At 38.4% G+C, this 72,089-nt stretch overlaps 2 protein-coding genes across 3 annotated transcripts; both read left to right on the top strand.

Annotated features, from left to right (window-relative positions):
* The first annotated feature begins 16,993 nt into the window (after nt 1-16,993).
* TfIIEbeta (transcription factor IIEbeta) lies at nt 16,994-31,265 on the top strand. 2 transcript variants are annotated; one of them, XM_071688150.1, is made up of 7 exons: nt 16,994-17,088; nt 19,991-20,062; nt 22,075-22,164; nt 22,896-23,058; nt 24,616-24,813; nt 26,860-27,033; nt 29,019-31,265. In XM_071688150.1, exons 2-7 carry the CDS (start codon nt 20,004-20,006, stop codon nt 29,154-29,156), a joined length of 822 nt encoding a protein of 273 aa, XP_071544251.1. In that variant the 5' UTR covers nt 16,994-17,088; nt 19,991-20,003; the 3' UTR covers nt 29,157-31,265. The 2 variants fall into 2 exon arrangements, with proteins under 2 accessions (XP_071544251.1, XP_071544252.1); XM_071688151.1 differs by lacking the exon at nt 16,994-17,088 and adding an exon at nt 17,345-17,406 and having other exon boundaries at nt 29,019-29,286.
* Nucleotides 31,266-40,634: 9,369 nt separating this feature from the next.
* LOC139762907 (putative methyltransferase DDB_G0268948) lies at nt 40,635-65,980 on the top strand. The gene is made up of 9 exons (XM_071688149.1): nt 40,635-40,657; nt 53,584-53,758; nt 58,362-58,516; nt 59,034-59,136; nt 60,553-60,654; nt 61,602-61,702; nt 63,141-63,287; nt 64,238-64,336; nt 65,280-65,980. Exons 2-8 carry the CDS (start codon nt 53,645-53,647, stop codon nt 64,329-64,331), a joined length of 816 nt encoding a protein of 271 aa, XP_071544250.1. The 5' UTR covers nt 40,635-40,657; nt 53,584-53,644; the 3' UTR covers nt 64,332-64,336; nt 65,280-65,980.
* Nucleotides 65,981-72,089: the final 6,109 nt, after the last annotated feature.

The raw sequence follows: 72,089 nt of genomic DNA, 5'->3' as shown, positions 1-72,089 counted from the left end.
TTTGACCCCGGGTACACAGGTCATGCCCCCAAAAGGGGTACACAGGTCATGCCCCCGGTACACAGGTCATCCCGGGTGGTTGGTTGGTCTTCACATTCTCCCTCCTTCTCCTCTCCCTTCCTTCCTTTTTCCCCCCTCTCTTTCTCCTTCTCTCTCCCCTCTCCCCCTCTCCAATTTTTTTAAATTTTTTAACAAAATTTTTTATGTTTTTCCCTCTTATATAAATTTGAGAAAAAAAAAAAATAAAAATTTATATATACATAAACATTGTTTTTTTGAAAACCTGAAGCACAAATTTGGCCCCCTTTTGCTTTTCGTCTCCTAGCGAAAACCCCTCGCACACATGGGGGGGGAGGGGGATGTTATTCCATGTGTGGCGGGGTGGCGCCCAATGAATAAAGGCAGACGGGAGAATGATCTCCATTGTATATATGTAAAATTTTCTGTGTGTTTATATATATGTAAACATTAGATGTATAGATATGTATTTTTCGTTTTGTGGACGTGTATGTAAAAATACATGTGAAATTTGGGGGGTTTTGGGCCTTTCCTTTCGCCCTGTTTCCTAGCGCTATCTCGCTAACGGGGGAGACAGCCCCAAAACAAAATAAATATATATTTAAATTTTATATATATAATAAATATAAAATATAAATATATATATATTTTTTAATAAAAAAATTTTATTAAATATTTTAAATAAATATTATAATAAATAATAAATTAATATATTTTTAATTTAAAAAAATTTTTCCCCAAAGCTTCCCCCCCCCCAATTTTTTTACCCCCCCCAGGAATCTCGCGTGGGGGGCCAACCCCCCAAACCGCAAAAACCCGATTTTTTTCGGGGAACCCGGGGAAAGGTTAATCCACCTTTTTAAAATCTCGGGGTTTGGGGGGGATTTTTATCATCAAATTTATGCCCCAAAAATTTCCCCACACACCCCCCCACCCCCCCACCCCCCCCCCCCCCCCAATGAACCCCCCCCCCCCCCCCAAAAGTTCCCATTTTGGGAAAAACCCCAGGGGGTTTTTATCAAAGAACCCCAGGGCTGGAAACCAAAACCACGACGGGGAACCCAAATTTTAAACCCCCGGCGTTTTATTCTTAACCAAATGTAACTATTTGAAACCCCACTGTTTTTTCTGAACCCACGATTTTAATCTATTTTGAAAACCCCCGACTGTATCTATTCTGAACCCCCCGACGTAATCTATTTGAACCCACGGGCTGTAATCTAAACTGAACCCACGACTGTAATCAAATTTGAAACCCCCGACCCGTAATCTATTTTAACCCACGACTGTAAACTATTTGAACCCCCCGACGTAATCAAATTTGAACCCAAAGACTGTAATCTATTCTGAACCCCCGACTGTAAATTCTAAATTTTGAAACCCCCGACTGTAATCTATTATGAACCCACGACTGTAATCTATCTGAACCCACGACTGTATCTATTATGAACCCACGACTGTAATCTATTCTGAACCACGACTGTAATCTATTCTGAACCCACGACTGTAATCTATTCTGAACCCACGACTGTTAATCTATTCTGAACCCACGACTGTAATCTATTCTGAACCCACGACCTGTAATCTATTCTGAATCCACGACTGTAATCTATTCTCGAACCCACGACGTAATCTATTCTGAACCCACGACTGTAATCTATATGAACCCACGAACTGTATCTATTCTGAACCCACGACTGTAATCTATTCTGAACCCACGACTGTAATCTAATCTGAACCACGACTGTAATCTATTCTGAACCCACGACTGTAATCATATTAGCCTCCCCAGTCATTGTTTTTAACTGATGACCTGACCTGACCTGACCTGACCTGACCTCACAGGAGAAGTCGTCAGTTATCCGCATTGTAACACAAGTTCATTTATCATTATCATTTATTTCCCCGTGTTTGCTGATGATACTGTGTTGGCTTGATGCACACACAAAACCACACACACACACACACAACACACACACACACACACACACACATGCAACCACACACACACACACGTATACACACACACACACACACACACACAACACAACACACACACACACATGCAACCACACACACACACACATGCAACCACACACACACACACACACAACACACACACACCACACACACACACTACACACACACACACATGCAACCAGATACAGACGAACAGACACACACACACACACACTACACACACACACACACACACATGCACATGCAACCAGATACAGACGAACAGACAGACAGACACACACACACACACACACACAACACACACACACACCAGCATCTTCGATATATGTACAAGTTTATCTCCTTGTTAACACCAGACTGACTGTTATCAGCAAACAACTAACAAACTCCCTGCTTCCTCACCACGTTTTCTTAGCCATCTGATGACGTCAACAAGCAGGTCTATTTCCAGGTCGAGCCAAAACTACTTTGGTTGTGGTCAGGGCCACACAGACGAACAAGCCATTACACCTGTGGCTAATATCTGCCCGTAACCCCCCCCCCCCCCCCCGTTTTCCCGACGCTGCGAGAGAGAGAGAGAGAGAGAGAGAGAGAGAGAGAGAGAGAGAGAGAGAGAGAGAGAGAGGTGGTAGTGGTGGTCCATTTTCGACCCACCATAATCCTCCTCGCCCCACGCTCACACACTCACCATGGCATCAAGACACTGTCTACGGGACGACATAGCTTCTGACTTGCCGCAGGGGAGAGAGGTGGGTGGTGGTGGTCGTAAGACACGTAACTGCACTGACACTTCAAGACTTGCTAGTCCTTAATGCCGACTCGCAATCTGTTTCTTTCGAGACACACTTTCCTGTTGCCAGATAACAGGTCAACGGTAAACATCGCCGTAGAAAGTCAAACAGAACACAGGGAAAAAAACACAAAAAACAAAAGCGAATCACACATAAACAAAGCCGAACACCCTCGCGAAACACACACAAAAAAAAAAAAAAAAGCGCATCACACATAAACAAAGCCGAACACCCTCGCGAAACACAAAAAAAAAACAAAAGCGCATCACACATAAACAAAGCCGAACACCCTCGCGAAACACAATCAGTTTCCAACCTAACCAGACCCATGTTACTTCCATCACAACCTCACGTCATATTCCCCCTGCGCCAGCCAGCCAATGCTTGCACCACAACCCAGGGAAGATACAGACTTACCCAACCTCACGCTTACGCCAAGCCGTAACGCACACACCTAACCACCCCTCACCAGCAAACATCACAAAATAAACACATGAAGACTGTAAACAACACCGAAAAACCATAACCTACTATGAAATCCTAGTGTCGGACATACGTCTGCCTGAAACTGCAACCCCCCAGGCATGTACGAGCGACACATTCTCTATTGTCTGCTGTTCAAATATCATTTCTTTATACAGTACAAACATGGATTCAAAGGAGCACACAGACCCTCCTACATGCCACAGATGTAAGTCATATTGTAAAACACACTAAACAATGTGTCTTTTAATTGGCCTACAACCACCACAAAACAGACAAACGTACCTGTATCCCATCTAGCGACTGCCCGACTTCCTGTGCGCTGCAGAAGCTCTGGAGAAGAAGTTCTTCAGAGGACAAATATGCTCTAATGTACACATATTAATAACACACATGTAAAAACACATTGAAGGCCACACAGTCTCATCAAAATAAGCCTGAAATTACTGAGCGAAAAGTTAAAGAATATATATATATATAGTATATATATATATATATATAGATATATATATATATATATATATAGTATATATATATATATATATATATATAAACAAAATCTTATCTGATATTAATGGTTGTTGAAGAACGAACTGTCCTCGTTGGAGAACAGTGAACATTGGACGAGAACAGATGAGCCTTTGGAGAACAGAAGAGAGAACTGGAATATACAAAATAACATGTAAACAAATGGCAATGTAAATACGTAACAAATGCTGAGATGACTGTATTCATAAATGTGTACTACGTTAATGTACGGTGTAAACATATACCAAAATAATTGTAAATAAATATAACAAAGACCATATAAAAATGCAACCTACAAATAGGAATATATAATAATATATATATATATATATATATATATATCTATATATATATATATAATATATATATATATATATATGGCGACCTAGCTTCGTCTCTTCGATGTATATCAACTGACTGTTACATTTCTCTCTTGTGTCTCCCCTGATGATGTGATTATTACACGAAAGTGCATTGGGAACTTTTCGTGTTTCATTTTCCCCGTGGACTCATAGGAATATATATATATATATAATATAATATATATATATATATGAGTCGCGTGGAAAATCAAACATTTCCGTGTTAAACAACTTAACATGGCTCTTCTGAAGACACAACATTAAATGGCCGCTGGTGCGTTATTTTCAACCGATACTTTAAACGCGACCGATATCTAGGTGTTCCGGTCTCGCACACCACACAAGCCGAACCCTACGTGCATGTTACGCCAGGGGGGTCTTGCACATAGGCGTTTTTCTCTAACCTTAAAACGCAACGTTTTTTACGCGCCAGTGACCTTACACAATGGATGACGCCACATCGGAGCAATACTAGGTAAAACCACAGCACTCGGGACTTTAAACACTATATATAAAGTAAAATATATATATATATTATATATATATATATATATATATATAGATATATATATATATACACAATGGCAAACTAACACAGCGACCAGATAAGCTTTCTCTTTAAATAAATTTACATTCACAGCCGTGACCAGGCGAATATTCTCAGCAGCAACACGATAAGTTCCCAAGTGCACTTTCGTGTCATAATCACATCATCATCAGGGGAGACACAAGTGCACTTTCGTGTAATAATCACATCATCAGGGGAGAGACAAGAGAGAAATATAACAGTCAGTTGATATACATCGAAGAGACGAAGCTAGAACGCCATTTGGTAAACATGTATGTTTACCAAATGGCGTCCTAGCTTCGTCTCTTCGATGTATATCATCAACTGACTGTTATATTCCTCTCTTGTGTCTCCCCTGATGATGTGATTATGAGATGAAAGTGCACTTGGCAACTTATCGTGTTTCATTTTTCCCCGTGGACTCAGGAATATCTTGATCACGCGCAAAATTGTGATCCTTTCCAATATATTATATATATTATATATATATATATATATATATATATATATATATATATATATATATATATATATATATGAAGAGAGAGAGAGAGAGAGAGAGAGAGATATTTGCTCATTATTTATGTATTATACTTTGTCGCTGTCTCCCGCGTTGGCGAAGTAGCGCAAGGAAACAGACGAAAGAATGGCCCAACCCACCCACATATACATGTATATACATACCTATACATCTCAACATATACATATATAAAAACACACAGACATACATATATACACATGTACATAATTTATACTGTCTGACCTTATTCATTCCCGTCGCAACCCCGCCACACATGAAATGAAAACCCCCTTCCTCGCATGTGCGCGAGGTAGCGTTAGGAAATACAACAAAGGCCACATTCGTTCACACTCAGTCTCTAGCTGTCATGTGTAATGCACCGAAACCACAGCTCGCTTTCCACATCCAGGCCCCACACAACTTTCCATGGTTTACCCCAGACGCTTCACATGCCCTGATTCAATCCACTGGCAGCACGTCGACCCCGGTATACCACATCGCTCCAATTCACTCTATTCCTTGCACGCCTTTCACCCTCCTGCATGTTCAGGCCCCGATCACTCAAAATCTTTTTCACTCCATCCTTCCACCTCCAATTTGGTCTCCCACTTCTCCTCGTTCCCTCCACCTCTGACACATATTATCCTCTTGGTCAATCTTTCCTCACTCATTCTCTCCATGTGCCCAAACCATTTCAAAACACCCTCTTCTGCTCTCTCATATTTTAATATACTTAAGCGCCGTCTCCTGCTTTCACGAGATAGCGCAAGGAGAAAGACGAGGAATGGCCCAACCCACCCATATACACACGTATATACATAAACGTCCACACAGGCACATATACATACCTATACATTTCAACGTATTCATACACAGACATATACATATATACACATGTACATATTCATACTTGCTGCCTTCATCCACTCCCGTCGCCAGACACACATGATATAGCATCCCCTCCTTCCCCCTCCAGCGAGGTAGCGCCAGGAAATCAACAAACATTACCCTATACACGAGTACATAACCCCCTAGTCCCCTTGTATGTACAACTGTTGTAGGTGGCAGGCAGTATACATAACCCCCTTGTGTGTCCCCCTTGTATCTACAACTGTTGTATGTGTTGTAGGTGGCAGGCAGTATACATAACCCCCTTGTGGTGTCCCCCCTTGTATCTACAACTGTTGTATGTGTTGTAGGTGGCAGGCAGTATACATAACCCCCTTGTGGTCGTCCCCCCTTGTATCTACAACTGTTGTATGTGTTGTAGGTGGCAGGCAGTATACATAACCCCCTTGTGGTGTCCCCCCTTGTATCTACAACTGTTGTATGTGTTGTAGGTGGCAGGCAGTATACATAACCCCCTTGTGGTGTCCCCCCTTGTATCTACAACTGTTGTATGTGTTGTAGGTGGCAGGCAGTATACATAACCCCCTTGTGGTCGTCCCCCCTTGTATCTACAACTGTTGTATGTGTTGTAGGTGGCAGGCAGTATACATAACCCCCTTGTGGTCGTCCCCCCTTGTATCTACAACTGTTGTATGTGTTGTAGGTGGCAGGCAGTATACATAACCCCCTTGTGGTCGTCCCCCCTTGTATCTACAACTGTTGTATGTGTTGTAGGTGGCAGGCAGTATACATAACCCCCTTGTGGTCGTCCCCCCTTGTATCTACAATGTTGTATGTGTTGTAGGTGGCAGGCAGTATACATAACCCCCTTGTGGTGTCCCCCTTGTATCTACAACTGTTGTATGTGTTGTAGGTGGCAGGCAGTATACATAACCCCCTTGTGGTCGTCCCCCCTTGTATCTACAACTGTTGTATGTGTTGTAGGTGGGGCTGGACGAGATATGTGCCCGTTTTACCGACATTCGAAGGGTGGTCTGCCATCAAAAAGCGATGTGTCCCTAGACTCTCCAAGGCTTAACCTCCCACCCTCTCACAACCACAACCACAACATGGTGGTGGTGGTGGGGGCGGACAGATCTACGTGGCTACAAGATGATGATCACCAGCAGAGGGTGGTTGACCCCCACCAGTGCCAGGTCATGACCCCGGTACACAGGTCATGACCCCGGTACACAGGTCATGACCCCGGTACACAGGTCATGACCCCGGTACACAGGTAATGACTCAGGTACACAGGTCATGACCCCGGTACACAGGTCATGTTGGGTCAGCAGTATCAGTACCCATGTCTCCCTATGTTCTCATCAGTGTTGGTCACATTCTCTCTCTCTCTCTCTCTCTCTCTCTCTCTCTCTCTCTCTCCAACTTAAATCTACTATTTGTGATGTATTTCTCTTATATAAATTTGAGAAAGAAAAAAATAAAAATTTATATATACATAAACATTGTTTTGTTGACACCTGAAGCACGAATGGTGCCCTTTGCTGTCGTCTCCTAGCGTTACCTCGCACACATGCGGGGGGAGGGGGATGTTATTCCATGTGTGGCGAGGTGGCGACGGGAATGAATAAAGGCAGACAGTATGAATGATCTACATGTGTATATATGTATATGTCTGTGTGTGTATATATATGTATACATTGAGATGTATAGATATGTATATTTGCGTTTGTGGACGTGTATGTATATACATGTGTATGTGGGAGGGTTGGGCCATTCTTTCGTCTGTTTCCTAGCGCTATCTCGCTAACGCGGGAGACAGCGACAAAAAATATATATTAATATATATATATATATATTATATATATATATATATATATATATATATATATATATATATATATATATATATATATATATATATATATATAATTATATATATATATATATATTCCCAGCGTTCGTGGCGTAATGGTTTGGGTAGCCCACCCATGAATCTCGCGTGGCCGGGTTCGAATCCCGGACGCAGATGACCCGACTCAGAACCAGCCACGTTAATCCACCGTCCATCTCTCAGGCTGAGATGTGTATAATCATATTATGCCCCAAGCAATCCCTCACCCCCCCCCCCAATCCTCTATTTTTACCTCTTACGAGGCATCTGCAGCGCCTAGGTAGGTAGCCACGTCCACTAACCATGTCAAACAACCCGCGTCTGGAATGATGAGTGGTTGTGTGCAGAGGGAACAGGGCAATTGGGCAATTAAGTGCTTGTTGTCTTCTGTATGGTGAATGCATCGTGTGTGTGTGTGTGTGTGTGTGTGTGTGTGTGTAGGTCACACATCAAGTCAGTCTATGTTCAACATGTCAACAATGGGTCGGTGGCCACAGTGGCCCGTCCAGGTCCACCTTCCTGCTCATGGCAGTCCATCAGCCTAAATAAACAAATAAATAAACAAAATAAAGCAAAATAAACCCCCAAGTGTTAACCCCCTCCCCCCCCAGGACAACACGTTGCCATGTTGTGAGAAAACGCGAGGGGGGTTTCCCACTGCAATGAGACGCGAGCCGTGACGTGGCAAGACTCGAACCCAGGCGCATTCAAGGTGAACCTGAAAATGGAAAGGTCACCCCTGGCGCTCACTGCGTTACGAAATGATTCTATTATGAACCCACGACTGTATTCTGAACCCACGACTGTAATCTATTATGAACCCACGACTGTAATCTATTCTGAACCCACGACTGTAATCTATTCTGAACCCACGACTGTAATCTATCATGAACCCACGACTGTAATCTATTATGAACCCACGACTGTAATCTATCATGAACCCACGACTGTAATCTATTATGAACCCACGACTGTAATCTATTCTGAACCCACGACTGTAATCTATTCTGAACCCACGACTGTAATCTATCATGAACCCACGACTGTAATCTATTATGAACCCACGACTGTAATCTATTCTGAACCCACGACTGTAATCTATATGAACCCACGACTGTAATCTATTCTGAACCCACGACTGTAATCTATTCTGAACCCACGACTGTAATCTATTCTGAACCCACGACTGTAATCTATTATGAACCCACGACTGTAATCTATTCTGAACCCACGACTGTAATCTATTCTGAACCCACGACTGTAATCTATTCTGAACCCACGACTGTAATCTATTCTGAACCCACGACTGTAATCTATTCTGAACCCACGACTGTAATCTATTCTGAACCCACGACTGTAATCTATTCTGAACCCACGACTGTAATCTATTATGAACCACGACTGTAATCTATTCTGAACCCACGACTGTAATCTATTCTGAACCCCGATGTAATTATTATGAACCCACGACTGTAATCTATCTGAACCACGACTGTAATCTATTATGTAACCACGACATGTAATCTATTCTGAACCCACGACTGTATCTATTCTGAACCCACGACTGTAATCTATTCTGAACCCACGACTGTAATCTATTCTGAACCCACGACTGTAATCTATTCTGAACCCACGACTGTAATCTATTATGAAGCCACGACTGTAATCTATTCTGAACCCACGACTGTAATCTATTCTGAACCCACGACTGTAATCTATTATGAACCCACGACTGTAATCTATTCTGAACCCACGACTGTAATCTATTCTGAACCCACGACTGTAATCTATTCTGAACCCACGACTGTAATCTATTATGAAGCCACGACTGTAATCTATTCTGAACCCACGACTGTAATCTATTATTAGCCTCCCCAGTCATTGTTTTTAACTGATGACCTGACCTGACCTGACCTGACCTGACCTCACAGGAGAAGTCGTCAGTTATCCGCATGTGGTAACACAAGTTCATTTATCATTATCATTTATTTCCCCGTGTTTGCTGATGATACTGTGTTGGCTTGATGCGCGCGCACACCACACACACACACACACACACACACACACACACACACACACACACATGCAACCACACACACACACGTATACACACACACACACACACACACACACACACACACACACACACACACAACCACACACACACACATCACACATCACATGCACATGCAACCAGATACAGACGAACAACACACACACACACACAACACACACACACACACACACACACACACAACACACACACATGCACATGCAACCAGATACAGACGAACAGACAGAGACAGACACACACACACACACACACACACACCAGCATCTTCGATATATGTACAAGTTTATCTCCTTGTTAACACCAGACTGACTGTTATCAGCAAACAACTAACAAACTCCCTGCTTCCCTCACCACGTTTTCTTAGCCATCTGATGACGTCAACAAGCAGGTCTATTTCCAGGTCGAGCCAAAACTACTTTGGTTGTGGTCAGGCCACACAGACGAACAAGCCATTACACCTGTGGCAATATCTGCCCAGTAACCCCCCCCCCCCCCGTTTTCCCGACGCTGCGAGAGGAGAGAGAGAGAGAGAGAGAGAGAGAGAGAGAGAGAGAGAGAGAGAGAGAGAGAGGTGGTAGTGGTGGTCCATTTTCGACCCACCATAGAGCCTCCTCCCCCAGCGCCTCACACACTCACCATGGCATCAAGACACTGTCTACGGGACGACATAGCTCTGTCTTGCCGCCAGGGGAGAGAGTGGGTGGTGGTGGTCGTAAGACACGTAACTGCACTGACACTTCAAGACTTGCTAGTCCTTAATGCCGACTCGCAATCTGTTCTTCGAGACACACTTTTCCTGTTGCCAGATAACAGGTCAACGGTAAACATCGCCGTAGAAAGTCAAACAGAACACAGGGAAAAAAACACAAAAAAACAAAAGTGAATCACACATAAACAAAGCCGAACACCCTCGCGAAACACACAAAAAAAAACAAAAGCGCATCACATAAACAAAGCCGAACACCCTCGCGAAACACAATCAGTTTCCAACCTAACCAGACCCATGTTACTTCCATCACAACCTCACGTCATATTCCCCCTGCGCCAGCCAGCCAATGCCTTGCACCACAACCCAGGGGAAGATACAGACTTACCCAACCTCACGCTTACGCAAGCCGTACGCACACCTAACCACCCCTCACCCAGCAAACATCACAAATAAACACATGAAGACTGTAAACAACACCGAAAAACCATAACCTACTATGAAATCCTAGTGTCGGACATACGTCTGCCTGAAACTGCAACCCCCCAGGCATGTACGAGCGACACATTCTCTATTGTCTGCTGTTCAAATATCATTTCTTTATACAGTACAAACATGGATTCAAAGGAGCACACAGACCCTCCTACATGCCACAGATGTAAGTCATATTGTAAACACACTAAACAATGTGTCTTTAATTGGCCTACAACCACCACAAAACAGACAAACGTACCTGTATCCCATCTAGCGGACGTGGCCGACTTCCTGTGCGCTGCAGAAGCTCTGGAGAAGAAGTTCTTCAGAGGACAAAATATGTCTCTAATGTACACATATTAATAACACACATGTAAAAACACATTGAAGGCCACACAGTCTCATCAAAATAAGCCTGAAATTACTGAGCGAAAAGTTAAAGAATATATATATATATATATATATATATATATATATATATATATATATATATAATATATATATATATATATATAAACAAAATCTTATCTGATATTAATGGTTGTTGAAGAACGAACTGTCCTCGTTGGAGAACAGTGAACATTGGACGAGAACAGATGAGCCTTTGGAGAACAGAAGAGAGAACTGGGAATATACAAAATAACATGTAAACAAATGGCAATGTAAATACGTAAACAAATGCTGAGATGACTGTATTCATAAATGTGTACTACGTTAATGTACGGTGTAAACATATACCAAAATAATTGTAAATAAATATAACAAAGACCATATAAAAATGCAACCTACAAATAGGAATATATATATATATAATATATATATATATATATATATATATATATATATATATATATATATATATAAATATATATAATATATGGCGACCTAGCTTCGTCTCTTCGATGTATATCAACTGACTGTTACATTTCTCTCTTGTGTCTCCCCTGATGATGTGATTATTACACGAAAGTGCACTTGGAACTTTTCGTGTTTCATTTTCCCCGTGGACTCATAGGAATATATATATATATATATATATATATATATATATATTATATATGAGTCGCGTGGAAAATCAAACATTTCCGTGTTAAACAACTTAACATGGCTCTTCTGAAGACACAACATTAAATGGCCGCTGGTGCGTTATTTTCAACCGATACTTTAAACGCGACCGATATCTAGGTGTTCCGGTCTCGCACACCACACAAGCCGAACCCTACGCATGTTACGCCAGGGGGGTCTTGCACATAGGGCGTTTCTCTACGCTTAAAACGCAACGTTTTTTACGCGCCAGTGACCTTACACAATGGATGACGCCACATCTGAGCAATACTATGTGAAAACCACAAGCACTCGGGACTTTAAACACTATATATATATATATATATATATATATTATATATTATATATATATATATATATATATATATATATATATAATACACAATGGCAAACTAACACAGCGACCAGATAAGCTTTCTCTTTAAATAAATTTACATTCACAGCCGTGACCAGGCGAATATTCTCAGCAGCAACACGATAAGTTCCCAAGTGCACTTTCGTGTCATAATCACATCATCATCAGGGGAGACACAAGAGAGAAATATAACAGTCACTTGATATACATCGAAGAGACGAAACTAGGACGCCATTTGGTAAACATGTGATTGTCCAAGACCATATATATATATATATATATATAAAATATATATATATATATATATATATATATATATATATATATATATATATATATATATACACGCTGAATCAACGAGTTTATACATGACACTACCCCTTCCCTAAACCTTGCATGTATCATTTGCATGTATACATGCCATATATATCCTAGCTTAAGCCTAACCACCAAATCATCGACAAACCCCGAGAGAAGGATGAACACCTGAGTTGGGTGTGGGATAAGAATTCGAACCTACAAGGATCCGAACCCCAGCAGGCTCATGGACGGGTCACTGACACTAACCACTCCACCAGGAGGGCTTTGCGATATGTCGCGTCATGCTTGCATAGCGGTCATGCTAATGATTGTACTGGTGGGAGAAAGTGCAGCGAATGCTTCCATTGCTGCGCGATGTTGAATATCATGGCTTTCCAGCCAGAAAGCGCCGCGCATTTCATTAATCAAATTCATTAAACACAGAAGAGTCTGTGTACCTTATACTGGCTACCTTGAGGAAGAACATTGTGTGTACATTACGTGTGGGGCAAAATATTTGCATTTCATCAAATTGGATAATTAGAATTATGTATTATTATCATTATTATTATCATTATTATTTTGCTTTGTCGCTGTCTCCCGCGTTTGCGAGGTAGCGCAAGGAAAGACGAAAGAAATGGCCCAACCCACCCACATACACATGTATATACATACACGTCCACACACGCAAATATACATACCTATACATCTCAATGTACACATATATATACACACACAGACATATACATATATACACATGTACATAATTCATACTGTCTGCCTTTATCATTCCTTTATTTATACCTTTATTAAATTGATTGGATTATGCGCCCTCATTATACCTGCTAATTATAACAGGTACCTTTATAATCCATAATTGCACTTATGTACCTTTATTGATTGTACGTCTTATAAATATTGTTTATTAAATATATCTTAAGATACAGATTTCATCATAATTTCGCTGCGTTAAATATTCGATATACGACCTTAGTAAAAAAAAGAAAATACCTTCGGGGATGAAGTTTAAATAATGAGAATATCATTTTCGTAAAATCCATTACATTCTTAGTATATGTAATTTGCGTTCTATGCAAAATTTCGAAATCCTTTATATAATTTCCACGATTTACAATTTATCGTAAGGTTCCCTTAATGTTTACATGCCGCTTCAGCTCAGTTGTCACTGTTTCCTAGACGTCAGCGGGGACGATGACGTCAGAAAATACACGTAATCGCTATATTTCTTTGTACCCATTGTCTTTGTTCGCACATTTTCGGTAGATATGGATGAATGCCTGCAATGCCCTTATTTTCAAAATACTGTAATTTTACTATATAATGACATTTATCATAGTATTAGTAATATTAATAACGCAAATTAAATCATAAATATTATTGTCAAGAATGGATTATATTTACTAAATTACATTTTGAAATAGTATTAGTAATTAGTAATAACACGCAAGTTAAATCATAAATATCACTGTCAAGAATGGATTATATTATTAAACGATAACATACATGATGGAGTAGGTGGAATATATTACGATTTCAAAGAGAAAAAGCTTTTGCACGACCAATGTTCGAGTTCTTAGACCGTACCAAGCCATGAAACAAGGCGATGGTTTGGTGGTTTGTGATTTCTTGGAGTGCCAAAAGACCTTAAATACTGTCCCCTCCCCCCTCCAAAGAAGTTAGAGGTATAAGCTAAGGTCAGAGTAGGTTTACATAAATGGAATGACGATAACCTTATTTGCATGGAACAGAGAACACGTCTCAGGGTGTCCTTCTCAAACTAGGCAAGGATGACACACAAGGTTCTTCAAGAGTTAGTGGTAAGACCAATCCTATTTTTCATCTATAAAAGAATTTTCTGACAAGCCCGGTCATTTCTGACTGTTTCCTGATGACGTAGGAACTACATAAGAAGTATGAGGCAACAGGAACTATAAAGTACAAACAGAGAAATTCAAAAATGGGGAATACGAAGACATAAAACTAATACGAGGTTTAATCAGACCAGAGAGAGAGTACGATACATGGAGAAACATATAAGTGTTGACCTACGCAAACGACCTTAGAGTTGACATCATGTCGAAACTGCCACCACAACAGCATGTGAGAAGGATTACGAGGGAGGCAAACAATACCATAGTCATCATCAAACTTATAATAATATTACCTTCAAACGCATGGATCATAAAATACATGGCAATGGTCTGGTCTCCTTACTCCAGGAATTACGACATTCGATATGCACCATTTTGGGAGGCCAGAGAACTGATAACCATTTATATAAATTCCCAAGAGGCCACAAAAACGTGAATACTGAAGTTTTTTTTTTTAACAGGATTCTGAGTAAATGGGCGTAAATGAAAGTTTGGCAAGAGATATGTGCGGACATGCAAGGAACCACCTCAGCATGAACGTTTTAAAAACGAAAGATAAACAACGAGGAAGTAAATACCAACATTACAGGAAAATCAATCAATAAATATCATATATACATAAGGATATGAGGCGTGGCCCATATATTGTAAAACTCCTTATCTATACGTATATATACAACACATACACAAAGACGCAGCCATACTCATACTTTTAAAGTGTAGGATGAATGGAAAAAGCCCTATGAGGAAAATATCAATACAAAAATGCAAAAATATTACAAATATATATGATACTTGTGGATATATAAGTCATGAGGCCCAATGAGGGTAGAACTTTTTCCCCTTCAAGTAAATCTAAGTAATATCTTATACATGCAATTAATAATGATTACCCTTAGAAAAGCATAAAAAGGGTTTATAAGTATATGTGATCACATTATGAATTACATTCACACGGCATAAAGTAGTTAAACTTTCAGTTAAAAGTATAACAGTTAAAGTATAAGAAAAAAACACAAGACAAAAAACGTGTAATCTCAACCTACAATTCTATTTACACTTTAAAACGTTTATAACTAATGGCATTACGATATAAGTACAAAAACGTAACAGAAGTAAGGCGATTACTTGCCTAATCAGGAAAATAGGAATGGTTTTGGGGAGACATTTCAATTCACTGGTAAATGGAGGAATTTGTTTACTTATTTTTCAACACCTTGGCCACCTCTTGTTTCCATGTCAAAATCCTTCGTTCTTCTTTGGCCGCTTTCGCTCCTTGTTGTATTCCCTCTAGATTAACAATGGTAGTCTTATCATGACGTTTACTCGTCGTAAATCACCTTAGAATATACTAACGTCACTGTGAAGTTGACTTTAATTTCGCCACCGAGTGACTCAAGCGACCGCGGGACCTTTGTTTACAACAGGCAATGCGGGGCTAAACTTATTATGGGAATTGTATTCCTGTTAATTGATATATATGTATAATAAACCATCACAAATAATCTAATAATACCCAAAGTTCCGGTTATTATCTTCCAATTGTATTACTGTTGGTTTTTTCTTTATTGTATGTATATATTGTTTTTTTTCCATCTGAGTAAAGTTTGCGATGACCTGATTAATTTCCTCTTTCTTGTATTCTTGTCATTTAAATCAGGTATGGCCTTTGATTAAGGTATGATTTGCCCTTATCATGTTACCCATAATAGATAAAAAAAAGAAAGAATTCTGATTTTCTACACAGAGACGTAGTTAATGTCATCTAAGGTTATCATATGAGTTAACAGTACATCAGAAGATTATGCAGTATTTAATGTGTACTGTACTGTGCCATAGGTGTGCTGTACATACTGTTTCTCACGTAAATAGAAACAGTTCACTATTGTACTTTATTCAAGCATATAATGAGACTCTATGAGATTGAAACGGGGCTAATTATGTTATAACTACATTTCAATTCACGTGCTTTTTAACTTAAATCTACCCTTATTCGCCTTCATCTTCTACACATCTTTTTTTCATAGATTGATATAACATTAATGTATGTTTATAGAAATGAAAAGACAGTTAGGAAGCCTGTAAGAATAAAGGAATCATCAATGACGTTAGAGTCCTCATGACGTCATTGTATACCCCTCACGCAAAGGAAAAAGTCAGGCCTTATATACCCCCTTCTCTCTCTACATTTATTACTTATATCTTTTTTTCTCTCTTCACCAGTACAAGGTAGGCTATGGGCTGTGAGATCTTATATGTAAGAGATAATGGAGTATGAGGTATTGGCTAAATTATATGTAAGGGTTTTACATATATATATATGTAAGTAGAACAGGACGTCTTTCACTCGCCCGCTTGGCCGCATCAAGTTAGTGGGGGGTCACACATCCATAGCCATATACTTAGTTCCTTTTTTGGGGTCATTATTAGATCATTTGAGGCTGTGAGTTTAAGTCAGAAATATTGACAAAAATTATCTATGGGTTTCTTATAGTTCCACTCTGTTCCACCCGCAGGAATCGCTTCCAAAGTTATTAATATTCCTGGGTAAGATATGGCATAATTTTCTCTATTTATATGTAGTTTTAGTAAAGAGAGTCATTATTAATCCAATAAACTTAAGTTCATTATATATTTTTTGAAAATGGTTGCTGCTGGAGGAAGCGAGTTTTGCTGTTCAGTGTTGCATCCATCGCTATATTTTCTGCCATTATTGTAGCGACACAGAATATCTTTGTGCCGTTCAATTTTTTTGATTAATAAGAAGAGTTTGTTGTAGTGTTAGGGACCACCACCAGAAATATTTCATGGGTTTTTAAGAAACTCATTTAAATGACCTTGCACCCATCAGAAGTGATTTAGTCGGGGGAAGTGCGATTTGAAGCCATACTCTCCTCTATGAATAAGAAAAGCAAGTTTATGAGAGATGCTCTCTCTCTTGTTGCTTATATGCTTCTGTTGATGTGAAGATGGTTTAGGTGAATGTGGAAGTGAAACTATTGGAAATCAACAGAACTTATGAATATTTCATATAGCTATACCTAGGGATCACGTTGTATCTCAATTTTCAAAATGTTTATGAAAAATACTTTGTCGTTACCTGTCTCACCATGCGTCGGGTTGCTCTCGGTGGGATGAAGTAAATATGCTTATTGAACTAGAGTGAATACTCATTGATAAACCTTCAAACAGCTGTTAGGGTGCCACAACACTTAAGTATTAATCTGTTAACATTCAAAATAATGTAGATCTAGGTTGCTAGGATAAGTTAGATGAAATTACATAGGCTTTGTTGATTTCTAGAAGATTGTCTTTTAGTTTTACTCCGCAGTTTTTCTGATGATCATAACCCTCCCCACTTTCACAGCAGACTATAACGCTGTGTATCACATTTTCCAAGTTTGAATCACTTATACTAAGTATAAGGCATCCATTTATTTGTGTTTCTTGCAGATGCTTATATTATGTCTGGTGTCCTTGAACTGGAAATTTACCATAAGAATATTAAAGTGAACCATATTCATGAAGTTTCAGGCAGTCCTTCGTACATATGTTTATCATGACAGCATTCTCTCCAGTGAATTAATAGTTACGCTTCCATAAGCATAAAAGCTAACTTTGGATATTGACTGATATTGTTCCACCGTGGTACTGTCATGTTTAGAGAATATAATGAAACCTGCAGAGCTTCATTGTAAGGATTATAATGTATCCTACATTACTTGATAATGAGATAATGATGAGGGTTATCAATACCTGGGAAAATGTTGTTATTAAAGTATATTTTGATATTGTGTTCTCATCTTTTTCACCATATTCACTATTGTAGAATATTGCTCCAGGACGAGCTAATTTTTGTACAGTTCTCTGAAAATTATATTACCATTACAAAAGAAAATTGGTTAGTATCCAAAGATAATTTTGGTGCATAGTTAGCTCGACTAGTAATTTACTTACCCTATGAATGTAGACATTTTACCCATACTGGACAAATACATAATGAAGTGGTGTAAGGGTAGCACAGAAGTGACTTAAAATATCTAAATTTCTGGAAGTAATCCGTGTTCCCCACATCTTCCAAATCTTCATTGCCCTTTCCATTGCATTCTTTTCAGCTCTGTCATATGGTACTTGTTTTCAAAGTCATACAGTATTTTTTTCAAAGTCCACTTGATTAATGCACTACTAATCGCCCAAATTATTTCATCTTTCATGATGCCTGTAATACCTCCTCATACCTATTCTTCCTCATCCTATCAGGAATATTGTATATGCTTTTTCTAAGTTACTTTCAGAGTGATCCATAACCTCACACAGTGCTTGTCAGAACTTTGACCTCATCTAACCTTTTGATCTGTGACCTCTGATCGTATCTTCCATGTTGGTTACCCTGGAGGTACTGCACACAAGTTGATATGAAGATCTGCCATGAAACCTGTATATATTTTAGCTTACATCGCCTCCTTGTATGTCTTGTCATCCACCTTTATGTACTCCTTATGTATACCATTGGATCTATATATTGAGATAATGGATATAGGTATCTTTGATGCATCAGATCACTATATGCTTACACTGATTCCCGTCTGATCTAAAGATGAGGTAGAAGGATGGAATGGTGTTTTGACACGTAAGTACAAATTTGGATAAAGGTGAGATGTTCTTTAGAGAAGATATATGCTCAGACCACAACTGCAGAGTGGGTGACTGTTTATCGTGTGCAAATTCAGGAGTTCCATAGCCTTAAGTAACGACTGGATGTGAATTCCTACATATTGAAAGGACTGTAAGAAACACTTGTGCTTTGTGAAGAAAATGTAGAGATGCGATGCATCATGTAATTGATACCAAAGTTTCATTTCAGTAATGGAATCCTCTAGTTTGGGTGAAGTAAGACGAATGTATAAGGAATGGAAGAAGCCCTGTGACATCACAGTATCAGTAAATCGTATGCTGTGTCTATTAGTGTCATCTGTGCTGTTTCATTGGCAGTATATAATGATTTTTATTTAATTTGGGAATCTTATACATCACCACTAGTAAACATTCATGCCCTCAAAATGCAATGTTGATGAACGTTGTTGTTCTTGGTATTGTTATTTTTGATAATATTATTCTATATTTTTGTTAGGTCTGCCTTCAAGATGGACAGGTCACTGATGAGAGAGCGGGAGGCTTTCATGAAGAAGGCCTTCTCTACACCGTAAGTATTATTACAACTCCTTAAAGTCTTTAATACTTTTTTCCTGAATTCAGTTGCTGTTGTTGACCATTTTATATACCCTAATTCAGCCCATGGACAGCCCATCGCCCCTTGTATTCTACAGGGCTCTAGTTCATTATGTCCGATGCACACGTACCCCATAATGTTGTGGTTAGCATTTTTGAACATCACACATGTACGGGCCACATGGGATCAGACCTGTATATGTTCAAATCTTGGTCATGGCTTTTTGTATACCCTAATTCAGCCCATTGACAGCCCATCGCCCCTTGTATTCTACAGGGCTCTAGTTCATTATGTCCCATGCACACATACCCCATAGTGTAGTAGTTAGCATTTTTGAACATCACATGTGTATGGGCCACATGGGATCAGACCTGCATATGTTCAAATCTTGGTCATGGCATCCGGTCCACAGACCGCCCAGCTGTTCATCCTCTCCTTAGGGCTTGTCAGTAGAATGGGTACATGGCATAGGCTAAGGTGTAGGTGTCTGTGTGCATACATGCATAGGAATAAAGACATTGTACACATGTACAAGGTAAAGAAGACATTGTACACATAGACAAGGTTAAGAAGACATTGTACACATATACGAGGTTAAGAAGATATTGTACACATATACAAGGTTAAGAAGACATTGTACACATATGCGAGGTTAAGAAGACATTGTACACATATACAAGGTTAAAAAGACAGGGCAGCACAAGTGTAAACCTAGGAATAAAGACATTGTACACATACAAAGTTGAGAAGACAGGGCAGCACAAGTGTAAACCTTTCTCTCTGTAAATCTCCAATAGTAGGTACATGCCTCACCCCCCCTGCATGTTCAGGCTCTGATTACTTGAAACTTCTTTCACTCCATCCATCCATCTCCCTCTTGGTCTTTTCCCACCTCTTGCTGTAGCCACTTATATATTCATATCCTCTTGGTCAGGCATTCTTCCCTCATCCTTTACATATGCCCAAATAATTTCAGCACACCCTGGTCTGCTGTCTCAATGGTCATATACAACCAGACCTTTCTGTTACAGTGTTATTCCTTATGACAAGCTTGCTTCACATCATATATTGTTCTCAGGCATTATATTTTTAAGACATCCACCCTCATCTGTTCTTTTGCATTAAGAGCCCAAGAATTGCATTAATACAACAGTATTAATCAAACATACCCATCTTTGCCCCAACAGACAGTGACTTCTCCTTCCACTCACTCCTTGATATACCCAAGATCATAAGTGCTTTTCCTCAGGCATTTAATTTCCAATGCGTCCACCCTTTTCCCTTTTGTGTTCTTTTACATCTAGGGCCCAAGAAATGCATTAAGACAATACTGTTGGATCAACTATACCTTCATACACATGCGTTATTACCCTAACAGATATTCTGCTCAATAAATAGGCATTAGGTTGACTTTATCTCGTTTAAATGGCTGTTTTGGCCCAATACTGTCTACCATCAGCTATATAGTGACTCTGGTGTAGTAATGATGAATTGATTAGAAAATAGAAAAGAAATCATATGAAGTGGGATGAGAGAGAGAGAGAGTGCATGTTAACGGATCGTAGGTGGTATTATACTGATAGTGTTATTAGTTGTTGGGTATGATGTGAGTACTCATGCTCTAAGAAGTATTTTAAAACAGTTCAAGTTAGTTTACATAAAAAGTGGTAATGCTCGTACTATTAAGCTAATATTGTACAACAGTTATTTTTCTTTTCTGCATGAAGTTTTTATTCCCTCAAAGAGTCAGGCATCTATTTCAGGCACTTCCTCAATGAGGCAGCAGGGGTAGGCTAGTAGATACAGAAAAGTGTTATTTTTAGCATATACTGTACAACAGTTATTTTAATGTGTAATAAAGATTTTTGATAAACATGGAATGTTTAGCTGCTTATGTTGATATTTACTACATGTTATTTATTATATAGATTGCCTATTTATATGTGTATTGACATTGTATTTAAGTTGAATTTGATTAAATTCAGATTGGAAGTGAAAAAGAGAAGTCAGCAACCAGCAGCCCAAGAGCCACCTAAGAAGAAAGTCAGTAAAATTGCTCCACCCGAGCCCTCTTCGTAAGAACCTGTTATACTTATTGTATATTTGTTAGTCATAGTTTGTAATACATTGAACTGTATGTCATAAGCATGTTGCATAACTTGATCATCTTCATTTTGCCTTTATGTATGCAGTATATCTGTTTAAGGTTTACATTTTGTTTCATATTGGGTAAAACTTTTAATTTGAAAGTTCATATCAGTTGAGTGATGTAATCAAACTAAACATGCCAATAAGTAACTTCAAATGTCTTCATTTAAGCGGTCTAGTATTACTATCCTAACGTCCTTTCTCCCACTAATGATATAAGCCTTATATACATTGCAGGCTATGTGACCTATCACAAATGAACACCAGAATTTGTTGAAAATTAGTCTACATTATGTTTAAATTTTGCTGTATTCTATTTCTTATTTTTTTTCTGTCATTACTCTTCCAGTTTTTACTTTGGTTGTAGTTTTTGTGAATTCTCTTTCTGCTGAGGTAGTCCATATTGTTTTCACATCCTGTGCATTTCCCCTAGTGCATGTGTAAATGAATTGCCGAAACTGATTCAAACCTTCAAATGTCAAGTTTCTAAGGAAATCATTGATAATTTTTTTACCCAATAGGGGTGTCCCTCTAGGAAAAGGACAGCAATTTTTTTTTCTAGTGGTTCTCTAAGGAACTGGAGATAACTGATCTGATTCTTACCATGTGAGAAATGCCATTCATATCTATTCCAATGATCTCATGTATTATTACATAGGTACAAATCAATGACTGGAGGGAGCCAGTACAAATTTGGTGTGTTAGCAAGAATTGTCCGTCACATGAAAACTCGACATCAGGATGGAGAAAGCCATCCACTGTCCATTGATGAAATCTTAGATGAGACAAATCAGCTGAATGCAGGGCCAAAAGTCAAACAGGTAAGAATATATCTTGAAAATTAGTACTTAGTTCAGTGCTGTATCATTGTAATTGATGAAATGTTATCATAAAATGTTTTTGTTAAGTTTACTGGCAGGCTGGAATGCGTGGGATTGCAATTGAATTTCTTAAGAAAAGGGATGAGTGGGCTTTTGATTGGTCTGTTAGGATTTTCATTTTGTTTATGGATCTTGATAAGGTGTTTGAGGATTGGTAGAATGCCTGTATAGTGTCCTTGTATAAAGGAATGGGGACAAAAATGAATGTACTAATTACAGAGGTATAAGTTTGATGAGAGTATGTGGTAAATTGTATGGAAGAGTGGTGAATGAGAGGGTGATAGCATGCAGGAAGATTTTGTGTTAAGAGAGTGATGCATGTGTGCGAGTGGAAAAACAGGAGGATTAGTGGTTTTAGGCGAATGTATGTCTGTGGCAGGGGTGTGTGGTGTCATCATTGCAGTTTAATCTGTTTATGGTTTGGCTGGTGAGGGAGGTGAATGCAAGGGTTCTGGGGAGAGGAGTGGGTCTGTACTCTGTCAGGAGAGGGGCCTAAGAAGTAAGGCAATAGGTGTTAGCTAATTGCATGGTAGTGGTGGCAGATTTGATTCAGAAGCTGCAAAAGTTGGTTTTGAGTTTGGGATGGTGTGTGAAAAGAGAAAGTTGAGAGTAAGTGTGAATGACAGCAAGATGATTAGGTTTAGCAATGGAGGAGACAAATTTGTTGGAGTGCGTATTTGAAAACAAGAGAATTTGGAAGATATTGTGTGTTTGAGATACCTTGGAGCAGACATGGCAATGAATAGAACCATGGGAGCTGAAGTAAGACATTGAATGGGGTCGGGGCAAAAAGTCCTGGGCATATTAAGGATTGTCTGGAAAGAGAGGTGGCTGTCGGTGAGTTCAGTGATGGATATGTTTGATGGTATAATACTCCCGATGATGTTGTATGGATGTGAGGCATGGGTTGAAGATTGCAAGTATAGAAGAGGGTGAATGTGATGGAAAGGAAATGTTTGAGGATGACATATGGTGTAAGGAGGGTTCATCAAGTAAGAAATGATAGGGTAAGAGTGAGGTGCACAGGGCAAGTAAGAGGAGTATGCATGAGAGAGCTGAAGAAGAGGTGCTGAAACAGTTTAGGCACCAGGAAAGGATGAGTGACCTGATGACTGAGAGGATACACTTGTTAGAAATGGAGGAAACAAGGAAAAAGGGGAAGCCAATGAGGGGGTGGAAGGATGGAGTAAAAGAGGTTTTGAGTGCTTTGGACCTGAACATGTAGGAGGGTGTAAGGTGTGCAGGGGTTAGAGATTATTGGAGAACTTTGGTATACAAGGGGCTGTAAGAGGTCTGTGGGACCTGGTTTTGGATGGATGGCTCTAGTTTTGATGCTTTACACCTTGAGAGAGCATGTGGGCAAATGAGGCCATTCTTTGTCTCATCCTCTGGCACTTCCTCAAGAATGGAGGAAACAGTGAACAAATCTTTCAAAACAATTTGTGTTGTGTTCTAACTTGAATTAGTTATCGGTAATTACATTATTTTGTTTTACAGTGGTTAATCACAGAAGCTCTTCCCAATAACCCAAAAGTACAAGAGGTGGAGGGCAAGTATCTCTTTAAACCACCACTGCCAGTCAGAGATAGGAAGTCCCTGTTGAAACTTCTTCGCCAGCATGACATGAAAGGCCATGGTGGAATTTTGTTGGATGATATTCAGGAGTCACTGCCTCACTGTGATAAAGTCATGAAAGTAAGTCACGTTTAAAGCCATTGTGCATGTGCTTCATACATTGCATACAAACTTAGCTCGAATGACTAGTGATGTCACTCGGGATAAGTTAATTCATAATGAAAAGACTACAGATAGTTACTTGAATTTAAGGAATATGCTTATTAATGCTGCTGAGTTTAGATTATATTTACCATCTGTAAGGTACTCAGAAGACAAAATGAAAAATGAGAGCTTATTTATTTATGTATCTATTTCGCATTCTATGTGTCTGTCTTTGTAGATCTCTGACACTTTGTTTTCCCTACTAACTTCTCTCAGACTGGGTTGATCTCATAAGAAAAGTCTTTGGGGTGCCCTTTTAAAGTTCACCTTTAGTATGCACCATTCACTATTTCCAGGGTCCTTTTGCCTGCTTACTACCTCACCTTTCTTTCCAAATATGCCTGTTGCATTCTCCACATTCAGTTTCCCTACTACATCCCTTTATTTTTATTATTTTATTATACAGGTACACCACTGATTTTCCAGCACTCTTGGTTCCAAAGCCTTGCCAAATTGACCATTTTGCCGGACCAACCGTAGTCATGTAGTAATAATTCATCAACACACCTATAACCCACTAATTATACATCTCCCACGTGTCTAAAGTATACCATGGACTTCTTGAAATTTGAATTAATCAAATATTAAATGTAAATGAAATAAATACATTATACACCTGGTCGGGACTGAGGTGCTCATCAGCTACGAGTTTCGCAAATTCGTCCATATACTCAGCAGCTCCTTCGTGGTTTGCATACCACTTTTCTCCACATACTATATTCGTGGAAATTCCATGATGCTTCTTGAATCTTTGAATCCCTCCACTATAGCCATGCTCATGTTGTAATTTAAGTTCTTTATGGAGCAACTTAGCCTGGTCCATTATCATGCTACCTGACAAGTCCACTCCATCACTCCGACGCTGTCGAAACCATTCCATCATCACTCAATCATGCTTAGTACTCTTACCATCTTTCATAGTTTTTCTAATCATTTGCTTCTTGGAATCGCTGTCTGCATAGAATTTCAATATTTTCTCCCTTTGCTTCTTTATATCATAAAAAGTTGATGAACCAATACTGTAGATGTCACACAGCTTACGCACCGAAACATGATGGTCCATTTTTTTCAACAGTTCTACTTTATCTTGGATCGATATGGACTGGCGCTTACATTTGACACCACAACTGACACTCATATGTCTTAGAAGCCATAGCTAAGGTTAAATTTATGCAAAATTAGCTAAGAATCTCACAGAATTGCGGTATCATCACCAACAAGTAGTGTAAAGAATGTAAATAAGCGTGCCCTATGCACAATGCCATCTGTGGCCACCCAGTAAACTAGTCTGGTGGCTGTGGTAATTTCAAGTTCCCTCACGTAATTTTGTCCAGACTAAAGGAGGTGCCGAACCATTGGTTGCCGGAAAATCTGTGGTGTGCCCATACTTGATGCCGTTTCCTGCATCAGTGAGGTAGTGACAGGAAACAGACAAAGAATGGCCCATCCATTCAGATACACATATATATATATACATAAATGCCCATATGTGCACATGTACATACATATACATATACACATCAACATATACACACACATACATACATACATACATATGTATATGTATACACTTGTACATATTCATACTTGCTTGCCCTCATCCATTACTGGAGCCACCCTGCCCCTCAGGAAACAGCATCACTACTGCTCCCTGCTTCAGCAAGGTAGAGCCAGAAATACAGACAAAAAAAGGCCACATTCCTTCACACTCAGTCACTAGTTTTCATATGTAATGCACCAAAACCACAGCTCCCTATTCACATCCAGGCTCTGTAGACCTTTCCATGGTTTACCCAATCATTTCACATGTTCTGGTTCAATCCATTGACAGTATGTCGACCCCAGTCTCCTTCTGTTTCTCTTTTCAGAAATTGAAATACATATTTTTCATATTTTTATTAACTCACTTTTTACTTAACCATTTATGCATATTATGCTATTGTAAACGTCTGACCCTCACAGCAATTGGATAAAGAAATTCTCCGGATCACACGACAAACAGACAAAAAACAGATTATCTTTTACCACGACAAAGGTATCAACTTTCCTGTGGATAAGGAGTTCCAGCAGCTATGGAGAAACACTTCAGTTGATGGCCTGCAAGATGAAAACATAGAAGAATACCTCAACAAACAGGTATCACTTTTGTTTATATCATTTAAGGTGTCTGTTTAGAGAAAGGGATATAGAAGTGATTGGGTTGAAAATGGTAAGTAGAGAATAGAGGGACCCTTTGTGTGAGCATCTCTGTCTGGTATGGAAGGAGACCCATGCAGGATGATCCTATAGAAACCTTGTGAGGGCCTGGAGTCGTATTCTGCCTTGGGATTCTACAGATACCAATGGCTTGGTGGTCCAGTTGTTATTGAAGAAGCATGCTGGATTACAGTTGGTTTTATCATTCTTCAGAGGGTCACATAGGAGCAGGAATATGGATAGATATGATGATGTGTTGGCTGAACCAAGGTGCAAGCTGTTTTCTTGCTCTTTTGAAGCTTATGATTTGAATCTACTTTCTTTTAACCGTGAAAGAGCAGGTTTTCTAGCCTTTTTCCAGCAAAGAGTCTGCAGTGTTTAGATGGGCTTTCTGATGAAGTCATGGTCTTTGTTTCTTGAGATAACACCGAAAGCAGCAGCCTAGAAAAGAATCCTCTCACTACAAGTCAAGCCTCAGGTGAACCTATTTTATGTGTCAAAAGCATCACTGCCGTCAACTTATCGGTGTTGGGGGATTAGTGCCATTTTCTCTGATTAGAAATTCAGAAAAAAGTTTTCAAACTTCTTGGTTCTCAGGGATTAGTGGACTAGTCTAAATGCAAATGGTAAATGTTTTCATAGATACAGACTGTCCTAGGGTGTACCTTAACAGAGCCCATAGAAATCGAGCCAGAATCATTATTGCTTAATTTAAAAGTGCTTTGTAGGAGATGCTGTTGGTGGCTTCTGATGTTTATGTACCTGATCTGTGTGGAGTAGAGCACTGTGATGCCTTTTTATATAGCCCGTGCTTCCATTTATAACCCTGAGATCAAGAAGAAAAGTTAAGATGGCTTGCATATATCTAGACATAATATACCTGAGTTTTGAATTTATCTAATGTCGGTAAGAATTTATGCAAAAACCACAGTTTCTGATTAAAACTAAACAGTTTTTAATCAGTCTAAGATGATTCCCCCTTGGAATAACGGTCTATATTATCTGTCAGTTTCCTCCCAGAATTTCTTATCACTGAGATTTGTATATTGTATTCTATACATTCTTCTAAGCCCCATGAGTCCCTTAACATAGTACTGATCCAGTTGGATCAAGATGCAAGTACTTGTTGCTCAATTAGTTTATTGGTTTGTACTCTGATCTTCTCGTACAAGGAACCTCTCGCTAGATGAGATTACCAAGAGGGTCTGTTTCAGTCTCCAGACTCTTTTGTTTGGCATTGTCCCATCCAGGATCCTGTTATCTTTCCTGGTTTGGCTTGGGCTATGCTACTCTCAGAAAATATTGTAGTTACTCAGGAGCTACAGTATCAGTGAAGGTAAACCTTTTATTTGATTCTCATATGGGTATGCTCTCAGGTGCTTCTAGCATTCTCTCTTTAAGTGAGGAACACTTGCTTTTAAGAATGAAAAGCATTTTTTGTGTTGAAGGTGGAGCCCTATGAGCACTGATTTAATTTCCTTTCCCTTCACTCCCTTCTTTTCTTTCCTGTTTTGGAAAACTGTTTCTCGATAGTAACATGGCTGAGGCAGATGCCAGAAATCAGTAGATGATAGAGGGATGCCAGAGCATGCACTTTCATGTCAACTGAGCCGTGATGTCATTTTGGATTGGCAGGTTAGCTTGTCATTGTTAAGTTTCAGGGAACATGCACTTGAAGAGGGGACATCTTATGGATTTCTCGAGTTTTGTGGTGGGTTGAGTAATGACTCTCTCATATACTCATAAGATTCTGCCTTTGGTAGAGAATTGCTTTTTCAGTCTTTGGAGCTTAAATTTCATACAAAAAACAATTGGGAAGAGCAACAAATTAGGAGGTATCTTGAAGACAATTTAATGTTTATTATTTACTGTTTATATCTAGTTAATTACATTTTCAGGTAGTTAATGGATTATTTTCCTTATAGGGTATCAAGTCTATGCAAGATACAGGTCCTAAAGTGAAACCAATCAGAAGAAAGGCTAAGAAGTCCAGAACACGTGCTACCAAGATCTCAGACAATGAACATATGCAACATGTGCTGCAGACATATGATGCAACGTAGTATGTACATGTTCATAGAATTTGTATTACGAGGGTTTTATAAAGTTTATATTTTTGTTACATTTCAATAAACAGTAGCTGAGTGTTCCAGAACAGGGCAGTGTCTTCAGTATTGTGTATGATTAGTAAGTATAAGGTAATTATAAGACGAATATTTGTCTTTATATTTCAATGAAAAATGGCCTTTATTCTCTGGGATGAGTCTTGCTTATCAAGAACTTTTTAAAACAGATTTTTCAGTATCTTGGACACGGGTTGTATGAGATTTTATTGTATATGTAATAAAAGTAGTTTATTAATGGAAAGTCCGTAAGTTAATGGTAGCCAGTATTATGAGGCATGTTGTCGTGGAGACCTTAAGTCCTCAGCCACCATGAGTACAGAATGAATCTGGCGCTATAGCAGTCTGGAGTCAACATTTTGACCTACCCTTTATCCCTCCTATGCCTTTGACACATTAGATGATGTTTCCTTATGCAGATACTGGGGGAACTGCTAAATTTAGGGTAAGGATTTATTTTGTAAAATATCTGGTTTGATTATTTTCAGTAAATGAAAATGTAATTTGAGATATACCAGTATCAGAGTGCTAAATTCATTTACTTGTTATAGGTTCATATCCTTCCTATGGAGGTTAAAGATTCCCTGTCTAAGCTTTCATTGATAAAGATTAGGTTTTTATTCTGCCAGTCAGTTTATGATGATCCTTAGATAAAGAATAATTGGAAATAGTACATGCTTGAATTCCCAGTTATCATCTAATGTGTTCTATCTACATTCATAGCAGCATTTTTATCAGTTGATGGCAAGTAAATTTTGATTCTTTATCCATGGACAGTGGAATGGATTTATTGTTTTTCTGTCGCAAACTAGAGATATTCAGAAGGGAAAATAAAGTACTTTTTAACACTTTTTGTGTTGCCTGCACAGCATAGCAGACACTAAGGGATTGCTTTGTCCATTATCATCTTTGTCCATTCCTTTGTCTGTCGCTCCGTCACTTGTTGTATATCATTGGAAATCGTACTTTAAGCTTTAAATTAATCTTGGTCATAACTTGAAAACTCTAAATCAAATAGCCATAAGATTTTACAAAGTTGTTTCCCAACATTTAGAAGTGTAAATGACACAAGGTCCATAACTCTAGTTTAAATTTTGCCTGCATTATGCCATTCATAAAAAAAAGTTTAACCTGTGAAATAACCTACCCTCTAACTTAAGAAAATTCAACCTTTGGCATGAAAACTTTATTCACTTGTTTCACAGTATCTAAGGAAGTGAATGGCCTAAGACACACATCTCTTGTTTAATTTGTCTGCTACCTCTTTAGGGAATTAACCTCGAATTTGTTCTTGCTCATAGCATGAGAGTTTCACCTTCAACCATGGTACCCAATGCTGATGTTTTTGATAATTTGTGAACATTTCACCCATTCTTATGCCACTCTTAGTAGAAATATTGCACTGCAGGCAACACAAGTGTTCCATAGAACACATAATTCATATTACAAGTAAAGAAGAAATATAACTTAATTTTCATAATGATTTAAGAAAAGTCAGTATTTCCAAATATTTTATTAGGACTTGCATTCAGATGAATGTGAACATTGTCAGAATACATCAGAGATTTATATTGATATGAAAGATTGTTTCCATATGACATATATCATTACAGAAATGCATTCTTTATTCATCATTGGATGGAGTAAGTGTTTGCTCTTTTTCTGTTTGTAAGAGGATCCTTTTTGTTTTTCTTTAGAGGATTTGGGGATGAATATTAGTATGGTTGTTCATGTGAAATTGTTTTCGAAGAGGTGCATGAATGAATTTTACATTTTACCTTTTGACAGACGTCTTTCAGAGATTATTTGGGTGTGTTTTTATGAAGAGCACAAGTGATATGTTCATTCATGGTATTTATAAGTGTACTGTTTTTTCTTAATAAGAAGGAAATTATGACACCTACTGAGTACAGATGATTTCATGCAGAATATTGATAGATAGAGAGACAGATAGGTAATAAAGATCTTGAATAACCACCATTGTATGTACTTGATATTTTTATCATATAACACTTGGTATTTAGATATTATATGAAAATGATTATTCAACCTTGGTTTCTTGTAGATTTCCTGTTTTTGGAAAGGTGATCTTCCTTTCAGCCGGCCTTGTCTCAAGTGTTTGGGCACATTCATTCAGCAGCACCACTTATTTCTCTGCTACACTTCTTTGAATTGATATCCTTCAAGGGATGCTGTTTAAACTGATATCTTCAAAGAGTGCTGTTTAAATTGATGTCATTTAAGTGATGGTCTGTAATCATTTCTTCATACATTACACCTTCTTTCATTTTCTGTGTATTCATAAGTTTTTTTTCCTTCATTTATTATATTCAATCATACTTGATTGCTGTTTCCCACATCAGCAAGGTAGCACCAGGAAACAGATGAAGAATGGCCCATCCAATCATATACACATTTTTCAAACTATTCGCCATTTCCCGCATCAGCAAGGTAGCGTTAAGAACAGAGGACTGGGCCTCTGAGGGAACATCCTCACCTGGCCCCCTTCTCTGTTCCTTCTTTTGGAAAATTAAAAAAAAAACAAGAGGGGAGGATTTCCAGCCCCCCGCTCCCTCCCCTTTTAGTCGGTCATATACACATATATATACATAAATGCCCATACATGTACATATACATATCAACTTATACACATATACATACATACTCATACACAGACATATACATATGTTTACACATGTACTTATTCATACTTGCTTGCCTTCGTCCATTCCTGGTGCTACCCCCATGCTAAAGGAAACAGCATTGCTACCCCCTGCTTCAGTGAGGTAGCGCCACAAAAACAAACAAAAAAAGGCCACATTTGATCATACTTGGTAATGCACCAAAACCACAGTCCCTACCCACATCCAGGCCCCACAGGCCTTTCCTTGGTTTACCCTAGACGTTTCACATGCCCTGGTTCAATTCAATGACAGCATGTCGACCCTGGTATACCACATCGTTCCAGTTCACTCTATTCCTTGCACTCCTCTCACCCTCCTGTATGTTCAAGCCCCGATTCCTCAAAATAATTTTCACTCCATCCTTCCACCTCCAATTTGGTCTCCCGCTTCTCCTTGTTCCCTTCACCTCTGACACATATATATCGTCTTTGTCAATCTTTCCTCACTAATTCTCTCCATTTGTCCAAACCATTTCAACACACCCTCATCTGCTCTATCAATCACACTCTTTATTTCCATACATCTCTCTTACCCTTTCATTACTTACTTGATCAAACCACCTCACACCACATATTGTCCTCAAACATTTCACTTCCAGCACATCCACCCTCTCTCATACAACCCTATCTATAGCCCATACCTCTCAACCATATAATGTTGTTAGAACTACTATTCCTTCAAACATACCCATTTATGCTCGGAGATAACCTTCTCACCTTCCACATTTTCTTCATTGCTCCCAGAATCTTTACCCCCTCCCCCACCCTGTGACTCACTTCCACCTCCACGGTTTCATTCGCTGCTAAGTCCACTCTCAGATATCTAAAACACTTCACTTCTTCCAATTTTTTTCCATTCAAACTTACATCCTAATAACCGTGTCCCTCAACCCCACTGAACCTAATAACCTTGCTCTTATTCAGATTTACTCTCAACTTCCTCCTTTCGCACACTTTTCCAGCCTCAGTCACCAAATTCTGCAGTTTCTCTCTTAAATCAGCCGCCTGAGCTGTATCATCGGTGAACTAAAACTGACTCGCATCCCAGGCCCTTTCATCCCCAACAGACTGTATACTTGCCCCTCTCTCCAGAACTCTTGCATTTACCTCCCCAACCACCCCCATACAAAAAATGGCCCAACCCACCCACATACACATGCATGTTCATAAACACCCACACACGTACATATACATTTCAACGTATACCTACATTTACATACACAGACATGTACATATAAACACATGTACATACTCATACTTGCTGTCTTCATTCATTCTTGTCGCCACCCCACCACACATGAAACAGCACCCCCCTCCCCCCACGCACGTGTGAGGTAGCGTCTGGGGTAAACCATGGAAAGTTTTATGGGGCCTGGATGTGGAACGGGAGCAATGGTTTTGGTGCATTGCACACGACACCTAGAGACAGAGTGTGAATGAATGTGGCCATTGTTATCCTTTACTAGCGCTACCTCGCACACACGCAGGGGGGAGGGGGTGCTGTTTTATGTATGGCAGGGTTGCGATAAGAATGGATGAAGGCAGCAAGTATGGATATGTACATATGTTTCTATGTACATGTCTGTGTATGTATATGTTTGTATATGTTGAAATGTGTAGGTATGTATATGTGTGTGTGTGGGCATTTATGTGTATGCATGTGTGTGTGAATGGGTTTGGCCATTCTTTTATCTGTTTCCTTGCGCTACCTTACCAACGCGGGAGACAGCGACAAAGTATAATAAATAAGAATATAGATATGAATTTTATGAGAAAACATTCTGCCATTTCAAACATGCAGTTTTTTGTGATTATCAACAGCATCACTTATTTGACAGTGAAAGGTTTTTGCAAATTTCTTTGTCAGATTTTATAAGAATAGCTGTTAAAATACTTATTAAGAATATTGCAGAGATGGTCAGTATCAAGAATGTCTGAGGCACATTTTGCATGTACCCTGTTGCTTTTTCCTTTTGATGTACATACTGAATCACTGAACATTTTTCTGTTGTTTATTATGCATTACATTCATATTTTCTTTCTTTCATATATGTTCCCTGTTTCCCATGTGAGTGAGGTATATTATGTTTTAATATATTCTGGAGTTTTCTTAGAGATAAAGGGGGGTAAGAATACTAACCCAGTATCTCCTGCTTGTCGTATAAAGTGACAAAGAGGGGTGGGGAGAGAAGGCTGGAAATCCTCCCCTCCTGTAATGTCACTTTCTAAAAGTAAGAACATAAGAAGGGGGTCAAGGAGAACTTTCCTCTGATATTCAGTCATTTGTTCCTGCAAATTTAGGTTGTGGTCATTTATGTATATGTCTGGGCTGCTTCTAAGAAACTGGGAATCCTTTTCAGATGTCAAAATTTCCTTTCTTCTGAACAATAGTCCTGTTTATACAAAGGACTTTTCATCCCTGTATGGAGTTTTGCTCTCTTATCTGGGGTGGCTGTAGCTCAGCTTCCTTACTGGACAGAGGTGAGTCAAAAGCTATCTGACTTATCAACTCTCTCAGGCTAACTTCGAAACTTGACCCCACTTTCCCCATGCTGCAGTGTTGGTTCACTTTCCCTCTTCTGTAGGTATTACTTCAGTGTTTGGTTCTGAGAGCTGTCTGCTTGTATGCCCCCATGATTAGCTCGATCACATGATACTTGTCAAGCTGCTGCATCACAAAATTACCACGTGGCCATTGGCTACTTAAGGGTGGACCATTATGATAACTGTTTCTTTCCCATACCTCAGAGTTTTGGAACTCCCTGCCCTCTCATGTCTTTCCCAATAACTATGACCTGGTACTTCTTAAAAGACAGAGTTTTCACTTCCTCCAAAATTTGTAATTACTTTTTCTTATCTCTTCTTTTTTCCTTTCATTAATCTCTTATTTCAATTAAAGCCTGGCCTTGACGTGGACTTTTGTTTATGGCTGGAGCCTCCACTGTGAAAATAAAGATATACATTGGTGATTTATTTTGAAACTCGCATGCAGTTGAATGAATCATAGAGATTAATGGTGTGGGTCAGTGTGGGAGAACAAATCAGCAAGCTGAGGTCAGAGCTGATGGCACATAGAAAGGTTACGCTAAGTCTTCACAACCACATCTCTGATTTACTCATGCAGTGCCATCTTCTTATACATATACCCAGACACATATGTCATAATGTGGCTCAAATCTTTAAATGTATTTTACGTACATAAATTCACTCAAGGTGGGGGCATAACTCTTTATCAAGGTCAATGGGTTTGGTGGTGGATTATGAGAGATTACTTAAGGTCCAATTTCAGAAGTTATGTAAACCACAGTCATTGTTTGTATAATCCATGTTCCTTATACTTCCTTTTTACTCATTATGTATGCACACAGACCTTACATATACAGAAATATAAATTTCTTTGTAAATTAGCACACAAAATGCCAAAAAACAGACCTTCTCCACACCTGAATTTGCTCCCTCCACTTTTCTCTGGTACTAATTACTTCGCTCTCCAGTTACACCAAACAGCCTCCATAACTGGACCACTGTCAAACATTACCATCAGTCAAACTGAGAATGTGATCACATACATCAGTTGGCTTTCAGCAATGTCCTTTTCCCTACTTGTTGACTCTTTGGGCAACAAATTAAGTTGGAAGGAAGATGACATTACCTTTATCAGATCTCCAGCTTCTTCCTGTTACATTCTTTGTCATCTCTAGATGCTGAAGACACCCTGCACCTGAAGAGAATGATTTTTACACAATTTTCATTCTTCCCAAACTTGCTTACACCTCTCCTGCCTGATCTTTGTCCTTATATACCACACAACAAAAGACTACTAGAGAAGATGCAGTGATCCTTCTTATATCTCACGACTAAAGGTGCTCAACATACCGACTGTACTTACTCTCCAACCTTCATCTGGACCTCATCCAACGGTATGGAGTGAAGATACAGTACTACCTTTACCACTGTCAGTTATTGCCACCTGAGATCACTCATTTCCAAATTGTAGATCAGCACCACTTCATCAGATCCATGCTATGAGAACACTTTCAAAATAAGGCACTTTAAGAATCTCAAAGTTAGGTTAAGGTTTACCATATGCTGACAGTGTAGGGGCAGTGTAGGTAGATGAATCAGTTGCCTTATGCAGATTATATGATCCTCGTAGCAAACTCCAGAGAGAAACTCAAGAAGCAGGTGATAGATTTTAAGGGAGTGAGTGAAAGGAATAATTTGAGATTAAATATGAATGAAAGTAAGTAATGAAGTGTAGCAGGAGCAGGATGAATCAGGATGGCCTGAATGTATGTTTAACTGGAGAGGACTAGAAGGATGTGGAGTGTTTAAGGCACCAGGGAATGGATGTGGTAGCAGCCAGAGCCATGGGGGTTGAGTGAGCTGTGAAGTGGAAAAGTTGCTAAAGTAGAACTAATATTGTTGTATGGATGTGACTCTTGGGCCTTGAATGCAAAAGAAATGGAGAGGGTGGATGTGTTAGAAATGAAATGCCCGAGGATGGTGTGTGGCGTCATGCAGGTTGATCATGTAGGGAGTTTTAAGTGTAAAAGGGAGATATTACAGTGGTTTGATTAATAGGGCTGACCAGGGTGTTCTTAAGCAGTATTTAGTTTTAAACCAAATTCTGTACAGGATTCCCAATTACATTCCTCTCTCATTACACAGTTCAACAAACTTTTCCCCATTTTCATTTACACTGGAGACCTTTTGCACCATGGTTATGTATACCCTCAATTCTCACACCATCTACTCACTTATCTCCACCCAAACAGCACTTATTTCTTCACTCATTGAACTGCCCATTTCATGAGCGCTGACAATCACGCACTTCTTGTAGGCTGCATTCCATCTAACCTACATCAGTCTTGAACTTGCTTCTTTACACTTTTGAACACAGTCCCATACTTTGTTCTTCATCAGAAGTCTGTCCCTTGCTTTCCTTCTTATCCTTTCAGCATCCCCTGAGCTTTCCCCCTTCCTCTTAAACTAGTTTTCACTCAGAGCCGGAGTATCATGGTAACTCTCATCAAATAGAGCACCTATGTCTCCCTTCTTTTTATCCTGGTTACAGCCACATACATTCAGCCACTATTTCCTGAGCTGTCAAGAACGGATCCTAATCTCCCTTCTTTCTTCTGTACTGGTTTTTATAAAGTGATGATTTTGTACAAGAGAGTAGTTTCTAGATCACCCATATCCACTCCTATTTCTTGTTTCATATAACACCCAGGATATAAGTCGGTATTAATCTTACTCCCCTATCCCAAGGATATAGGAGAGTATCCCCTGTAAATATAATTTGCTATGTAAATGGAAAAAATGCATTGTTATTATGACCTTGGCCATGCTAAGAAAATGAGTGACAAAATACAGTATTTGTTTTATGTATTTAGTACGACTTTGAGCGTAGCTTGTGCGAGCTCTGTAATTCCTAAGTATTCGGACAAAGTTGTTGACTTGTTGTAGTCTGCGTCCCTTTTTTTTTTTAATTGTTTAGACATAGAATAACCATGATTTTGACTTATGATTTTAAGTGCTCAAAAAGTAGATTATTTCTCTTTAAGAATGTATTTTCTATGCAGTATTTCAAGTTGAAAAAATGTGAAGATACTGTACTTGTTTTCCTGATTGGTTGTAAGCTTATATTTCAACTGGAATAAGAATGTGATTAGCTGATACCTAACCACTGTTATTGTCTCATTTTGAAGATAATTGTTATTGATTTTGTGAGCCTCTAAGGAAGTCCAACTCTGTATGCGGGACTTTTAATTCTAAAATCATATGCAAAAGATTTTTATGTTTACATTTGTTATGAATATTGATACTGTAGTTTGAATCACTTTTGTGGTGTATTATAACTGCTTTAAGAACGAACTTCTTTTTCCGTAATTAGTTATATAAGAACTAAAGTAATAATTTATATGATTTATAGATTTATGTGCAAATATGGTTTGCATGGAGTGTTTTAAGTATGTGCAGATTTTGCTTATAAAAACTGGTGAGAGAGTGTATGCAGTATGTTAAATATATGATACTTTGTAAATAAATTTTGTTTTGCAGTTTCATCTGCCTCTGTACATCCAATAAATCTTCTCCCATCATACAAGGGATGCTTCCTCTACGACCTCATTCACATATGGTCTTAACACTCCAGCAGACTTCTCTTAGACAATCATTTCATTCATATTCTACCAAAGGGATCTGTGCCTTTACTTATCTTTCGCTAGTATATCTTCTTGCAGCCTTCACTTACATTTTATTCATTCTTTTATGATGAAACTTCATTTGTATCTACAATCATTATGCTGAAACTACTCTTGCTTCATAGGCTATTCTTATCATGATACCTGTTTCATTAGTTTCCTGTTAACTCACTCTGTCCACTTAAGTGATAGCATTCGTTCTTAAGAAAACTCACTTCATATATAGCAAACCTTGTCCATCCTGCTGTTTTGTATTTCTCCAGTCATTCCTCTCTTCAGTCTTCCAGCAGCTACCTAATATATATTCTTTCTTGTATACTTGCTCACCTTACTCACCTTCATGATGAAGCATCAGGAACTGAGCCTTCAAAGAAAAATCCTTAATCTGCTGCTTTTATTCATACTTTTAGAATGACAGGAGGGGAAAGTTTCTGGCCTTCCTCACTCCTGCTTTCCATAGTCATAGTCTCTGATGGACAAGAGATATTCTGGTAGTTTTTTCCACTAACCCTAGGCATAATGTAAGACTTTTTTTTCTTTTAATCTTATCCAATTCCCAGTCTATGCTAAGACGACCCTCTCGCCATGTCAGTATAACCCTGGAGCATGACGATCCTACCCATAGTATGATGGCTTTATCCTTTGACATGACCCTTGTAGGTCAGCTGTCTCTTCGTGGAGAGGCATACACATCATCATTACTACCTATGACCCGAGATCCCATCCCGCTGGATGTGGGCGGCTTCCTGAGTGCTGCAGGAGTTTCATACAGATTGGTTGGAGTGTGAGTTTGGAATGAATATAGGGAAAGTTGGGGGAATCAGATATTTGTGAGTGGATGGAACAGTGGGAATTGAACCAAAAGGTAGGTAATGGGATGAAGGTCCTAGGTGAGTTGAAGAGTGTTGAAAGAGAGGTCACAGTCTGTGAGGGCAAAGTTGGGTATGTTTGATGGTATAGCATTCCTAGTGATGCCACATGCATTCAAGCATATATGTTGTGAATATATGTTGTGAAGAGGGTTGGTCGGAGGAGTGGTTGCAAATGGAATATGTTTAAGAGCTGAGTGGGGGTGTACTGAAATGGTTTAGAACTATGGAGAGGATGAACTAACAAATAGGATTCATGTGTCATCTATACTGGGAACAAGGAGAGAAAATGATGTCGAAATGGAAGGATAAAGTGAAACACGCTGTGAATTACATGAGCCTGAATATGCAAAGGAAAGAGCAAATTAGAGTGATGTGGTACTCCCAGAGCGACGTGATGTTAATGGGGTTGAACCAGGGTATATGAAGCGGTCAGGGGAAACCAGGGAAAGGAGATGGGGGCTTGGCTCTGGATAGGGAGCTTTGGTTTTAGTGCATAATATACCACAAATAGAATGTGCAAGATCTTTGTACTACTGCTGAATAGACGTGTCCTCATTAGCAGTTATTAATTATGGTGTTGTCTATTGGACGTGAAACATAGAAGTATCTTATTTTCAATGACATTCAATTTTCGTATTAGATCGGTTGCCTTAACCAAGCACCCAGGTTGAGCACCATTACCTGTTGTTAAAGTGCAACGTCTTGAAAGTAAGTACGAGGTGAGCATTAACATAAATGTGGCATAAAATGAAACGATGGTTTAACCCAGCTATTGTCTGGATGGTCATTTCGTAATAATTTCTAATAAGATTTTCCTCGTACGTCCGGCAGCAAAATGAGAGGCCTGTCGTCCCATGTGAACAGGTCTTAGTCTATGTTTTCGTGAAATGATAACTACTCATTGCGTATATGTGATGATAATGAAATGTCTCCAGTAAATACATAAGATATGATTGGCAATAAGCGTACTTCAGGGAATCGCGCAAAAATGTATAGAATTGTTCTGTATCACATTTGAGTACGTGATACACAGTATAGTACGAATGTGGCAAATGCTCTAGTTAACACCTGACAATGGTCTACATGGATGTTTGATGTTAAAGGAGTATGGCGATGTGAGTAATGGTGTTTTGTATACAAATCTTATAAGTTTTAAAGCAAAGATATCTTGATCAATAGTAACAGATTGGATTATAGTTTAGATTTTTCTCTACCTTTTAATTCTTTGATTGGTATGCAAAGTCAATTTTAAACTTTACTGATACTTCTATAAAGTTTCTTATTTAAAAGATTTAACGTAGATGAACATGATTTTGGTTCGGTAAAGAGTAGAAGGCTGAAAGTAGAAGTTTCTTCCATAATATCATCTGCTTCAGACGAGGCGGATCACAGCTTAGCCAACACTGGTAAAGTCTTTAACATATATATATTCCAATCTGGGCCATCCCTCACATCAAAGATTTATAGTCGCATCATTTAATAAATACCTACTAAGTGATAGGAATATTCTGGATTCCTTAGATTATTTCATAAATGAAGATTATTGGATTATTGTGAGTAAGGTAGAGTGTAATGAGTTGGTATCATTGGCAGTAATGCTACAGAAGTAAACATTAGAGAGAGACAAGTTAGGAGGCCAGAAAACTGTTTCGCAAATTTATCTCACATTTTTTTAAGGTAAGTCGGAGCTGTTCGATTTCGACTGAGTCCTTGAGATATACATCACATATTCCTCTCTACGAATGTTAGGAGATATATACGCATGTCTTTAGACTAACATGAGAATTTTGGACTTGAGATACGGCAATGGGAAGCAAAATGAAGATCCGAAGAGGGAAATGTCAAATCGGAGTCTGGGAGACGGAGGAAAAATAAAGCTGTTTTTATAATACTTTTCTAAATAATAATAGAGAAATTAAGTCGCTAGAGGAAAGTCCCATGAATGAAGGACACTATGAACTCCGTAAATATCTAAGGAAATAAGAAAATGATACACAATCTAAGGATTCAATGTAAAAATATGAAAAGATGGATCATGATGAGTATTTGATCTCAGGAGGTAATAACTTATTATAAATTATAAAATCGTAGTTAAATATATATGAAAATGGGCAAGTTATTAATAATTAATGTATATTTGTTTTCAAAAACAGCAATATATGAAAAGCACACACACACAAACACGTATATATATATATATATATATATATATAATATATATATATATATATATATATATATATATATATATATGTTTACCAAATGGCGTCCTAGCTTCGTCTCTTCGATGTATATCAACTGACTTATATTTCTCTCTTGTGTCTCCCCTGATGATGTGATTATTACACGAAAGTGCACTTGGCAACTTTTCGTGTTTCATATTCCCCGTGGACTCATAGGAATATATATATATATATATATATATATATATATATATATATATATATATATATATATATATATATATAGTACAAACCCCAGGTTTGTGGTTAGATGAGCTTCCATGGTGCAGTAGTTAGCGTTGCGATCCATCATTTTGAAATTTAAAGGACCCGGGTTAGACTCCCCGGTCAGGGCAGTCGTCCCACTTTCAACCCAGCTGTTCATCCTCCCCCTTTTGGGGGGAGGGGGATCGCTAGGCGATACCCCCTGGGGGGTGCTTGTTTACCCCTGGCTTGTACGCGAGCAGATAAGAATGAAATCTCGAAGGCAATAGAGTAAGCAGTTATTTATCACTGTGGTAAAAGAAAGTTATGAAGAGTTTTGATCATGATGTTTTTTATGGTTGTTAATCATGTAATCTACTGTCTCATGTCACCGTTAACTGCATACACCCTATATGTCTCTCTTCCTCCCCTCCTCCCCTTTTACAGTGCCGCTGCTGTGGTGGAAATGGTAGACAGTGAAGGTACAGTGAATTGGGAGGCTGTGGTGGAAATGGTAGACAGTGAAGATATAGTGAAATGGGATGGACTTTGGTGCCACAGAGACGAGAGAGCATTTTAGATGTACAGTGATGTTGCAGTGCTTCGTAAAACCCCTTGAATTAAGTATTACAGTGACTGGGAAATACTTGTATGGATAACCAGTGAGTCTTTTTATTTTTTTTACTTCAGTGAACCAGAACTATTGAGAATGGTATAGAGTGGTGTAGCAGTGACGAGACTAGCTTGGATCCTATAGTCTTGTGAACAGTGAAATCACAGTGGATCTGAAGAGCTTTGGGGGTGGTTCTGCAGTGCTTCATCGTCACCAGATGCAGTGAAGCAGGACAGCTTGATAATGTGTTGTTTTTGAGAACAGGAATAATATAATTGATGAATGATGTCAAGAGCAGTGAAGTGGTTAGCGAGGAAGATAGTGTGACAGAAACCACCAAATGTGTCGTGAATTTATTACATATCTCAGGTATAAGAGCCTTTCAACCATCTATTTTTTATTTAAATAGAGACTATAAGTGATGTATATATTTTTTCTTCCATTGTATGTGGGAAAAATGTTTCCTAAAGTGACGATTCTTAAGATGTTTCAAAGTCGTCAGTGATTAGAATCTGTTAGTAGACAGTAATTTGTATATATTTACATATATATTTTCGTATCATAGTTCTCATTCACCTACATGTCTCAAGCATGAAGTCATTAGAAGACCCACAGGAATCTGGTGAAGGAAATGAAGTCAGTAGGCCAAATGATGGAAGGTGTTTTGAGTGTCATCAGTGTGGGAGAGTCTTCAAAAAGAAGAGCAGTATTGTGTGTCACATGCGGCTCCACACGGGGGAAAAGCCATTCGCCTGTACGCTGTGTGACTCGAGATTCACCCACAAGAGTACATTGCTGCACCACACTTGGCTGCACACGGGAGAGAAACCTTACGAATGTGAGGTTTGCCACAAGAAGTTCCGCCAAAGGCCACATTACACATTGCATAAGAAAATACACACGAATGAGAAGTCATTTGAGTGTCCAGTGTGTGGGAAGCAGTTCGCCCAGCGAGTCCACCTCACCACACACAACAGACTTCACACTGGGGAGAAACCCTTTGCCTGCAAGGAGTGTGATAAGAAGTTCTTTCAGAGATGTCATTTGAGTCGACACCAGAAGATGCACATTGGGCAAAAACTCCTTGAATACAGCGAGTCTGATAGGTTTCCCTGTAGTACACGTCTTGATTCTCCTACCTTCGTTCAAAACGACCAAAGATTCGTACAAAATGGTGCCTTACTTAAACGTGACGAGGTCATAGTGGATGTGTCCAACATAAGCTCAGGAATGGACAAGAAACAGTCGGTCTTTGAGTGCGACGAATGCAGCAAGACGTTCCGAAGGAAGGCAAACTTGAGGTACCACATCTCCACCCACACTGGAGAGAAGCCCTTTGAATGCACCGAGTGTGGCAAGAAGTATTGCGAGAGGCGCAGCGTCTCCAGACATATCCAGAAAGTCCACGAGGACATTAACGCAGCTTGTCAACACTCCAAGGGAAGAAAGCTCTTCCTCGTAGAAGCAATTCCTTGTCAGTGTGGGAGCAGGACCGTCATCAGCCAGCCTACACCATCTCACGAGCAGGAGGAGAGACAAGCTTCCATCTTTGACACAGAGACACCGACCGCCAGTGATGGAGAAGAGGTGGTGAGTCCGGGGTTGGAGGAGTGCACGGGCGGCGCCAGTGATGGACAAGAGGTGGTGAGTCCGGGGTTGGAGGAGTGCACGGGCGGCGCCAGTGATGGACAAGAGGTGGTGAGTCCGGGGTTGGAGGAGTGCACGGGCGCTGCCAGTACCGGAACACCGTCACGTGTATCTGGTGGAGGAAGATGGGTCCTGCAGGAGGAGACAAGACGAACCCCATCAACTTTTCATCCAAACAGGACCCAAACAATAGACTTCTCCGATCAGACACCTGTTGGAGACGCGACCTGGCTGGCCCAGGAGATGGACAGGAGTGAAACGGAGACCAGCACTCGATCACCTGGTCGATGGACGCCCTACCTTCACGCCACACACCACAAAGAAGGAAGACTTGGAGACCAACATGAAGACGAAATCCAGTCATATTCACTTCAAACTTCGACGACTCGTGTCCCTCAGCCAGTACACGAGAACTCAGCAGCTCATGACACATTATCTCTCGCGGGAGATAAGAGGAAACGTATCTCTCAACAATTGGAGTTCGATAGCATGGAGCGAGCGGTCGGGCCAAGCCTCTCTTTGACCCACAGGGATCGGCCAATCAGCGAGGGTGATCGTGGGGACAAAGGGTGTCATCTAACTAGGCCATCGGGTTACCACGGAGGTGTATCTGTTTCCGATACAGTTGGCCACAGAAGGCCACAGGTGGCCAACAGACTGGCCACTCTGTCTATGAGGAGGAGGAGGAGGTCGACCCAGACTAGAAAGATGGGGTCGTTTGGGCAACAGACGCCCGTCTGTCCAGGGCCCAGCCAGGTGTCTGTGGATCTCTGTTTCCCCAGCCAGCCGGGGGCGCCAAGGCTGGAGGATGAGGTCACCCTCAAGGAGGAAATAGACATAGTGGAGGAGGACCTTTGAAGAGGGAGCCACGTGTGACAATACGGGCGTGACACGTTGAGACAATACGGGCGTGACGCGTGAGAGAATACGGGCGTGACACGTGTGACCATACGGGCGTGACACGTGTGACCATACGGGCGTGACACGTGTGACCATACGGGCGTGATACGTGTGACAATACGGGCGTGACACGTGTGACAATACGGGCGTGACACGTGAGACAATACGGGCGTGACACGTGTGACCATACGGGCGTGACACGTGTGACAATACGGGCGTGACACGTGACAATACGGGCGTGACACGTGTGACAATACGGGCGTGACACGTGTGACAATACGGGCGTGACACGTGTGACAATACGGGCGTGACACGTGTGACAATACGGGCGTGACACGTGCCTCAACTGCTTATTTCTTATGAATTAAATCCGTCTCGGAAAATATTTGTTTATTTGTTTATTGATAAATTTATGTTCCGTACCATAAAAGAATATTACCATTGAATGTGGTAATTATTATGCAAATTAGTTTTTAATGGAAAATGACTAGGCTTGATAATCAAGAAATTTTTATACATGGATTTGTTAATTTATAGATTTATTCTTGTTTATGAATTTATAGATTTATTCTTGTTTAGGAATTTATAGATTTATTCTTGTGTTTATTGATTTATAGATTTATTCTTGTGTTTATTGATTTATAGATTTATTCTTGTGTTTGTTGATTTATATATTTATTCTTGTGTTCATTGTTTATAGATTTATTCTTGTGTTTATTAATTTATAGATTTATTCTTGTGTTTATTAATTTGTAGATTTATTCTTGTGTTTATTGATTTATAGATTTATTCTTGTTTATCAATTTATAGATTTATTCTTGTATTTGCTGATTTATAGATTTATTCTTGTGTTTATTGATTATAGATTTATTCTTGTGTTTATTGATTATAGATTTATTCTTGTGTTTATTAATTTATAGATTTATTCTTGTGTTTATTAATTTGTAGATTTATTCTTGTGTTTATTGATTTATAGATTTATTCTTGTGTTTATTAATTTATAGATTTATTCTTGTTTATTAATTTATAGATTTATTCTTGTGTTCATTAATTTGTAGATTTATTCTTGTGTTCATTAATTTGTAGATTTATTCTTGTGTATGTTAGTATATAAATTTATTCTTGTGTTAATTTATAGATTTATTCTTGTGTTTTTTCAACCCTTCAACTACAATGACTGTGTATCATTATTTTGTTTTTATATTATAATTTCGCCTTGTTTACTATCATGATTTGACATATTAAGGTATGATTGGGAATATATATATATATATATATATATATATATATATATATATATATATATATATATATATATATATATATATATATGTGTGTGTGTGTGTGTGTGTGTGTGTGTGTGTGTGTTTCTTGCAGTGTTGTCGTGTGGAAAATAAGAAGGAAAAATATGAACTATTTTCCTGATTGTGATATTAATATTGAGGAATAAAAGCAATAAATTGAGGTAATAATGCATTGGTATAAGTGAGATAAAGTCTCTTGATTATGTACATACGTAAACATGAGTTGGCATGATGATATAATATTTTTATATATATATATATATATATATATATTGAAATAAATATTGATTATATCTTTGAGTTTCATTGTTACCATGTGTGTTGTGACTAAGGAGGGAGAAATGGTTATAATAACAACTGGATTATGTTGAAAGGAATTTATTGAAAGTTATTTTGAGTATAATATTGTGGAATTTTCTTTAAATGTTTGAAAAATATTTATTTAATGTTGAGCACGACGGTACGACCCTTGAACACGACGGTACGACCCTTGAACACGACGGTACGACCCTTGAGCACGACGGTACGACCCTTGAAAACGATGGTACGACTTGAGCACGACGGTACGACCCTCGAACACGACGGTACTACCCTTGAACACGACGGAACGACCCCTGAACACGACGGTACGACTGTTGAACACGACAGTACGACCCTTGAGTACGACAGTACTACCCTTGAACACGACGGTACGACCCTTAAACACAACGGTGCTACTCCTGGACACGACGGTACGACCATTGAACACGACGGTACGACCCTTAAACACAACGGTGCGACTGTTGAACACGACGGTACGACCATTGAACACGACGGTACGACCCTTAAACACGACGGTACGACCCTTGAACATAACGGTACGACCCTTAAACACAACGGTACGACCCTTGAACATAACGGTACGACCCTTAAACACGACGGTACGACCCTTAAACACGACGGTACGACCCTTAAACACAACGGGAGTTGACAAATGTGGGAAGTTGACAAATGTCGGAAGTTGTTTTTTGCCACTGTATAAACCTTTTTCGCTCAGTGAATACCCGGATGTACCAAAGTCTATATACAAATGGTATCCATTTTGAATTATGTTATAGGGGATTAAGAATACTTCCCACGTATTCCCTGCGTGTCGTAGAAGGCGACTAAAAGGGGAGGGAGCGGGGGGGCTGGAAATCCTCCCCTCCTGTTTTTGATTTTCCAAAAGAAGGAACAGAGAAGGGGGCCAAGTGAGGATATTCCCTCTAAGGCCCAGTCCTCTGTTCTTAACGCTACCTCGCTAACGCGGGAAATGGCGAATATGCATGAAAAAAATATGTATATATATGTGTTTATTTATTTATTTATATATTTATTATACTTTGTCGCTGTCTCCCGCGTTAGCGAGGTAGCGCAAGGAAACAGACGAAGAAATGGTCCAACTCACTCACATACACATGTATATACATACACGTCCACACACGCACATATACATACCTATACATTTCAACGTATACATACATACACAGACAAATGCATATATACACATGTACATATTCATACTTGGTGCCCTCATCCATTCTCGTCGCCACCTCGCCACACATGAAATGGCACCCCCTCCCCCCGCGTGCGCGCGAGGTAACGCTAGTAAAAGACAACAAAGGCCCCATTCGTTCACACTCAGTCTCTAGCTGTCATGTGTAATGCACCGAAACCACAGCTCCCTTTCCACATCCAGGCCCCACAAAACTTTTCATGGTTTGCACCAGACGCTTCACATGCCCTGGTTTAATCTATTGACAGCACGTCGACCCCATCATTCCAATTCACTCTATTCCTTGCACGCATTTCACCCTCCTGCATGTTAAAGCCCCGTTCTTTCAAAATCTTTTTCACTCCATCCTTCCACCTCCAATTTGGTCTCCCACTTCTCGTTCCCTCCACCTTATACATATATCCTCTGTCAATCTTTCCTCACTCATTCTCTCCATGTGATCAAACTATTTCAATACACCCTCTTCTGCTCTCTCAACCACACTCTTTTTTTTATTACCACATATCTCTCTTACCCTTTCATTACGTACTCGATCAAACCACATCACACCACATATTGTCCTCAGATATCTCATTTCCAACACATCCACCCTCCTCCGCACAACTCTATCTATCGCCCATGCCTCACAACCATATAACATTGTTGGATCCACTATTCCTTCAAACATACCCATTTTGCTCTCCGAGATAACGTTCTCGCCTTCCACACATTCTTCAACGCTCCCAGAACCTTTGCCCACTCCCCCACCCTGTGACTCACTTCCGCTTCCATGGTTCCATCCGCTGCCAAATCCACTCCCAGATATCTAAAACACTTCACTTCCTCCAATTTTTCTCCATTTAAACTTACCTCCCAATTGACATGTCCCTCAACCCTACTGAACCTAATAACCTTGCTCTTATTCACATTTACTCTCAGCTTTTTTCTTTCACACACTTTACCAAACTCAGTCACCAGCTTCTGCAGTTTCTCACACGAATCACCCACCAGCGCTGTATCATCAGCGAACAAGAACTGACACTTCCCAAACCTTCTCATCCACAACAGACTGCATACTTGCCTCTCTCTCCAAAACTCTTGCATTACCTCCCTAACAACCCCATCCATAAACAAATTAAACAACCATGGAGACATCACACACACCCTGCCACAAACTGACATTCACTGGGAACCAATCACTTTCCTCTCTCCTACACGTACACATGCCTTACATCCTCGATAAAAACTTTTCACTGCTCCTCTGTGTGTATATATATATATATATATATATATATATATATATATATATATATATATATATATATATATATATATATTATTTTTTTTTTTTTTTTTTTTTTTTTTTATACTTTGTCGCTGTCTCCCGCGTTTGCGAGGTAGCGCAAGGAAACAGACGAAAGAAATGCCCCCCCCCCCATACACATGTACATACACACGTCCACACACGCAAATATACATACCTACACAGCTTTCCATGGTTTACCCCAGACGCTTCACATGCCTTGATTCAATCCACTGACAGCACGTCAAACCCTGTATACCACATCGCTCCAATTCACTCTATTCCTTGCCCTCCTTTCACCCTCCTGCATGTTCAGGCCCCGATCACACAAAATCTTTTTCACTCCATCTTTCCACCTCCAATTTGGTCTCCCTCTTCTCCTCGTTCCCTCCACCTCCGACACATATATCCTCTTGGTCAATCTTTCCTCACTCATTCTCTCCATGTGCCCAAACCATTTCAAAACACCCTCTTCTGCTCTCTCAACCACGCTCTTTTTATTTCCACACATCTCTCTTACCCTTATATATATATATATATATATATATATATATATATAATATATATATATATATATATATATTATATATATATATATATATATATATTGCAATTTCGTCCAGTGCACCAATGCTCTTCTCTGCCCGAAATTTTCACCTGATAAGTTTATCAGAGAAACCAAATAGACAGATATTAAAAGATTGAATAAAACTCCCCCCCAAAAAAACATTATTGGTTGGAAAAGATTTCAGTAGACCAACACCCAAAATATGTCAGGCTTTTTCATAACAATCTTCCCTTTTAAGGAAGCGATATCTCCCTGGGGAGCAAGTGTTAGCCACATTAACTTTATCTCACGCCAGGGTTTGATATAAAGTCAAATGCCATGGATGATAACTTGAGCTACTCCTGTCTGATAATCAAAACTTGGTTATTTTTTTGTTATCTTAAGGTGATAATCCTGCAGGACGAGAACTGCCGTTGTGCATGATGGCGCCGGCGTTACTACCCCGATGCCAGGCAGACGACACATTGCTCTGTTTCGCCGTACGGGTAAGTTGACCACTTCTCTTATATTTAAGAATTGGTTATTCTTGCACTGTGATGGGAATGAAACTAGAGAGTCACTGAGGAAGTATGGATGGTAATGGGAAATGAAGGAAGATCAATTGTTAAGCATACACTGATGGAGCCTTGAAATCTTCATTTAATGCGCGTACATCTCCCAGCCTCCCAGTAAATGCTACGTGGAATACAAGTGTAAATAATAAGGGTTTAAGCCCAGGGATAAACCATCAGTTTTTTCTTCGTTGTGTATCAGGAGATAATTAAACTGAAGGTACCAGAGTAAGGAAGGGGTGGGGAATGATTACTTTGTGTTTCTAGAAGTGCACAACCCATCCCCCATCTTAAAGAGTCTTTTAATCGGGCTTTATTTAATGGCTAGGGGCTTGAGAAGATGGGGAAGAATGAGGAGTTTTAATATAACGATTTTCGTAGATATATGAAACCTGATGTAGGTTTGATTTAGCCATTAAGAATATTGAGATTCAAACTCAGGTCCATGTACTTACTCCTTTCCATTTATACAGTGCAACTGAAGTGAATATTGAAAAATGCAGGTTTTCTCTCGCTTTAATAACTTCCACCATCTGGTATAAACAACGACAATGGACAAATTCGTAGTAGTTTAACGAATATATATATATATATATATATATATATATATATATATATATATATATATATATATATATATATATATATATATATATATGAGAGAGCTTGGGAAATGAGTCAGTTGTTGTTCGCTGATGATACAGCGCTGGTGGCTGATTCATGTGAGAAACTGCAGAAGCTGGTGACTGAGTTTGGTAAAGTGTGTGAAAGAAGAAAGTTAAGAGTAAATGTGAATAAGAGCAAGGTTGTTAGGTACAGTAGGGTTGAGGGTCAATTCAATTGGGAGGTGAGTTTGAATGGAGAAAAACTGGAGGAAGTGAAGTGTTTTAGATATCTGGGAGTGGATCTGGCAGCGGATGGAACCATGGAAGCGGAAGTGGATCATAGGGTGGGGGAGGGGGCGAAAATTCTGGGAGCCTTGAAGAATGTGTGGAAGTCGAGAGCATTATCTCGGAAAGCAAAAATGGGTATGTTTGAAGGAATAGTGGTTCCAACAATGTTGTATGGTTGCGAGGCGTGGACTATGGATAGAGTTGTGCGCAGGAGGATGGATGTGCTGGAAATGAGATGTTTGAGGACAATGTGTGGTGTGAGGTGGTTTGATCGAGTAAGTAACGTAAGGGTAAGAGAGATGTGTGGAAATAAAAAGAGCATGGTTGAGAGAGCAGAAGAGGGTGTTTTGAAATCGTTTGGTCACATGGAGAGAATGAGTGAGGAAAGATTGACCAAGAGGATATATGTGTCGGAGGTGGAGGGAACGAGGAGAAGAGGGAGACCAAATTGGAGGTGGAAAGATGGAGTGAAAAAGATTTTGTGTGATCGGGGCCTGAACATGCAGGAGGGTGAAAGGAGGGCAAGGAATAGAGTGAATTGGAGCGATGTGGTGTACCGGGGTTGACGTGCTGTCAGTGGATTAAATCAAGGCATGTGAAGCGTCTGGGGTAAACCATGGAAAGCTGTGTAGGTATGTATATTTGCGTGTGTGGACGTAATGCCTTATGGCATTACGTATTTGCAGTCCAGAGTTTATTGATGATGAGTTTGAGAAGATATATTCTATTGGATCTAAGTTAAAGTACCCTATATCTTTCATTGATAAATCCCTAAAGTTAGCAAAGAAATCATTTTATAGAGTTGAGCCCAAACCTCCCATTGACACCAAGAATCTTTTAGTTCTCCCTTTGAATAATAATTTCACTTTACTTCCCATGTTGTATATCAACTGACTGTTATATTTCTCTCTTGTGTCTCCCCTGATGATGTGATTATGACACGAAAGTGCACTTGGGAACTTATTGTGTTTCATTTTCCCCCGTGGACTCATAGGAACATAGATATATGTATGTGTGCATGGTTAAAGAAAGGCTCTCTCTCTCTCTCTCTCTCTCTCTCTCTCTCTCTCTCTCTCTCTCTCTCTCTCTCTCTCTCTCTCTCTCTCTCTCTCTCTCTCTCTCACAAGGAGGTTTATCTCAACAGTTCTTAGAAACACCTCTTGAATCGCCATATCTCATGCCATGGAGGAGCCACCTTGATAGGGATAATGATTACGTTAAAGTTAAATCAGTTATCAGCTATGTAAACAACGTAGCTAAAGATAAATCAGTTATCAGCTATGTAAACAACGTAGCCTATGATCTAAAGAACAGGCTGAAAATTGGAGTCTAGATTAAGAACAAACTTGTATTTCAGATTTTTTTTTTTCAGCGTAAACTTAAAAGGAGGTATCTGTGAGTCCGTATAGCTAAAACTGAAGATAAATTTCAAGGGGTGAAAGTGTACTTTTGGCCATTTTTCTCATGAAAACTGATAAGTTGTTCACACACTTTAGTGTATAATACACATTTATTATCACACTTTAGTGTATAATACACATTTATTATCACACTTTAGTGTATAATACACATTTATTATCAACCTTTAGTGTATAATACACATTTATTATCACACTTTAGTGTATAATACACATTTATAATCACACTTTATAGTATAGTACACATTTATTATCACACTTTATTGTATAATACATATTTATTATCATACTTTAGTGTGTAATACACATTTATTATCACACTTTAGTGTATAATACACATTTATTATCACACTTTAGTGTATAAACACATTTATTATTACACTTTTGTGTATAATACACATTTATTATCACACTTTTGTCTATAATACACACTTATTATCACACTTTAGTGTATAATACACATTTATTATCACACTTTAGTGTATAAACACATTTATTATTACACTTTTGTGTATGATACACATTTATTATCACACTTTAGTGTATAATACACATTTATTATCACACTTTTGTGTATGATACACATTTATTATCACAGTTTAGTGTATAATACACATTTATTATCACACTTTTAGTGTATAAACACATTTATTATTACACTTTTGTGTATGATACACATTTATTATCACACTTTAGTGTATGATACACATTTATTATCACACTTTAGTGTATAATACACATTTATTATCACACTTTAGTGTATAATACACATTTATTATCACACTTTAGTGTATAATACACATTTATTATCACACTTTAGTGTATAAACACATTTATTATTACACTATTGTGTATGATACACATTTATTATCACACTTTTGTGTATAATACACATTTATTATCACACTTTAGTGTATAATACACATTTATTATCACACTTTAGTGTATAATACACATTTATTATCACACTTTAGTGTATAAACACATTTATTATTACACTTTTGTGTATGATACACATTCATTATCACACTTTTGTGTATAATACACATTTATTATCACACTTTAGTGTATAATACACATTTGTTATCACACTTTAGTGTATAATACACATTTATTATCACACTTTAGTGTATGATATACATTTATTTATTTCTATGCATTCACATCTGATCAGATGTTGCGCTTTGTAAAGCATTCTTTCCTACTATTTTCTTATGGCATGAATAAGGCTGTTTTGAAAAAAAAATATACCATTTTATATGAAGTACTTTCAATTAACAACCAGTGCCTTTTTTAACAACCATAGGTGTATGGATTTCATAACATACAATAATCTTTTACAAATTCTTCGTAATTTTGAAAATTGAGTTCAATTGGAAGTCCAGGGGTTCTCTAGATATCTATGTTGTGTTTGTAGGACCTCACATTTAGTCATAGCAGTACTACTGAAATAGATTTGCTTTACAGGTTTGACGTGAATACATATTTCTTAACTAATTTGCATAAGTGTCTGGGGCTGGTGGACAACATGGCCGACATGGTTTTCTGTAATTCAGAACTGGTTGAGAACTACGTCCATTATCGTCCAACTCCGCCGGATGAATTGATCGCAACAGTTGTTAACTTTGTAAAAGAAAAGAGAGTAAGTTTTTTTTATTTATTTTAGGCTCTATGATAGAGGTATAACGAAAGTATATGTACATATGTAAGGATTAGAAAAATAGTTAAGGTGGCCCAATCAGTGCTGGGTTTTATATGTGGAACGAAAAAAAGTATTACACTTCACATTTCTCTAAATTAGATTATATTTGTACCCTAAGCTAACGTAACCTGACCTAACCTATTCTAATCAAACCTAACGTAACCTAACCTGACCTAACCTATTCTAATCTAACCTAACGTAACCTTACCTAACCTAACCTGACCTAACCTATCCAAATTTAATCTAACCTAACCTATCCTATCCAATCCTGTCCTAATCTAACCTAACCTAGCCTAAATTAACTTAACCTATCCTAACCTAGCCTAACCAAACCAAACCTAACCTAATCTAACCAAACAACCTTTTTCTTTTTGGATGGACAACCTTCAAGTAGTCCCAGAATGTTGAATAACACTTGATATATCACGAAATTATTCCAATAAAGTCTTTATGATTAATAATATTTTTTGGGGAACAGGTTCTTTGATATTATTAATGATTAATTCCTTTTATTGTATTGAACAGCATCACAGTGGGAATAAGTTATGCCTCTTATGTTATTGGTGTTGTATATATGTTAGATATATGAGACATTTGTTTACAATTTCTATATATCTAATCTGTGACTGATAAGTAGATAGATAATATATCATATAAAAAGTTTTTCAGTTTGATGGTTTTGTATTAAACATGTAAAATGAAGTCCCAGTAAAAATCAATAACTGATTTGTCAAGTTTGTTGGTGTTTCAGCTTCTACTAATGTATCAAGCTATGATATTAAACATAGCTGCATTTTGGCACATTAACAGTTTGGTATCAGAAAGTGATACAAGTGGTTTTTGAAGTACTTCTTTTCTCCCCCATTGCTGGGGAAGGAGATGCTGGGAAGTAAGATATAAATCTTTAGGAAAGATATGTTTTAAGAGAAATGTGTGTGGATGTAACCAAGATGTGAAAAAAGGAGAGATAGGTAGTATGTTTGAGGAAAGGAACCTGGATGTTTTGGCTCTGAGTGAAATGAAGCTCAAGGGTAAAGGGGAAGAGTGGTTTGGGAATGTCTTGGGAGTAAAGTCAGGGGTTAGTGAGAAGACAAGAGCAAGGGAAGGAGTAGCAATACTCCTGAAACAGGAGTTGTGGGAGTATGTGATAGAATGTAAGAAAGTAAATTCTCGATTAATATGGGTAAAACTGAAAGTTGATGGAGAGAGATGGGTGATTATTGGTGCATATGCACCTGGGCATGAGAAGAAAGATCATGAGAGGCAAGTGTTTTGGGAGCAGCTGAATGAGTGTGTTAGTGGTTTTGATGCACGAGACCGGGTTATAGTGATGGGTGATTTGAATGCAAAGGTGAGTAATGTGGCAGTTGAGGGAATAATTGGTATACATGGGGTGTTCAGTGTTGTAAATGGAAATGGTGAAGAGCTTGTAGATTTATGTGCTGAAAAAGGACTGATGATTGGGAATACCTGGTTTAAAAAGCGAGATATACATAAGTATACTTATGTAAGTAGGAGAGATGGCCAGAGAGCGTTATTGGATTACGTGTAAATTGACAGGCGCGCGAAAGGGAGACTTTTGGATGTTAATGTGCTGAGAGGTGCAACTGGAGGGATGTCTGATCATTATCTTGTGGAGGCTAAGGTGAAGATTTGTATGGGTTTTCTGAAAAGAAGAGTGAATGTTGGGGTGAAGAGGGTGGTGAGAGTAAGTGAGCTTGGGAAGGAGACTTGTGTGAGGAAGTACCAGGAGAGACTGAGTACAGAATGGAAAAAGGTGAGAACAATGGAAGTAAGGGGAGTGGGGGAGGAATGGGATGTATTTAGGGAATCAGTGATGGATTGCGCAAAAGATGCTTGTGGTATGAGAAGAGTGGGAGGTGGGTTGATTAGAAAGGGTAGTGAGTGGTGGGATGAAGAAGTAAGAGTATTAGTGAAAGAGAAGAGAGAGGCATTTGGACGATTTTTGCAGGGAAAAAATGAAATTGAGTGGGAGATGTATAAAAGAAAGAGACAGGAGGTCAAGAGAAAGGTGCAAGAGGTGAAAAAAAGGGCAAATGAGAGTTGGGGTGAGAGAGTATCATTAAATTTTAGGGAGAATAAAAAGATGTTCTGGAAGGAGGTAAATAAAGTGCGTAAGACGAGGGAGCAAATGGGAACTTCAGTGAAGGGCGCAAATGGGGAGGTGATAACAAGTAGTGGTGATGTGAGAAGGAGATGGAGTGAGTATTTTGAAGGTTTGTTGAATGTGTTTGATGATAGAGTGGCAGATATAGGGTGTTTTGGTCGAGGTGGTGTGCAAAGTGAGAGGGTTAGGGAAAATGATTTGGTAAACAGAGAAGAGGTAGTAAAAGCTTTGCGGAAGATGAAAGCCGGCAAGGCAGCAGGTTTGGATGGTATTGCAGTGGAATTTATTAAAAAAGGGGGTGACTGTATTGTTGACTGGTTGGTAAGGTTATTTAATGTATGTATGACTCACGGTGAGGTGCCTGAGGATTGGCGGAATGCGTGCATAGTGCCATTGTACAAAGGCAAAGGGGATAAGAGTGAGTGCTCAAATTACAGAGGTATAAGTTTGTTGAGTATTCCTGGTAAATTATATGGGAGGATAGTGATTGAGAGGGTGAAGGCATGTACAGAGCATCAGATTGGGGAAGAGCAGTGTGGTTTCAGAAGTGGTAGAGGATGTGTGGATCAGGTGTTTGCTTTGAAGAATGTATGAGAAATACTTAGAAAAGCAAATGGATTTGTATGTAGCATTTATGGATCTGGAGAAGGCATATGATAGAGTTGATAGAGATGCTCTGTGGAAGGTATTAAGAATATATGTTGTGGGAGGCAAGTTGTTAGAAGCAGTGAAAAGTTTTTATCGAGGATGTAAGGCATGTGTACGTGTAGGAAGAGAGGAAAGTGATTGGTTCTCAGTGAATGTAGGTTTGTGGCAGGGGTGTGTGATGTCTCCATGGTTGTTTAATTTGTTTATGGATGGGGTTGTTAGGGAGGTGAATGCAAGAGTTTTGGAAAGAGGGGCAAGTATGAAGTCTGTTGTGGATGAGAGAGCTTGGGAAGTGAGTCAGTTGTTGTTTGCTGATGATACAGCGCTGGTGGCTGATTCATGTGAGAAACTGCAGAAGCTGGTGACTGAGTTTGGTAAAGTGTGTGAAAGAAGAAAGTTAAGAGTAAATGTGAATAAGAGCAAGGTTATTAGGTACAGTAGGGTTGAGGGTCAAGTCAATTGGGAGGTGAGTTTGAATGGAGAAAAACTGGAGGAAGTGAAGTGTTTTAGATATCTGGGAGTGGATCTGGCAGCGGATGGAACCATGGAAGCGGAAGTGGATCATAGGGTGGGGGAGGGGGCGAAAATTCTGGGAGCCTTGAAGAATGTGTGGAAGTCGAGAGCATTATCTCGGAAAGCAAAAATGGGTATGTTTGAAGGAATAGTGGTTCCAACAGTGTTGTATGGTTGCGAGGCATGGGCTATGGATAGAGTTGTGCGCAGGAGTATGGATGTGCTGGAAATGAGATGTTTGAGGACAATATGTGGTGTGAGGTGGTTTGATCGAGTAAGTAACGTAAGGGTAAGAGAGATGTGTGGAAATAAAAAGAGCGTGGTTGAGAGAGCAGAAGAGGGTGTTTTGAAATGGTTTGGGCACATGGAGAGAATGAGTGAGGAAAGATTGACCAAGAGAATATATGTGTCGGAGGTGGAGGGAACGAGGAGAAGAGGGAGACCAAATTGGAGGTGGAAAGATGGAGTGAAAAAGATTTTGTGTGATCGGGGCCTGAACATGCAGGAGGGTGAAAGGAGGGCAAGGAATAGAGTGAATTGGAGCGATGTGGTATACCGGGGTTGACGTGCTGTCAGTGGATTGAATCAAAGCATGTGAAGCGTCTGGGGTAAACCATGGAAAGCTGTGTAGGTATTTATATTTGCGTGTGTGGACGTATGTATATACATGTGTATGGGGGTGGGTTGGGCCATTTCTTTCATCTGTTTCCTTGCGCTACCTCGCAAACGCGGGAGACAGCGACAAAGCAAAAAAAAAAAAAAAAAAAGAAAATTTTTTAAGGGTGTGCCCCTTTTTTTATTCATAGTGATGGAAAGCACTTAAAAGATTAGATAAACCTTGATTTAAATATCAAAATTTAGATGTAGGGTAGTTTTGGGCTATATTTTCTTTTTGCTTTTATTCTGATTTAAGCTAACTTGGATAAAGAAGATGCTTTAGATTTGAATTTGCATTTTGAAATTTATTGTACTTCTCAAAACAAAATATTTTATATGATTTTTGTCAAGATAATAGGTAAGGGGAACATCATAAAGTACACTTTTTCTTGATTTCTCATAGAGACCTAAGTTTATGATAAATTTAGGTAAAGTAATGATCTTGGTTTTAATTTTCATTCCATGCAGTTTTATTCCACAACCATTTTTTATCCATTGTTACCGCTAAGTAACAACAGTATTGATTATGTGGTTTGAGAATTTTTGTTCATATCTGTAGTGGATCAAACTTGTAAACTTGATGTTTCTCCACTTCAGCCACTGCCGCTACAGGTGTGTGTAGACGTTGGATGTGGCTCAGGCCAGAGCACTTGGCTTTACAGTAGCCATTTTCAGCAGGTTTTTGGTTTAGATGTCAGTCTTGAACAGCTAGAAGCTGCCAAAAGGACCAGCTTTCACAATGTTGTTTACAAGTTAGTAATTTTTGTGCATATGGAAATAACAATCCCATTCTAATACTACTGTTTTTGAGGAGAATAGATGTAAAAATTGCTTTTCATTAGAGGATTTCATGATAATGGAGGAAGCCAGATTTATTTGCATCAAATGTTTAGAAAGTTCTCCTTGTGTTCAGCCCTTTCACTTCTTGGCCCTTGTGTATATTGTCCCATGTGCAAGAGTACACGTACTTCAGTTTTGTTGTTATAATCTAATGGTACTGCAGAACAGTGATGTGTACAGTAGTTAGCCATAGCTTTCAACCCATTTGTTTTATATTTGTTAATTCATCATTACAGATATCAAGGAATAGTTGAGTAGCATTTTGAAATCTGCTGTAATATGTTTTTCATTTTCCAATTTGAATTGTGCCCAGAATCTTGAGTGAGTTTTAGACTTTCCATTTCAGTTGATATATACAAGTTCAGAGTATGAGAAAAGAATCCCTAAATAGAGTTATTATTTATTGTCAACTATATCTTTCATTTGTAGGGAAGGGATGGCAGAGAGTATGCCTTTTGAGGACAATTCTGTTGATCTGGTCACAAGCTGTGAAGCTGCCCATTGGTTTAACTTAGAAAAATTCTGTGCAGAGGTAAAGAATATCAAAAGTGTCTGCACTTATCCATTTGTGCATACAGGGAAGTAGTTTGTATGTGTGGGGCCTCGGATCCTACCCTCTCATTACTATCATAAGAGTTTTTGATTTTTTTCAGTATTCACTCCATTTACCTTATAATTAAGCTTTTTCCATTTGTCCACTAATCTCATGCTACAGAAGCCATGTCTTACCCCTCTCCATGTTCTTCTATGACCTTCCTTTCTGTAGTGATCTCTGTATTGCTAGTTTTCCCAGATTTAGGGAATTACTCAAAATTCACATATATAATAGATATAATAGCCAAAATGTATTGTTTTTGTAAATTTAGTCAAGAGTTGAGCTTCGGTGGAAGAACTTCCACAAGACGTCAAGGCAGAAGTTAGTTTGCCTCATGCTAATACTGTAGTGCAGCAGGGTTGTGCATTAGTGTGAGCTAGGGACTATAACAGCTGCATTGATATCAAATGTGTTTGCAAGTTAAATGGGGGTTGGGGATCGTAGAATACACTCAGAAGTGCTCGTTAACTGCATGAAACTGCAAAAAGAAAAAAAAAGGTACAGTATCTTATAAGGAACACAGAAGGCTAATTAAGATGTTTATGAAAAACAGTGAAAAACCTGTGTATGCAAACTTTATGAATTAGTTGCTCCTGCTTCCTCCTCCTCAGCCTGCCTGTCTGTTGGCTCCTGTTCCTCAGCTTACATGTCAGTTGGCTTGTTCACCTGGCTCCTTTGGCTAAGCCTGTGTTTTGCTTGGCTCCAGAACAGCCCACATGTAACGTGGCTTCTCCATTTCAACCTTTGGGTTGGCTGGCTCCTCCATGTCAATGTATGTGTTGTCTGGCTCTTCTGTCTTGGCTTATGTGTGGGCTTGCTCTTTTGCCTCATCCTTTGGATTAGGTGGCTCATTTGCCTTATTCTTCTGTCCCATTTTATTAATTTGAAAATAAGGCTGTTTATTAATGTGTTTTATTAGAACTGTAACTTATTCACTAACATTTATACCCTACTTCTGAACCAGAACTTTTGAGTTAGGACCACATTAATGTGTTGCAGCCCACATATAGTCAATTTTAGGGTGTAACAGCCCACATAAAGTCTATTTTTGGGTGTAATTCAGGGGTTACATTAACAAAAAGAATTTCATGCACATTCCTTCTTTATAAGTAGTTTTTGATACCCACAAAATTAAGGCATAATATGGTATGCTTCATTCTAATGCAAGGATTGTAATATGATTAGTTTTTCATATCATAGCTTCTTTCTTGGTTGTATGTGTCTCCATGGTATGATATAGTATATTTTAGCTGATAGTATGTTTTCTTTTTAATGCTTTTTAAAGGATAATGAAAGCCTTTTTTTATTCCTTTTGATCTAAATTATGAATTATTTGAATTATCTCTTTCCTAGGTAGACCGAGTACTGTGCCCAGGGGGAGTCCTAGCATGCTATGGTTATTCTTTTTGTAAACCTACTTTTGCTGGTAGAAACTTACGCCTGACTATGGAAGAGGTAACAACTTTGATTTTGTAATTTCAAGGAGTAGAGTCAACAGGTTAATTCTTGAATTACTCTAGATTGTTCAGGAGTAGAGCTTTTCTTTGCAGAATTTGTAGATGGTTCCAACAGTGTTTCTGTATGTGTTCTGAATTGTTCGTAAAGCTAGTAGTGTTTAGAAAATGATGCAAACTAACGCAGTCCGTAGATTTGAATATTCTTCATTAGTTTTTAAGTATAAGAGATTTGTGAAAGTTTCCATTTTGGTAAAAAATTGAAAAGTGTTTGTTGCTTACATAGTCTTGCATGTACCTAGGGCTCACTTTTTCCGTCTATCCAGTTCTCTGGTTTCACTTCCCTCAGTAATCTGCTTCAAAACATTGGTACATTGACTTACATAATTCCTTCAGCATAATTACAGTTTTTTTCTTTCATTCTACTCTTTCAATGACTTTTTTAATTTTTTCAATGGTAATCTTCTTACACCATTTTACTTTGCAGACTTTTTCTGTGAGTGACAGTATATTTTTTTCATGCACCATATCCTCGGAGGCAGGTCAATGAATAGAACAGAATTCATTTCCTGGAGTTAGGGGGGGAAAGAATGCTGTCTTTGATAATTCCTAAGTGTCTTAGAAGGTGACTAAGTTGGGTGATAGTTAGGGCTGGAAATCCTCACTTCATTTTTCACCTCTTTCTAAAAGTGAGAAGAGGAGAAAAGCAAGAGCTTCCCTAGGAGACTAAGTTCCTAATGCTGCCTTGCTAAGGTGGGAAATGCAAACACCTTCAGAGAAAACTGAGAGAATTTTCATAGATAGCGAAAAAGTATTCTGTCCTTAGATGCTGTGTTTGTCGGTTGTGTTGTTTCGGTGATTCATACTGCAGAGATGTTAGTTTATTTATAATCAGGATAATGTACTTCAGATGTGATTGACGATTAGTTCTAATTTTACTCATGCCAGCTCAGTCACTCTGTAGAGCGGTATCGTACAGAGGGACACAAACATCTGCTGTCTGACTACACTACTCTTCCTGACTTCTATCCCGAGGAAGTTGTTGTCAGGTAAGAAATCTTCCAAGATCAGAATTAGAAGTAGAGGACAGGAAGACTTGGTAAATGAGATCCCTTCTATAGGGACTTTTGCAGTGCTCAGAAGGCTAGACATATCCATCCAGCAGGACCACAGGTCAGTAAGTGCAGTGATGATGTGTGTTCAAAGACACTGTTTTCATTGTGGAAATTGCATCTTGGGCATACATAATCATATGATGTTTTAAATCAGTATTTTTTTTTATGATGAAGAGATAGGTGGTTTCTAGATTCTGTTCTTTTTTGCTACCTCACTCGTGGTAAATGGCAAGCACGTATGAAAAAAGAATATGCACCAGAAACCGTAGAAACATAGAAAAAAATTTGCAAGTTCATTTGTGTGTATTGCATCTTCAGAGCAAATGACATAAAGTTGCGTAGGAAATAGATCATTGTTTTTTCAAAGGTGCCTGTGATTAAAGAGGATTCCATATTTCTTTGTAGAATACAGTTTTGAATTTGTGATGGTGGAAGTGTTTCCTCAGTATGTTTGGTAATCAAAGAGGCTTTATATTGGAATTAGGTATTGTTATGTTGGCTGCTCTTGACACAGTATTTATGTTGGCTAATACATATCACCAACTTCTTACCTGTGTGGACAACATAAAACATATCACAACTTTCAGGAGCAATTTTATACACGCTGACAGTTACATAAGACTATATTAGATAAGATTGTTGTATGTGAAATTTACTTGGACAATAAGCTTTTTGAGGCCTGAAATGATATCACTGAAATTTACTTGGTATGGTAGAACAAGAGTCTTGTGTCTGTTGTTTTCTAAGTGCTATTTATACTTAATTGCCATTTCCCATGCTAGCGAGGTAGCGCAAGGAAACAGACAAGGAATGGCCCAACCCACAACATACATATGTATATACATAAATGCCCACACACACACATATATACATTTTAACGTATACATACATATACATACACAGACATACACATATATACACGTGTATATATCCATACTAGCTGCCTCCATCCATTCCATTATAATAGCTATTTTTGTCTGTGTCTTAATGTTAGTTCATAAATTTTGCATGCTACTAGAGTTTTTTGATTATTCCTGATGTAATTTTCATTTTCATCTTAGAATTCAGGGTTTATAACCTCATAAGTTCTTGGAAACATTAAAATTGATAAAGATTTCTTAACATTGATATGTTGATTAGAATGAAAATGAACATGGGTTAAGATGTTAGATGCTTTTCAGTACAATACAAAATTTAGCAATTTGCCTTTTATTACCTCAGCATCATAGAAAGGTACTTCTTTGTTATCCTTTTCTTCATCTGTGACCTTTATAGATTCTGACAAGTCATTCTTTCATGTGTGGAAGAAATCAGTGTTTGCATGAATATCATTATCACAAACCTACTTTAGATTTCCAGATCTCTTTGACAGGTCCAGCAAGGGGAAGTTTTCGGTGGAGTCAGATGCTACTTTGGATTCCATCTTGGGGTATATTTCTACTTGGTCCTCCTTCGGTAAACTCAAAAGTTTTGAGGGTGAAGAGGCTTCAGCAAAGTTCCTCTTAAATTGTAAACAAAAGTAAGGATTGAAGTAGAAGTTTGTAATCATTTCAAAAGAAAGACATTTACCTATTGATAGTTCACAGTCTTTGCTTGTATGAGCCTAGAAGGGTCTGCCACATCTTCATTTTGCATATGGCTGATAGTCATTCCCATTTATCTAATTTCCTTCTCCTTATTTGCATTCTTCCTCCACTTATAGACTTTTGAACCATTGATACATAGGGATGGCAATTTGGAAAATAAAAGGCATGGGATTTGGAAATTATAAGCACTACTGATAATTTCTTAGTTTCCCATACCAAATTTTATGCATTTTTTTCCTTTTATTAAGAGAAGGAAAATGAATGTCTAATCACAAAGAGATATATCAGCTATCAAAGTTATGTTTAATATAGATCTAGTGAGCAGTTCATGTGCCGTAAATGATTTAATAATAAATAGTATTTTAGCATAGATAAAGCAGTGTTAGTGTAGAGATTATGAGTAATTCATGTTCAACAAATAGGAATGCACTTTTTTACATTATTTCCTTTCTCAATTTCTATGCTAATTTTATTTGAGAAGATAACATGAATCATATCTCAGTGACATTTCTTGTAGTATTTGAGTGGTTAAAGCATATCACAGAAGTTGTTAAAGTCTTCAGAAATTATATATATATCCCAGTATAATGGTAAAGTTAATAGATTATACCATGAAAATGAATATGTCTGATGCATATTTAAATATGTGTAATCTCACTTATATTTATATAAAGAACTGTGAATGAAGAGTATGTGGTAAATGTAATTATGTTTACATCAGATTTGATGTAGCAAACTAACATTTTTATCATTGGTGCTGCTCCAGTCTCATCCAAGGTGACTCTGTAAAGTGTTCATTGACTAAAATTATAATGGGTTTTATGAACATGCTGTCAATGTCAAAAATCCAATGATTTAAATCTATGTTCTGTTTTCTCCTCAGACTGCTGGATGCTATGGGCACTAAGGAAGAAAATGTACTGATGAAGAGACGCTATGATTACTTCCTCAGGATGTGGCGTAAGCCCTCAGCTTAGACATGGTATTTATTATTGTTCCACAATACAGTTCAGTAAGTCATCATTCTTATACGTAAGCCTAGAGTGCAAAGATGAAGATGAAACAATATGGCAGCAATAAGAGAGAACATGTAATTCATTGTTGTATGCTTGGTGTCAACAATAGGTACATTTCAGCATACTGCTAATGTGAGGCAGACAAGAATTTTAGTGTAAACTTTTTCTAAGACAAGACTCCTGTCAGTTGGTGTCATTGTTAACAGCAGGTCCGAGTTTGTATGCTGTATATAGAGTGACTGCATTCCATTAACCAAAAAATCATATGCTTTAATAGCCTTCTAGACACATTATATATCTAAATCCTTCATTTTTTGATTTATTGGTTGGTTGTTAGGGCTTTAGGCCAATTACCTGCGAGAGTCTTTAAGGCTATCAGCATCAAACTTCATCCACAACCAAAATATTTTGATCATCTTCAGGTATTAAAGATAATTCTAAGGTCTGTACACTCTTATGTATGTGTGGCTTTTGCATGTAAGCTGAACATAAAGATTAATGCAATCATGTAGCCAAGAAAATCACAAACTTAAAAGATATTATAGACATACACTGTGGCATGATAGTGTATAATACTTTTCCCCATGTAAAACCCAAATACTGTTTGAATGATATTTGTTTTTAATATGGCAACAAGTTTTTATTTTGGGAAGCTAGCATCTCAAAGGCTTTTTTAAAATGCAGTAGGTGATTGAATAATGTTTGCTTTTAATCGTGCTTATAAGGGTAACACAAGCTTGTTTCAGGAAATTAGGATCTCAAGGGCATTTTTTTTAAAAGGTGTTTGCTGAATCAGTACAGCTAATACTATTCCAGAATATCTTACCTAGGGCTAGCACATATCTGTGAATATACTTAATTGTGAAGATGTTACATTTGTTTTTACAGAGATTTTTTTTTTTCTTCCAGTGAGCCACCAGTATGCCATTCTCCTGTGAAAGCAGAGGAATTAAAGCTCAGAACACTTGTAAATGAGTGTTATTTTGTATGTGGAATAGTTATGAATGATCATCGTGCACGTCAACCATCACAGCTCTACACTTCTGTGAAAACTACTTAAGATACCATACATGAGGTAGAACCAAAATACCTCGCCAATAATTCACAATCAATAGAAATATAAACCAATGTTTCGTAACAACTAGACAACCAAAGCAGTGTTCGATACCATTGCTGTTCTATGTAAGAAAGCTGTATCAGTATTTCCATCCAAGGACAATGCTGTGAAAACGTTCCAAGATAATTGGAACACTACATAAATGACTTCCAAGCACCATATTATGTAGTTTGTCCTTTACAGTCACAGGAGAAAACCACTAATTCACCACAAGTACTTGATCTCTTCTTAATTACTTTAGTATTAATAGAACCAATGGTTTAATACTGCCAGAAAACTATACCAGTGCTTTACTACCACCAGAACATTACACCATTGCTCTGCTACCACCATACCATTGCTTTACTACCACCATAACACCACACCAGGCTTTACTACCACCATAACACCACACCAGGCTTTACTACCATCATAACACCACACCAGGCTTTACTACCATCATAACACCACACCAGGCTTTACTACCATCATAACACCATACCAGGCTTTACTACCACATAACATCATACCAGGCTTTACTACCACATAACACCACACCAGGCTTTACTACCACCATAACACCACACCAGGCTTTACTACCACCATAACACCACACCAGGCTTTACTACCATCATAACACCACACCAGGCTTTACTACCATCATAACACCATACCAGGCTTTACTACCATCATAACACCACACCAGGCTTTACTACCACCATAACACCATACCAGGCTTTACTACCATCATAACACCACACCAGGCTTTACTACCACCATAACACCATACCAGGCTTTACTAACACCATAACACCATACCAGGCTTTACTACCATCATAACACCATACCAGGCTTTACTAACACCATAACACCATACCAGGCTTTACTACCACATAACACCATACCAGGCTTTACTAACACCATAACACCATACCAGGCTTTACTACCATCATAACACCATACCAGGCTTTACTAACACCATAACACCATACCAGGCTTTACTACCATCATAACACCATACCAGGCTTTACTAACACCATACCAGGCTTTACTACCATCATAACACCATACCAGGCTTACTAACACCACACCAGCTTTACTACCATCATAACACCATACCAGGCTTTACTAACACCATAACACCATACCAGGCTTTACTACCATCATAACACCAATACCAGGCTTTACTAAACACCATACCAGACTTTACTACCATCATAACACCATACCAGGCTTTACTAACACCATAACACCATACCAGGCTTTACTACCATCATAACACCATACCAGGCTTTACTAACACCATACCAGACTTTACTACCATCATAACACCATACCAGGCTTTACTAACACCATAACACCATACCAGGCTTTACTAACCACATCATTAACACCATACCAGGCTTTACTACCACCATAACACCTACCAGGCTTTACTACCACATAACACCATACCAGGCTTTACTATAACACCATAATACACCATACCAGCTTTACTACCATCATAACACCATACCAGGCTTTACTAACACCATAACCAACTTTACTACCATCATAACACCATACCAGGCTTTACTAACACCATAACTTTACTAACAATACCAGGCTTTACTAACATCATAACACCATACCAGGCTTTTACCTAACACCATACCAGCTTTACTCCTACCATTAACATCATAACCAGGCTTTACTAACACCATAACACCATAACCAGGCTTTACTACCATCATAACACCATACCAGGCTTTACTAACACCATACCAGCTTTACTACCATCATAACACCATACCAGGCTTTACTAACACCATACCAGGCTTTACTACCATCATAACACCATACCAGGCTTTACTAACACCATACCAGGCTTTACTAACATCCTATAACACCATACCAGGCTTTACTACACATAACACCATACCAGGCTTTACTACACATCATAACACCATACCAGGCTTTACTACCATCATAACACCATACCAGCTTTACTAACCCAAACACCATACCAGGCTTTACTACCATCATAACACCATACCAGGCTTTACTAACACCATAACACCATACCAGGCTTTACTACCATCATAACACCATACCAGGCTTTACTAACACCATACCAGGCTTTACTACCATCATAACACCATACCAGGCTTTACTAACACCATAACACCATACCAGGCTTTACTACCATCATAACACCATACCAGGCTTTACTAACACCATACCAGGCTTTACTACCATCATAACACCATACCAGGCTTTACTAACACCATAACACCATACCAGGCTTTACTACCATCATAACACCATACCAGGCTTTACTAACACCATACCAGGCTTTACTAACACCATAACACCATACCAGGCTTTACTACCATCATAACACCATACCAGGCTTTACTACCATCATAACACCACACCAGGCTTTACTAACACCATAACACCATACCAGGCTTTACTACCATCATAACACCATACCAGGCTTTACTAACACCATAACACCATACCAGGCTTTACTACCATCATAACACCATACCAGGCTTTACTAACACCATAACACCATACAGGCTTTACTACCATCATAACACCATACCAGGCTTTACTAACACCATACCAGGCTTTACTACCATCATAACACCCTACCAGGCTTTACTAACACCATACCAGACTTTACTACCATCATAACACCATACCAGGCTTTACTACCATCATAACACCATACCAGGCTTTACTAACACCATAACACCATACCAGGCTTTACTACCATCATAACACCATACCAGGCTTTACTAACACCATAACACCATACCAGGCTTTACTACCATCATAACACCATACCAGGCTTTACTACACCATAACACCATACCAGGCTTTACTACCATCATAACACCATACCAGGCTTTACTAACACCATACCAGGCTTATACCACATAACACCCTACCAGTTTACTACACCATACCAGCTTTACTACCATCATAACACCATACCAGGCTTTACTACCATCATAACACCATACCAGGCTTTACTAACACCATAACACCATACCAGGCTTTACTACCATCATAACACCATACCAGGCTTACTAACCCATAACACCATACCAGCTTTACTACATATAACACCCTACCAGCTTACAACCATACAGGCTTTACTACCATCATAACACCATACCAGGCTTTACTAACACCATAAAACCATACCAGGCTTTATACCCATACACCTACCAGCTTACTAACACATACCAACTTACTCACCATAACACCCTACCAGGCTTTACTAACATAAAACCCAGTTAATCAAGTTTGTACTGATATCATAATTGTTATATACCAGTGATAACATCATCTCTTGCTCTATAGTGCACCATAACCCATATATCATAACTCCAGTGTTGTTAAACAACGCTTGGTTGTTGAGATGGCAATGTACATACGTATATCATAAGGTGGAAGAAAGTGATTTAGTGGATGCTAAAGGTGGTTTTTGGAAGTAAAGAAGTTTTGCCTTAAAGTGGCACCCATGTTGGCAATATCAAGTTGTTTACCCTTATTTTTGTAGTAGTTGACATTAACATAAGTATAGAGATTATGATTTATTTCGTTGTTAATACTATAGGCTTATCTAGCTCATACTATAGGGTTATGTAGCACAGCTGAAGGAGAGTATGTAAAGAAAACAAATATTGGAAATTTGTATAAAGAAACCGGGTTTGCTAACTGCTTCATGTTGACTATATTTTGATATTCGTTCTTTTATTCCTCCCCTTCATCTTTGCTTGTTCAACCATTGCTTCCATCATTGTGGTCATTCCCTTTTCTTCTCAATTATCAATTTATACCGCCTTTATGGTTTTGGCATTCATGACGTCACAGGTGGGTTAGAGATAGGTCATTTATTATTATAATAATAATAATTATATTATTATTATAATTGTTATAAGTAGTAGCAGTAGTATTACTACTTAATTATAGGGCAAATAAGAGGTTAAAGAGAATATAAATTGGGAAAAAAGAATAAAGTTGTAGAATGTAAAGATGTGTGTGTTTACTTGTGTGTCTGTGTGTGTTGTGGTGAATTAATGTCTCCTTTATTTACAGCTTTATCACGTATTTTGTGGCCATTTATCTACCGAGGAACTGTAACGTATCACAACAACAACCGCAGTTTTATATTGTTGTATTATTAAAGAGAGGAAGAAACGAGCTTTAGATTAAAATAGGAGGAATAGAGTAGACTGGAAAAATGTGATTTCGTCAACTGGAACTGTAATTCATCCTCATCTTTAGATAATTATCTATATAATTAATAATAATAATCTTTACTTTCGATGAATGAATTGATGAAAATGAATAAAAAGTTATATAAATTAATGTAGGCGAAGTGTACGTTGAAGTTGGGTCACCATTCCCAAACTTTACCGATCCAGAAACATCAATTTCAAAGTTTAAAGTTACTGAAATAAATTATTTAATATAAAGTATTTATTATCGTTAAAATAATTATGGAAAGCTGTTCACACTAGATACATTTAATTTATATTTGAAAATGTGTGAGCGAGTCAATGAGGTTAATTCCTTCCATCTTGTTTACGTCTAATTAGCCAAATTTATATATATTCATCTACAACTATTTAATATAAATTATCTTCATAACATTGAAAGATACAAATGAGAGTAATTTAATTAAGACAATTATATAATGGGTTTTATTTCATATTAAACGACGTTCATATTGAAATAGGCTGGAGTTGACTTCTAATCAGCCCAATTTATATAATATATATATATATATATATATATATATATATATACAACTATTTAATATTAATTATCTTTATAACATTGAAGGATACAAATGAGAGTAATTTAATTTTCAGCGTTGGTTAAAACTGAAGCAAATGATACATTTTTATTCCTTGTATAAACATTTTCAGTGAGAGGAAGGCAGATAGATTATACAAATAAGTTTGTGTAGTTTATATATATATATATATATATATATATAATTTTTTTTTTTTTTTTTCATACTATTCGCCATTTCCCACGATAGCGGGTAGCGTTAAGAACAGAGGACTGGACCTTTGAGGGAATATCTTCTTCTGGCCCCCTTCTCTGTTCCTTCATTTAGAAAATTAAAAAAAAAAAAAACGAGAGGGGAGGATTTCCAGCCCCCCGCTCCCTTCCCTTTTAGTCGCCTTCTACGACACGCAGGGAATACGTGGGAAGTATTTATATAATATATATATATATATATATATATATATATATATATATAATATATCCAATTGAAGATAATTTGTGATACAGGATGCGTAATTAATCTAAGAAGAACGTAGTCAAATTGGGAGAAATATTACATTAACAACCTCCTATGTCGTTTTCGTTGCCAGACTGGCATAAAATGGAACAATAATTCGTTAAATAAATAAATTAGAACATGAGGAAAATATAAATGTTATCTGTGTTCATATAGACGAGCATAAGTGTTGTAGAAATACAACAAATATGAACAAGTGAAGGGTAAGGGTACGAGACCTTGATGTTATAGCAACCGACCCATTAGTTACGGCTCCTGCCACAGATGGCGCCCCGAGGTGTCCACACAGGTGTGGGTTGCCCATGGGGGAAAAAAAAATGTTCATAGTGATGATAATCATTATAAAGAGATAAATATTAAATGTGAAATATAAGAGGTCACTCACCCACGGTCGCAAGGTGGAGAAATGGCGTTATAATAGTCTCTCTCTCTCTCTCTCTCTCTCTCTCTCTCTCTCTCTCTCTCTCTCTCTCTCTCTCTCTCTCTTCTCTAATCCATCACATCTATATCTATTATATATTATTATATATATAATATATATATATATATATATATATATTATAGACTAATATATTAATATGTGATTCATAGACGATAGATCCACTTGAAAAACGATGTTGACATTGGTCCAGCAGCTACGGTGATGAATTTTGATAAATTATTTAACGAAAGAATAAAGAAAAATTCCAGAGAAGGTTTCCCCCCATTGAGACTGATAAATGGAAATTAATTGAGCTATGGAGTCGGGTCAGGAGTTGGTCAGAAAAATATCTTAGCGTTTAAAGAAATAAACCAACCTTTGAATAAACTCGTCTCTTACAGTGGTATATACACACCACTTGCTATGTAACAATTGTTACTTCGTAATTCAGTCGGTTGCAATCTGTGTGTGTTCTACCATAGATTTTGACTTTCGTTTAAGGATAAATTAAAAAATATTGGAAGCTTTTTGCATGCTGTCGTGTGTGTGTTATTCCAACCGTAATCTCAACCTGTTTGACCTTGAACATCAATTAGATTATCAAGAGATGGGGTTAATACTCAGCACAATAAGGTAATTACATGAAAAAAAAAAACTTCACTGATAGTTTTCATTTTTTCTTCAATTTCCATCTGATCCCAATGACCTGTTATTTATTTGTTTATCACTAAACAGGTGAGGCAGAGTGGAGACGACGAAGGGGGGAATTGACCTACCACACCCGTATGACCTGTGACCTGGTACTCCTTGACCTTTGACCTGGTTCACCTCAATGGAAGCTCGGCTCCTTCAAGTGGGTTAGTGGATTTATATAATATTTCAACCCCA

This window comes from Panulirus ornatus, chromosome 45 (genome assembly GCF_036320965.1).
Source record: "Panulirus ornatus isolate Po-2019 chromosome 45, ASM3632096v1, whole genome shotgun sequence".
Classification (NCBI taxonomy): domain Eukaryota; kingdom Metazoa; phylum Arthropoda; class Malacostraca; order Decapoda; family Palinuridae; genus Panulirus; species Panulirus ornatus.
Note: the sequence above shows the minus strand (reverse complement) of the source record. Positions and strands in the feature narration are given on the sequence as shown.

Bases quoted from the DNA above. Each gene is read 5' to 3' on its own strand.
- TfIIEbeta (XM_071688150.1), top strand. From the start codon at position 20,004: ATGGACAGGTCACTGATGAGAGAGCGGGAGGCTTTCATGAAGAAGGCC. The intron at 20,063-22,074 runs GTAAGTATTATT...GATTAAATTCAG, and splicing joins AAGAAGGCCTTCTCTACACC to ATTGGAAGTGAAAAAGAGAA. The intron at 23,059-24,615 runs GTAAGAATATAT...TTTGTTTTACAG, and splicing joins CAGGGCCAAAAGTCAAACAG to TGGTTAATCACAGAAGCTCT.
- LOC139762907 (XM_071688149.1), top strand. From the start codon at position 53,645: ATGGCCGACATGGTTTTCTGTAATTCAGAACTGGTTGAGAACTACGTC. The intron at 58,517-59,033 runs GTTAGTAATTTT...TTTCATTTGTAG, and splicing joins TTTCACAATGTTGTTTACAA to GGAAGGGATGGCAGAGAGTA. The intron at 60,655-61,601 runs GTAACAACTTTG...TACTCATGCCAG, and splicing joins TACGCCTGACTATGGAAGAG to CTCAGTCACTCTGTAGAGCG.